At 37.3% G+C, this 72,089-nt stretch overlaps 2 protein-coding genes across 2 annotated transcripts; both read left to right on the forward strand.

Moving 5' to 3' along the window:
- Positions 1 to 41,552: 41,552 nt before the first annotated feature.
- LOC127556908 (vomeronasal type-1 receptor 4-like) lies at positions 41,553 to 42,542 on the forward strand. Its single transcript, XM_051990424.1, has one exon. It carries the CDS (start codon positions 41,553 to 41,555, stop codon positions 42,540 to 42,542), a length of 990 nt encoding a protein of 329 aa, XP_051846384.1.
- A 22,447-nt stretch (positions 42,543 to 64,989) lies between these two features.
- Positions 64,990 to 65,976, forward strand: LOC127556909 (vomeronasal type-1 receptor 4-like). The gene has a single exon (XM_051990425.1). The coding sequence runs from the start codon at positions 64,990 to 64,992 to the stop codon at positions 65,974 to 65,976; it is 987 nt and encodes a 328-aa protein (XP_051846385.1).
- The last annotated feature ends 6,113 nt before the right edge of the window (positions 65,977 to 72,089 follow it).

The raw sequence follows: 72,089 nt of genomic DNA on the forward strand, positions 1-72,089 counted from the left end.
GAATCTTCTGTTTTGTTATACAAAGTTTTCTAGTTTATTGGAATTGTCTGAAACTCAAAGAGTTCAGAAATTAATTAGAATATATAATAGCAATGTTACATAGAGAAACCAATCTCTATGTAGGTGTAAGGAATATTGGCCAAGTATGGGTACATAGTGATTTTGCCTGAATTCAGGACTTTCATCTAAAATAAGTCTCTTATGTCTGAAGAGAATAAATCACATAGGTATTAGGAATCAATTAGTTGATTCCCTAAGCTTAAAATAAGCTGATCATTTACTGAAGTGTTCAAATTGGGAATTTCAACATACATATTGTGCATACACACATTGGTATATATGTATTTACACATGTGTATGGTTTTTTTGGCATGTTCAAATATTGTGCTAAAATGATTAAATTTGTTTTGTTGATATTTAGCCAGATTGCCTTTTAAGTAGGACTTACTATGTTATTGTTTGAGACATTGCATTTTAAGTATCATTTTTAAGGTTTCTTTTTATAAAAATCTTAGCTTTGGTTGATGTCTAATAGGACAATTAATGTTTTACAATAATTATAATATGCTGATAACTTTGGTTAATCTTTTTATTACTGTTTTTCTTTGAGTTTTTGGAATCAAACAAAGCATTTGATTGACAAGTACATTGTGGATTTATGGAACAGGGTTATGAGGATATAAGAATAGTACTTGAAAAAGATTTTATTTTAGGAAGGTTCATATTAATAATGGGCTACTGATAAATGGAATAGTGTGAGTTTAACGATTACAACCATAAACTTCATGAAGATCAGAGTAATACATTAAGGAAAATCTTTATAGCGGTAGGGACCATTCTTAGAAAGTAAGCTTGCACAATTCAAATGGCAGTTTGGCTCTGGAAAGACTCAACAATTATTACAAAATGGTAGACAGACTTACCTTACCAGAACTTCAGATGGTGTCTTGAAATGTATAGAGAAGGTTCTACTGGAGATAAATCGCAAATTGTGCATGTTACTTCCAGAAAGCAATGATAAGCCCAGCTAACAAAAAAGTTCTGGGAAGATTCCAGATTCCCCTGTTGAAATCTGTAGAAAGAACTGAGCTTGGAATGCAACAGATTGGTTTCAAGGATAGTAGGTCTCTGATAGTGACAATATAAATGCTTTATTTGATGGTCTTGTTAGCTTCCATGGATTTGATTACATGGATGATTCTCATATGTACCTATTCCACCCCAGTCTCTTTGCTCACCTCCAGTCTTGCACTTCCAATTGCCTTTCAAACATCTTGAAGTGTATGGCTTGTAGACATCTTAAATGCATTATGTCTAAAACTGAACTCATTCTCTTTCCCTCTAAATATTCCCCTGATCTTTCCAAACTTCCCTATTACTTTTGAGGGCACCAATCCCTTTTCGGTCTTGTCACCCTGCACTCCTCAGGCTTTTTTCCTATCCTCTCAAATTGAATATCTTGCCAATGTCTCTCAACTTCACCATTTTGTCATCTCTTGAATATATGCTCATCTCCCCTCTGACATGTCCACATCATGGTTTGACCCTCATTACTTTACAACTGGACTATTGCTTAGTAGTAATTGATCTTGTGGGGGTTCAGAAGGGACCCCAAAAGGTTGGGTGCCACCGATTGGTATCACATGGTATCTCAAAAGAATTTGCAGGTTTGAACCCATTTCCAAGTAAAAGACCAAAGTTTATTGTAAGTGTAATGCCAATTGAAGCAGGCTAAGTTCCAGCAGAATTTAGCAAACTTCCAGAAGCAAGGACACAAATTGTCCAGTTTTTCATGCCACTGATTAGCTAATTTTGTGGCCCAAAGGTGGAACTGAGGTGTAGTCTCAGGAATTTGGTCATCACTGTCTAGCAGATTAATGACAGTCAGCAATGTTTGTAGAACTATACTCAGGCCAGAAGTCTTCAGAATCATTGACTATAAAGGGCTGAAATTCTTGAGTTGATGCACTGAGGTCAGGACAACTAATCACTTAAGATTAACTACTGATTGGACAATATGCTCTTAGCATATGCTTGAAAAATGGCCCTCCCCACTATTCTGTGCTGATCCAATCTTTTGATGTATACAGAGAATTGTGGGAAGGATTATGTCTGTGCCTAAGAGCACTTCCAGTTCATAGTCAGACTCAGAAATAATCAGATGGAAAACAAAACAAACCAAAAAAAAAAAAAAAACAGAGCTGGGAAACAGAGTCAGGATGGAAACTGAGTCAGTCTGACCCTGAGCAGAGGTTAAAGTTGCCCTCCCAGTTCTTGTCAAGTAAGACATTCATCTATGACAATAGTTTAGCAAGAAACTCCCCTGAGTTTAAGCTATTTCTCTAGAATGATGGGTCACTGACTTAATGATTAGACAAATTCAGGACTCAAAAGAATATCAGTTGCTGTTCCAAGAGATTTTATTTCAAATAGAAAATTCTACTAATCACACCTTGGGGCCAGATACTTTATTTTTAAGGTTACCACAACTTATATACAGGGGAGATTTTGTTTAACATGTTTTATATGTTTAAACGTATCCTGGTGCAAAGGAGCAATCATTAAATAAGCTTACCAATTTTTAGTAAACAGAGTTTTTGTTTAGGAACTATACTTTTTTAAAAATGATTTAGGGATTTTATTTTTTTATTTTTTAAATAACTTTTTATTGACAGAACCATGCGAGGGTAATTTTTTACAACATTATGGAACTATACATTTTAAACAGGCTCGTTTTTCAGGCCTGATGACCTTGCTTACCCTAATGGGTTTCAAGAAAAATGGCAAGTTAAAAATGAAGGGGAGTTGACAGAGACCCCAGAGAAAGGGCTGAGATGTTGCCCACCCCACTATTCTCAATGTTTTCATGAGTGATCTGTTTGATCCCTTCCCCACTCTGTGAAGAGGAAAAAGGAGTTGCACATCTCATACTTGGAAGTGAACTGATAAGGTTTAACATGATGACAATAACTCCAAGTAACAGTTAACAATTTTAGAATTTTGCTAAGTAATAGCCAAATAGTCTTAGCTGCCCTTTCTATTCCCTTAAATAACTTTCTCTTTTTTTAGGGAGAAAACAAGACAATTCTTAAGATTGAGATTGAACAAATTTTAAAATTCACTTAACTTTAATGAGATTCCCTAAATTCTAATCAAATGCTCAAGTCCCAGGGATCCTCAGACTTTTTAAATAGGGGGCCAGTTCACTGTCCTTCAGACTGTTGGCGGGCTAGACTATAGTAAAAACAAAAACTTTGTTTTGTGGGCCTTTAAATAAAGAAACTTCATAGCCCTGGGTGAAGGGGATAATCTTCCTCAGCTGCCGCATCTAGCCTGTGGGCCGTAGTTAGAGGACCCCGGCTCTAGACAAATTGAATTGCCATTGGGTTATTTTCCAATTCACACAAACCATTTCTCTTTTGAGAGCCAGCAAAGGGTTGAAATGCCAATTTTTATTGACATTTATTTTTATCCCTAGTATTTAACCCAGCACCTACTAAATGTATAGGTGCTTATTAACTGACCCATAAAGTAACTGTTCTGCTTTTGGAAGCAGAGAGAAGCAGGCTGTTGCTCTGCTCCATGAGGTATAGTATGTTAATGAAGAGAGCATTGGTTTTGGAAGCAGGGAAGAGTTAGTGAGCTCTAATATCCTCTTTCTTTTCTTTTCTTTTTTAACAGGTCACAAAAGTTTGCCATTTATTATGTGAAACAGTTCATAGCCTCAACCAAATATGATTAAGCAATATTCTTCTGGGGTGGGGGACTTTTTTCAATAGTATTTTATTTTTCCAAATACAAGCAAAGATATTTTTCAACATTCTTCTTTGCAAAACTTTGTGTTTCAAATTTTTCTTCCTCCCTCTCCCCTTCTACCTCCCCCCAAAAGCAAGCAATCTGATATAGGTTAGACATGTCCAATTTTTCTAAACATATTTCCCTATTTGCCATGTTGTACAAGAAAAATCAGATCAAAGCAAAAAAAAATTTTTAAAAATCTGATTCATGAGAAAAAAAACAAGAAACAACAAAAAAGGTGAAAACACTGTACTTTGATCTCCATTCAGTCTCCATAGTTCTCTCTCTGACAACATCCTCTTTCTAGACAACTAACTGCATGTTCTTATTAATATTGGAAATATATTATAAGATTGAAAACCTGAATCCAACTTAGCATCCACTGTTTTTTGGAGACTCTTTGGGCCCCATCATTCTCCCTCTTCCAAATGCACTTAACTGCATAATTCTTCCTTTATCTCTTAATCCTGATTTTGGGAAATGACTCCCTGAAATCAAAGGGGACAAGGTCAGCTGCACATCCTTGCTTCAAACGACTCCTTTGCCCAAGAAAGAAAACTGTGATTAGGGTGTCCTGTTTTAAGTGAAGTCTCACAAACTAGAGATCTCTCAATGTCAATATATAACTAATGGCAGAACCATGATCTCAGCACAGAGGCTGAGAAAATTCTCTGACATGAAGAAAACTCTCCTGCCGATTGGGGTCCCTGGTTGAGACTTCTCTGCCCATTTCTGCACACACAGAGAACTGACCAGGATTCCATCCTCACCTGCCTGACCCACAGGCTGAAGAAAAGAGCCACTCCCTGTACCCCCCACTCCCTGGATGCAAGCCTGAGACAGACATCACACTCACCTGGCTGCCTGCTGTGCAGCTGAAGATACCTGGGTTTCATCTATCGGAGCACAAAGGAGACAGTCCCGGTTGCTGTTATAGGTTCTGAAATCTAAGCTCATCTCCCCTTAGAGCTGTGGTTATCATGTCAATGACAGAAATGGCACCATTTGAGTAGGGAGTCAGTGATGTCTCCTGGGTGTGTGAGGAACATTGGCCCCTGGAGCCAATCCTGATCAGCAATTAGGGCTGAGTAATGAGAGTGCTCAGCCAGCAGCTGGAGACTTGGGAGATGTGTTGTCAGCTCCTGACATGGCCAAGAGCTGAGCACTGAGCAGTGGGGAGCCACCCTGCTTGAGGCTATTCATCTGTGCTGGACAGTGGGTCTCAGAGAGCCTCCCAATCTTCCCTCTCCAATGGGCTTCTCATGAGATGGGCTTGAATGAAAGAAGTCCTAGTGCATATGAGGAAGGATACAGGACCCGGAGGTTGATTCATCAATATTAGTGAAGGATGCTCTCTCCCAGTGGAAAGTGGGGAGTGAGAAGTGGAGAGCTCTGGACTCCAGGTCCAGAAGGCTGAGTGTGAGAAGCTAATTAGTGGTGTGATTTGGGCCATCCATTCTTCCTCTCTAAACATTAGTGTATCACTCTATCCAATAAGCATATCATCCCCATTAATAAGAGGAAAATCTTTTCTTAGTCTAAAATCATGTGCATCTGTGACCTCATCACTTTGGTTATTTCCTCCCCTGCTGCAAATTGCAGCCCCTCCAAGCCTGCTTATTCTGTATAACTCATGGCAGGGTCTCCTCTAAGTCAGCCAAAGGTGATCTCCCAGCACACTCCCCCTGACATTGCAGGAATACCACCTGCTGTAAATCAGGTTTACCAAAGGACCAAGTCAGTTTCCCTCCCTTTCATGGACTTCCAAAAAGCTTTTTTACTCCTGTCCTTTTTCTGGCATTGCTCCTTGGTCCTGTGCTCATCCCTGTGGTGCATCTCATCTTCTCAATGCTATCTAGCTGGCATTTGTATATCATAAAGGCTTTTTTTATTATTATAGTTTTTTTTATTTACAAGATATATGCATAGATAATTTTAAAGCATTGACTATTGCCAAAACTTTTGTTCCAATTTTTCTCCTCTTTCCCCCAACCCTCTCTCCCATATGGCAGGTTGACCAATACATATTAAATATGTTAAAGTATAAATTAAATACACATAAGTATACATGTCCTAACAGTTATTTTGCTGTATAAAAAGAATTGGACATTGAAATAGTGTACTATTAGCCTGTAAAGGAAATCAAAAATGCAGGTGGATAAAAATAGACGGATTGGGAATTCTATGTAATGGTTCATAGTCATCTCCGAGTTCTTTCGCTGGGTATAGCTGGTTCAGTTTGTGAGGGATGTAGAAGACCCTTACCCAAAATGACTACTCAGAGATCACTCAGTAAAAGGCAGAAAAGTTGTTTATTGAAAAACCTCCGGAGGATGAGCCGTGCCATCGCAAGATAAGCTCGCGGTAGGAGGGCTAAAGAAGTAGTAAAGATACATAGCTTTTATACAAGAAATTACATCACAAGTAAGAGAGCATTGAGAAGGGGAGGGGGAGGCATCTAATTGGTTGTTGCTAGTTGGAGAGATTGGAATGGAAGGTTTCTGTTTTCCTGAAATCTCCTGATTTCTGGGAAACAAAGTCAGGCCTTCAAGCTTAATCAAGCAGACAGTGGTCCAGCTAATAGACTAAATATTGATAAATGTCAAATACCAATAAATGTCATTAGTTCAGGTTAAGTAAATATGTTTCTAGCTGGCCAAGGCTCAAGTAGATATGAGCCTGCACATATACAGGTCATAGGGGAGACACAGAAATAATAAAATACAGAAAAAGAATTCATACATTCCTGTAAGTTCTTCACCTTATCTATTCCCCACAAGTTCATTACTGCTCTGTTGGAACTGATTTGGTTCATCTCATTGCTGGAGATGGTCACATCCACCAGAATTAATCATGATATAGTATTGTTGTTGAAGTATATAATGATCTCCTGGTTGTGCTCATTTCACTCAGCATCAGTTCATGTAAGTCTCTCCAGGTCTTTCTGAAATCATCTTGCTGGTCATTTCTTACAGAGCAATAATATTCCAAAATATTCATATACCACAATTTATTCAGTCATTCTCCAATTGATGGGCACCTACTCAGTTTCCAGTTTCTGGCCACTACAAAGAGACTTGCCACAAACAGCCGTGTACATACAGGTCCCTTTCCCTTCTTTAAGATTTCTTTGGGATATGAGCCCAGTAGTAACACTGCTGGATCAAAGGGTATGCACAGTTTGATAACTTTTTGAGCTTTTTAAGGCATTTCACACATCTGATCTTCTGAGAGTCCCACCCTGTGAGGGTGGTCCTGACATGGCCCTCCTACTCTTCTTAGCAGTGCCTTTATTTAAGAAAGCCACATAACTCTAATCTGTATCATTTACCCATAGCCTCTCATGATCTTGATGACAGGAGTTGCAGATTTCAAAGACACTGATGGCCACAGTCTCACTGCAGCATGAAACTCTCTCTTCTCTCCTCACTCTAATCTGAGAATCTCTCAAAACCTTCCTTTCTCAAAAGGTGAGAAATCTTGGCCATAACTTATGAGTATGGATATGCCTTCAGTTTTCTTTCTTCTCAAACTTAGAACTAGAAAACTCACAATCTGTGGCTGGCTAAGATCATCACACTCTTCCTCAGCTTTAGTAATTGACAATCCTTTCCATAATCAGATGGAAATTGGACTTTTATTCCATAATGAAGAATAACAGAAAGAATTATTAATTTAAGAAGCAACATCCCAGGAATCATCTTAGGATAATGCATATGGAAAAGGAAAAAGATCCAGAAACAACATATGCAACAGACCATGTACAGAACAATATCCAAAAGGTCACTTCGATGCCTGCCCACTTCAGTGACATGAAGGATAGAACATGTGCCTATTGTGCAGAAGCCTGCATATTTCCAGAGGACAAAATCAAATAAACATGCAATTAGTACCTTGTATTTACAAATATCCATTGAGTACTTATTAGGTTCTAGGCATTCTGATATGTGCTGGGAATTCACAGAGAAGCAGAAAGAAAAAGGATGTTTTCTAATAGAGTGGGAAACAACTCACAATGGGAAACTCAAAGTATGGGTGTGTGGGGGAAATGGGGAGATAGTCACTGTGGCATGGTATAGCATGCAGCATAGAACATTGGAAGAGGAAAGATTGAGGACATGGTTTGCTGGGGGCAGTGATTAAGACTAACAATCTGATTTTCCTCCTTCCTTTTCTAATCAAATTTACCAAGGGGTTAACTATTTTGTTGGTATTTTCATAGAATCAACTCTTAGTTGTATTTATTAATTCAATTTTTTTTTACTTTCAATTTTATTAATCTCTCCTTTTATTTTTAGAATTTCAAGTGTAGTGTTTGATTGGGGGGTTTTAATTCTGTATTTATTTACGGTTAAAACTGCTAATTTTATGGTTAAAACTACTAATTCTGTATTTCCTGCCATCTTGTTATCCCCAGATTATACTTTTCTCTTTCGTTTCCCCCTTATCCTCCTTTCCAGTATTAAACTTATGTGCACCACTTGCCTCACACAGCCCTCCCTCTTTAGAATCCCTCTCTCACCCTTAGAGTCTCTCCCCTTTTCTTAAACCTTTCCCTTACAATTTCTGTATTCCCTTCTATTTATCCTACCCCTTCTCTTTTCACTTTTCCACTACCACTTTTCAATGAAGTGGGAAAAGTTTCTTTGTAAAGTGAATATATCTAATATTTTCTCATTGAGCCACTTCTGATGAGAGTAAGATTCACGTTATGTTTATTCTCCTCACTTCTTTCCCTCAGATGTAATCGGTTTCCTTTGCCTCTTTGTGAGATGTATTATCTCCACTTTTCCATTTTTCTGTTTACAATTTCCTTTCCACCTATAGATCCTTTTTTATATTATAATAGTAAAACCAAATTATACATGTACTCTTTATATATACTGATAACAGAAATATAGTTCTTAACAGTTCTTTTTACCTTTTTATGCTTTACTTGAGCCCTATATTTGGAGGTCAAACTTTGTGTTTAGCTCTAGTTTTTTCATCAGATATAAATGGAATTCGCCTAGTTCAGTGATGTCCATATTCTGCTCTGGAACAAAATGCTCAGTTTGTCTGGGTAAGTTATTCTTGGCTGCACACCAAATTCCATAGCCTTTTGGAATATCAGATTTCAGGATCTTCATTTCCTTTAATGTGGACAATGCTAGATCCCGACTAATCCTTATTGTGCCTCCTCAGTATTTAAATTGGTTTTTTTCTGGCTACTTGTAGTATTTTTCCCCTGGTCTGATAATTCTGGAATTTAGACACAACATTTCTAGGAGTTTTAATTTTGGGATCTCTTTCAGCAGGTGATCAATGCATTCTTTCAATGTCTATTTTACCATCTGATTCTATGACATGTGAGCAGTTCTCTTTGATGATTTCCTGAAATAGTGTCTAGTCTCTTTTTTCATCATGATTTTCAAGGACTCCAATAATCCTTAGATTATCTCTCCTAGATCTGTTTTCCAGGACTGTTGTTTTCCAAAGTAGGTATTGAACATTTTCTTTCTATTTTTTCTTTTCTTTTGATTTTGCTTGACTGATTCTTGGTGCCTCCTTGAGTCATTCATTTCCACTTACTCAGTTCTGATTTTTAAGGAATTATTTTCTTCATTTACATTTTTTATTACTTTTTGTATTTGTCCAATTGAGTTTTTAAATGAGTTGTTTTGTGGAATTTTTTCCCATTTTGCCAATTTTAGTTTTGAAGGAGTTATTTTCTTTTTCCAATTCATAAATTCTGTTGTTCAGGGAGTTGTTTTCTTTTTCCATTCTCTCTTTTAATGAGTTACATGCCTTCTCCAGACCCTCTTGCAAAGCTTCCCTTTCCTTTGGGAAGAGGGATTAACATAGATTCTGGAAGGAGTAAACAAAGCAGAATAGCTGGAGCTCTGAGCCCATTGGAGACTTTTGAGCCATCTATTCTTTGGACAATGTTATCCTGAAAAAAAGTTTCAAGGGACTGGGTTAGACATCTGACATCTGCCCCCCCCCCCCCAGATCCCTATAAAGGGAATTAACTATTTCCTGTTGTCATCTCAATGCCAGTCTCCTCAAGTGAAAAGAGTAGCCATAAGTACTTCCATTTCCTTCGGTGGTATATGATACCTCCTGAGAGAAGGGTGCAAGGGTCCATGACAAACATGATCCCCCAACCCCAGAACGACCACTTCCACCTGTCTCAGCAAAAGGCAACTTCCACCATCTCTGAAATGGGATGTGGAGAAGCTCCAGTCCAATGTTCAATTTCTTTCCCTAATTCAAGGTTATTTCATTATTCTACTTCCTGTTCTGTTTATCTGGGCAATTTATATTGTGATGACCGCTTAGCAACCTGGATACTTTAGAATCAGCTGGAGTCAGGATCAGCAAAAGTTCTTGACCTTTATTCTTTGTGGAGGTGAACAGAATGGCAATATGAAGTGAGTGTAAAATGTGATGAGAATCTAGCCAGGAGTGACTCTGGTTTTTTCCCTCCACCCACCAAATCTTCCACCCAATCTCCTATACAACAGATCACGTCTGCAGAGTAGTAGATGATGCTATCACCCATTACTATAATGTGCTAAATTTGAGCCCACTCTTTCTATGGATGCTGTGCTTATTGGTGGGAGAATATGTCACCATACTTTGCTGTGGAGAGAGTCTTATGCTTTTGCTAAAAGCAATGTAAATATACTGGTTCATTACTTAAGGGAAGTATATCAGTGGGAGCTTCTGATCTAAAGCCATAGGAGCAGCCCCGTATAAGAATACCCCTATAACATGAAGTAACTGCCAACTTCTGAATACCCAGTCTATGGATGTGAGTGTGAACCAGGCAAATAGACGTCTAACAGATATTTGAGTGACAGAATTATCTCATTACTAATTCAGCATGTTCAGAGAATTGATGGAAGTGTGTAATATGGTTCAAGGGATTCCAAGTCACCTATATACAAGTTGCAATTTAATTCACTGTTTTATTTCCAATATTATCTTCCTTACCCAAGTATAAGTTAAGGCATATTTCGAATGATTCATTTCTCAAGAAAAAAATCTTAAGATTACTTGCCTAATACTAAGAATAACAATAATAACATCAATAAATATTTGGTTAGCACATCAAATCTTGAAATTATTTTATACCTTTTGTCTCATTTATTTCTTATAACAAGCACAAAAACTACTTGTTTTCTCCATTTTATATATAAAGAAACTGAAACCTGGATGGTAGACTGGCTTCCACAGAGAATAAACATCTGAACCACCCAATAAGTATCTGAATTCAGGGATTCCTGACTCCCAGTGCTGAACCCTATCCACTGTGCCATTTAGCTGCTTGCCAGCTTATTTTCTTTGCAATGCTCATTTTATATATAAATAAAATAGAAGCTTATCAAGAATATATTTTAGCAACTAATATTAATTAATTTAAAGACATATAATTACTTATCATATTTTGGCTCTAAACACAGCATGAGTCACCTCTAGCTCTTAACTTACAATGATAAGTATTAATCATCTTTAAAACTATCAACAAGTTTTATCTATAGGGAGAATGAATTATAAGATCCAAAGTGAAGCAAAGATGTCCATTATCAAAACTATTTGGGAGAATAAAAATAGGCAAGAAGAAACAAAATTATTGGCTTTTTGTAAATGATGTAATGGTATGCTTAGAGAAACCCAGGCAATCAACAAAAAAACTTATTTGAAATAATTTGAATTTTAAAATAAACCTAAACAAATCATTAGTATTTCTGTATATAAATTCAGTAAAGAGATAAAAAGAGGAACTTCACTTAAAATAACTGTAGATAATAGAAAACACTCGGGAGTTTGCCTACCAAGACAAACTCAAGAACTATATGGGCACAGTTACAAAACACTTTACACGAAACACACATAATCAGACTGGAACAGCTGTAAAACTATTAATTTTGTGTAAGTTGTTACAATATAATTAAAATAATAATTCTTCCTAAATTGATTTACTTATTCAATGCCATAGCAATTAAACTACCAAAAAACTTTTCTTGGGGAGGCACAAAAAAAAATTTTAAATCGTCTCGAAAAGACAAAAATCAAAGCTATGAAGGGAATTAATGGAACAAAATGTGAAGGAACATGCTATCCAAATGCCAGATATTACACAGCACTATAAAGCAGTCTGTAGAATCTAACTGCATTCTAAAGAGAGACCTTATGAAAGGGAGAGTTAATAGGCTTTCCTTGGGAAAAGGGAAACTCAGTGGAAAAACATCAAGATTGCAGATGAAATATGCATGAGGAAGAAAGAAGGAAAACATTAGGGTGGAATGCAGAGTGCTGGAGGAAGGGAAACAATTGATGATCTTGGAAAGAGATTTTGGATCAAGTGGGAACAAGCTAATAGAGAAGCCAAGCATAAACACCTAGTAGTCCCAAACCTTCATTCCAGTTGCTCTCTCCTGTATCCTTAAGGTTGGGCAAAGTTGCTGTCTCCCACAGCCACAGATCCTGGAGCATTTGGACTTAGTTTTCTGGGCCAGGAGCGGGTGAGACAGAAATCTTCAAAGGAATCTTGCACAGAGAAGATGAGTTGACTCACAAATCCTGTCAGTTATTAGAGAATAGAGACGTGAACTTTGCCAGGGATCACACCAGGCCTGGGAGGTGAGGGTGTTCCTGTGAATCAGCAAAAAGGGGCTGATAGCAGGGAAACACAATCCAATAAATGTGCTCACAATCATTGTCCAGGCACCAGCGCGAGTCGCATACACTTTGTATAGTGAAAAAGTACAACTCACAAAGTAAGTAGAAACAAAGATGCCCACCAGCAGCAGGATGCTTTGGGTGGCCTTGACCTCAGGGAATGACCTTGGGGAGAGGCAGGTGCTGTGAATGTGCCGCACACTCTGGTGATGTCTGCACAGGAGGAACACCATGTAGCCACTGGTGCAGATCATGCCCACGACAAAGAAGATGTCTCTCAGCGTGGGCAGGATAGAAAGTTCTTTAAATGTCTGTACCCAGTAGCAATAAAAGAGATCCAATCCGTCTCTGTGGCTGCTGTTATCGCTCTTCAATTCTGTTATATATATCGGCACATAAACTTCTATGATTATGGAGAAGATCCAGCAGACAAGACACAAGAACTTGACAGATTTCAGAATTCTGACCTTGAGTTTGACCCATCTAGAACTGCAAGGAGTAATGGTGACTGCCTGGAAGACACTCAGGAGGCAGGTGCTACAGATGGAAAAGCCCCGAGTGATACGGCAAAGGTAAAATACCATTTTACAACCTGTATTTCCCAGAAAGGGTCCTTTCCCTAAAAAGAAGATTGCTAATGGGCACCCATGGAGGGGAAGCATTAGAGTATTAGCCAAAGTAAGTTGGACCAGAATGGGGTCCATTGGCCTTGATCTGTGGCTGCTCAATGAAGGGAAGCCATAAAACCAGAAGAAGAAGGAGTTACCGAGGACCCCAACTCCAGTCTGAAAAAAGAAAATAATGCCCAGGACTGTGTTGTATAGATACATGTTCTTGGAACATTAAGAAGATGTAGATTGAGTATCATGAAAGAGAAGAAAGAACATTCAAAATCTTTCTTGTTGAGCACAATGAAGGGCCATAATCCACCTGTGACAGTAGTGATGGAAGCTTGTGAGGAAGTGGCACCTGGTGGACAAATGCCTTCAAAATTTCCCAAGTGAGTTTGTATCAAATCCTCCTATACACACAGAAGCATAAACAGAAGCAGACCCTGCCTCCCAATCACACAGTCCCATATGCATATAAGTTTATGGGAATATAACCTTCTTATTCTCCCCATATGCTTTATGGGCTTTCCAAATATTGCATTTGCCACATTGACACCTAGTGGTGAAGTAATATATAACTGGGCTTCCAACCAAAGCCACAAAGTGTTTTGGATAATTCATTATTTGAGGAGGGAGGATAGACACTTAATTGATGATAAAGACTCCGAGTTAAAGGTTTGAACTTGGGCATCTAGATGGCAGAGTGGACAGAGTACCCACCCAAAAGTCAGGAGAACCTGAATTCAAATCTGCCTCTAGACACTTAATAATTCTTAGCATTAATGACCCTAAACAAAGCACAACTCCAATCCCTTCATCCAGAAAGTAAAATATATTTGAATAAAATACTTTGAATTAGCAAAAAGGGCATTTAGTTCTTGGGTAACAGATAAAGGATACCACAAAGTTTGGGGGAAATGAATTTCTTAACATGTCTATTTCCAACGTGACTCCCTAGAGCCTTTGGAGAAGTTCTCCTTGGATGAAAATACATATTTTCTTTTGTTTCAGCTGAGACTTTGTCTTTCCTTCACTTAAAGATCTCATTCACTCAAAATAATGTGTGATTATTAGAACTGCAATTGTAGTCCCATAACTGTTCAGAGCTGAAATTTATATAGATTTTTAAACAAGGAGCAGGCTGGAAAGAGCAAATAATAATTTTCTCATGTTTGAGGACCAGTAAAATAAGGATATTTTTTAAATTGCCTAAGAAGTGATGAATGAGAGGCAGAAACCCAGGAACTTAATTGTGCCATCCAAGAGGGACATTTCCTTGGGGACTGAGTCCATAAGAGTTTAACTTCAACTGTTTTTTACAGACTCACACTTACTTGAACAGATTTACTCACTATTTAATATTTTTAATGCTTTGGTTTGGTAGGAGGGGCTAGGATTTAAAATCTTCAGTCTGCTGACTTGTAATTAACAGAGTCAAGATAACCCTGGAGGGGAGGAAATTAGATGTAATCTTTCTGGGCATGCTGTCCATGAGTCACGTTGCAATATTTAAATAACCCATCTGAACATACATGTGTAGGGATGTCAAGATAACCTCATTTATTTTTCATGCCTTGATTACATTAAAAACTTTTAAAAATGGAATCTAATAACTAGACCTCAGTGTGAGCAAGAGCTGTATAATTATTTGAATCAACCCTACCCCTAAATGCCTCCCAACTCTTTCAGTCAAAGACCTTTTGTGAGAGATTCTCTTGCACTCTAGTCAGTTGTAAAACAAAGGAAAAACCTTCTGAGAAAAGACTCTCATTTAGTAGATTTTAAAATTTTGAGTGAAAATGGAGTAAAGGGAGGACTAGGCTATGGAAAAGAAGAGAGAGCCAAGAATTGTCCTTGGTTCTGGGGTCAGCATGGCAGGGAAGATCTAGGTTGAGGGACATCTTCTCAAAAATTGATTATTTCTCCAATTTCCCCTCTCTGTGCTCATCCATCCAAAGAAACTGTAATATAATCTTCTGTTTTGTTATCCAAAGTTTTCTAGTTTATAGGAAATGTCTGAAACACAAAGAGTTCAGAAATTAATTAGAATATATAATAGCAAGATTACACAGAGGATCCAACTTCTATGTAGGTATAAGGAATATTGGCTAACTATCGGTACATAGTGATTTTGCCTGAATTCAAAATTCTCATCCAAAATAAGTCTCCTCTATCTGAAGAGAACATAGGTATTAGGAGTGAATTGGTTGATTTCTTAAGCTTAAAATAAGCTGATCATATACTGAAATATTCAAATTGGGAATTTCAACATACATATTGTGCATACATATATAAGGTATACATGTATTCATACATGTGTGTGGAGTTTTTTGCATGTTCAAATATTGTGCTAAAATGATTAAATTTATTTTGTGGATATTTAGCAAGATTGCCTTCTAAGTAGGACTTACTAAGTTATTGTTTAAGACATTATATTTTAAGTATCATTTTTAAGGTTTCTTTTTATAAAAATCTTAGCTTTGGTTGATGTCTAATAGGACAATTAATGTTTTATAATAACTATAATATGCTGATAACTTTGGTTGATCTTTTTGTTACTGTTTTTCATTTGAATTTTTGGAATCAAACAAAGTATTTGATGGACAAATATATGGTGGCATTATGGAATAGGTTTATGATGATATAAGTATACTATTTGAAAAAGATTTTATTTTATGAAGGATCATATTAATAATGGGCTACTGATAAATAGAAGAGTGTGAGTTTAATGATTACAACCATAAATTTCATGAAGATCAGAGTAATAACATAGGGAAAATCTTTATAGGGGTAGGGACCATTCTTAGAAAGTAAGCTTGCACAATTCAAATGGCAGTTTGGCTCTGGAAAGACTCAACAATTGTTGCAAATTGGTGGTCAGACTTACCTTATCAGAACTTCAGATGGTGTCTTGAAATGTACAGAGAAGGTTATACTTGAGATAAATCGCAAATTGTGCATATTATTCCAGAAAGCAATGATAAGCCCAGGAAAGAAAAAATTCTGGGAAGATCCCAGATTCCCCTCGTTAGCTTCCATGGATTTGATTACATGGATGATTCTCATATGTACCTATTCCACCCCAGTCTCTTTGCTGACCTCCAGTCTTGCACTTCCAACTGCCTTTCAGACATCTTGAAGTGCTTGTAGATATCTTAAATGTCTAAAACTGAACTCATCATCTTTCTCTCTAAATGTTCCTCTGATCCTTCCAAATTCCCTATTATTTTTGAGGGCACCAGCCCCTGTTCAGTCTTGTCACCCTGGACTCCTCAGGCTTTTTTACCACCCTCTCAAATTGAATATCTTACCAATGTCTATCAACTTCACCATTTTGTCATCTCTTGAATATATGCTCTTCTCCCCTCTGACATCTCCACATCATGGTTTGACCCTCATTACTTTACAACTGGACTACTGCTTAGTAATAATTGATTTTGTGGGGTTTCAGAAGGGACCCTAAAAGGTTGGGTATCACAGATTGGTATCACATGGTATCTCAAAAGAATTTGCAGGTTTGAACCCGTCTCCAAGTCAAGGGCCAAAATTTATTGTAAGTGTAATGCCAATTGAAGCAGGCTAAGTTCCAACAGCGTTAGCAAAATTCCAGAAGCAAGGAGACAAATTGTCCAGTTCTTCATGTCACCGATATGCTAATTTTGTGGCCTAAAGGTAGAACCGAGGTGTGGTCTCAGGAATTTGGTCATCACTGTCCAGCAGATTAACTATCTGACAGTTAGCAATGTTTGTAGAACTATCCTAAGGCGAGAAGTCTTTAGTCTCATTAACAGATTGTTAGAGCTATCTCCATGTTATGACATGACTGCCCATGGTAATTGGTAGGCTAATTATGTTCTCCTGGATTTGCCCCTTCAAGGACAAAAAGAAATTGTGACTCTTTATGCAGTGGTATGCCAAAGAAAGCATCTCTAAAATCTCAGGTAGAAAACCATTGTATCCCCTGGGATACTCGTACTGGGGTCATGGCTTGTACTGACCATCTGCTCTGATTATAGAAATTCGCCATAAGATTATGGCCATATGATTATAATAGTGTCAGAACAGGTCCTTCAGGCTTCGTCCTGAAAGCACAGACATAATAATAACATCCTTAGCTCTGTTGATTTGAATTGATCATGCAGTAACAATTCCAACTCATAGCCAGACTCAGAAATAATCAGATGGAAAACACAAAAACAGAGCTGGGAAAGAGTCAGAATGGAAACAGAGTCAGTCTGACCCTGAGCAGAGGTTAAGGTTGTCCTCCCAGTTTTTGTCAAGATAAGACATTCACCTATGACAATAGTTTAGGAAGAAATTCGCTGAGTAACTTATGGCATCTCTCTGGAATGGTGGGTTACTGACTTGATCAGGCAATCAAATTCAGGACTCAAAAGAATATCAGTTGCTGTTCCAAGAGATTTTATCTCCAATAGCCAATTATACTAATCACACCTTTGGGTTAGATACTTTATTTTTAGAAGTTTACCACAACTTATGTACACAGGAGATTTTGTTTAACATGTTTTATATGTTTAAACTTATCCTGGTGCAAAGGAGCAATCATTAAACAAGCTTATTAATTTTTAATCAACATTTTTTGTTTAGGAACTATACATTTTAAACAGGCTCGTTTCTCAGGGGCAATGACCTTGTTTACCCTGATGGTTTCAAGAAAACTGGCAAGCTTACAAATTAAGGGGAGTTTACAGAGACTCCAGAGAAAAGGCTGAGCTAGCTGTTGCCCTTCTCAGTGTTTTCATGAGTGATTACTGTTTGATCTCTCCCCCACTCTGTGAAAGGGGGAAAAGGTATTGCACCCTCATACTTGGAGGTGAACTGATAAGGCTTAACATGATGACAATAACTCCAAGTAACTGTTAGCAATTTTAGAATTTTTCTAAGTAATAGCCAAATAGCCTTAGCTGTACTTTCTATTCCCTTAAATAACTTTCCCCTTTTTTAGGGAAAAAAACAAACAAGAGAATTCTTAAGACTGAGATTGAACAGATTTTAAAATTCACTTAACTTTAATGAGTTTCCCTAAATTCTAATTAAATCTCTAAACAAACTGAATTGCCATGTTATTTTCCAATTCACACAAATTACTTCTCTTTTGAGAGCCAGCAAAGAATTAAAATGTCAATTTATATTGACATTTATTTTTATCCCTAGTATTTAACACAGCACCTACTAAATGTATAGTAAGAACTTAATAGGTGCTCATTATCTGACCCATAAAGTAATTGTTCTGCCTTTGGGAGCAGAGAGAACCAGGCTGTTGTTTTGCTCCATGGGGTATAATATGTTTAATGGAGAGAGCATTGGTCTTGGAAGCAGGGAAGAACTGGGTTCTAACATCCTCTTTCTTTTCTTTCTTTTTTTAACAGGTCACAAAAGTTTGCTATTTATTAAGTGGAATAACTCACAGGCTCAACCAAATATGATTAAGCAATATTCTTCTGAGTTGGGGGACTTTTTGTCAATAGTATTTTATTTTTCCAAATACAAGCAAAGATAGTTTTCGACATTCTTCCTTGCAAAACTTTGTGTTTCAAATTTTGTTCTTCCCTCTCCCCTTGTACCTCCCCCAAAAAGCAAGTAATCTGATATAGGTTAAACATCCAATTCTTCTGAACATATTTCCCTATTTGTCACATTGTAGAAGAAAAATCAGATCAAAAGAGGAAAAACCATGAGGAAAAAAGCAAACAACAAAAAATGTGAAAACACTCAATTTTGATCCCTATTCAGTCTTCATAGTTCTTTCTCTGACAACATCCTCTTTCTAGAGACTAACTGCATGGTCTTATCAATATTGGAAATATTTTGCAAGATTGAAAACCTGCATCCAACTTAGCATCCACTGTTTTGGGGGGACTCTTTGGGCCCCATCATTCTCCCTCTCCAAATCTACTTAACTGTATAACTCTTCCTTTATCTCTCAATCCTGATTTTGGGAAATGACTTCCTGAAATCAAAGGGGACAAGGTCAGCAGCACGTCCTTGCTTCAACAGACTCCTTTGCCCAAGACAGAAAACTGTGATTAGGGTGTCCTGTTTTAAATGAAGTTTCACAAGCTAGAGATCTCTCGATGGCACATATAACTAATGGCAGAACCATGATCTCAGCATAGAGACTGAGAAAATTCTCTGCCATGAAGAAAACTCTCCTGCCAATACCTATTGGTATTGAACACCTGTTCATGATTGAGACTTCTCTGCCCATTTCTGCACACATAGAGAACTGACCAGGATTCCATCCTCACCTGCCTGACCCACAAGCTGAGGACTGTTATGGGCCAGAACTTGAAACAAGGTGCTAAATAAGTGGAATTGAGGAGATAGTGGCTAAATCTACTTTAGCATTGATTTAATCCTACAACAAATAATTCCTAGTGATATGATGATTGGTTTATATTCAGTGTGGTACATATAAGGAGAAGCTCTCAGGGCCAGAAAGAACAAGTACACTGGAAGCTTTCTGATCCTCAGTCACAATTCAGTTTAGGAGATTCAGAAGCCAGAGAAGGCAGGTCTCTCAGAACCAAGGAGAGAGCTAGGCCTCCAAAAAAACTAGCTGAGCCCAAGTGAAGGAGATTAGACTTTGAAGGAGACAATAAAGGATTTGGACTTTAATCCTTGGCTGCACTTGTGATTACTGAACTGAAATGAAGGCTGCCCGAGAGCCCCCAAGAAAGCTGCTCCCAGAGAACTTTACATTTTAGAGGAGAATATTACATAGGACAACAGCCACTCCCTGCCCCCCGCATTCCCTGGATGCAAGCCTGAGACAGACATCACACTCACCTGGCTGTCTGCTGTGCAGCTGAAGATACCTGGTTTTCATCTATCAGAGCACAAAGCAGACAGTCCCGGCTACTGTTATAGGTTCTGAAGTCTAAGCTCATCTCCCCTTAGAGCTGTGGTTATCATGTCAATGACAGAAATGGCACCATTTGAGTAGTGAGTCAGTGATGTCTCTTGGGTGTGTGAGGAGCATTGGCCCCTGGAGCCAATCCTGATCAGCAATTAGGGCTGAGTAATGACAGTGCTCAGCCAGCAGCTGGGGACTTGGGAGATGTGTTGTTAGCTCCTGACATGGCCAAGAGCTGAGCACTGAGCAGTGGGGAGCCACCCTGCCTGAGGCTTTTCATCTGTGCTGGACAGTGGGTCTCAGTGAGCCTCCCAATCCTCCCTCTCCAATGGGCTTTTCATGAGATGGGCTTGAATGAAAGAAGTCCTAGTGCATATGAGGAAGGATACAGGACTCCGAGGTTGATTCATCATTAGTGAAGGATGCTCTCTCCCAGTGGGAAGTGGGGAGTGGAGAGTAGAGAGCTCTGGACTCCAGGTCCAGAAGGCTGGGTGTGAGAAGCTAATTAGTGGTGTGATTTGGGGCATCCATTCTCATTATTGAAGAGGGCCATCAGAATTAATTATCATATAGTATTGTTGTTGAAGTATATAATGATCGCCTGGTTCTGCTCATTTCACTCAGCATCAGTTCATATAAGTCTCTCTTTTTCTGAAATCATCCTGCTGTTCATCTCTTACACAACAATAATATTCCATAATATTCATATATCACAATTTATTCAGCCATTCTCCAATTAATGGGCATCCACTCAGTTTCCAATTTCTGGCCACTACAAAGAGGGCTACCACAAACATTCTTGCACATACAGGTCCTTTTCCCTTCTTTAATCATCAAAGGGTATGCACAGTTCGACAATTTTTTGAGTCTAGTTCCAAATTGCTCTCCAAAATGGCTGGATATATTCACAATTCCACCAACAATGTATCAGTGTCCCAGTTTTCCCATATCCCCTCCAACATTCAACATTTCTCTGATTAATAATGACTTGGAGCATCTTTTTATATGACTAGAAATAGTTTCAATTTCTTCATTTGAGAATTATCTGTTCATATCCTTTAATCATTTATCAATTGGAGAATGGCTTAATTTCTTATAAATTTGAGTCAATTCTCTATATATTTTGGAAATGAGGTCTTTATCAGAATCTTTGTAAAAAATGTTTTCTCACTTTATTGCTTCCTTTCTAATCTTAGTTTTATTTGTACAAAAACTTTTCAATTTGATATAATCAAAATTTTCCATTTTTTGATCAATAATAATCTCTAGTTGCTCTTTGGTCATAAATTGCTTCCTCTTCCACAGGTCTGAGAAGTAAACTATCCTATGTTCTTCTAACTTATTTATAATCTCATTCTTTATGCCTAGGTCATGAACCCATTTTGACCTTATCTTGATGTACGGTGTTAAGTGTGGGTCAATGCCTAGTTTCTGCCATATTAATTTCCAATTTTTCCCAGCAATTTCTGTCAAACAGTGAGTTCTTAACCCAAAAGCTTTGACAAACCCAAAGACTAGATTATTAAAGTTGTTGACTGCTTTGTCCTTTGAATCTAACCTATTCCACTGATCAACTAATCTATTTCTTTTTTTTTTAATTTTTTTTATTGACAGAACCCATGCCAGGGTAATTTTTTACAGCATTATCCCTTGCACTCACTTCTGTTCTGATTTTTCCCCTCCCTCTCTCTACCCCCTCCCCCAGATGGCAAGCAGTCCTTTACATGTTGAATAGGTTACAGTATATCCTAGATACAATATATGTGTGCAGAACCGAACAGTTTTCTTGTTGCACAGGGAGAATTAGATTCAGAAGGTATAAATAACCCTGGAAGAAAAACAAAAATGCAAGCAGTTTATGTTCATTTCCCAGTGTTCTTTCTTTGGGTGTAGCTGCTTCTGTCCATCTTTGATCAATTGAAACTGAATTAGCTCTCTTTATCGAAGAGATCCACTTCCATCAAAATACATCCTCAAACAGTATCATTGTTGAGGTATATAATGATCTCCTGGTTCTGCTCATTTCATTTAGCATCAGTTCATGTAAGTCTCGCCAGTCCTCTCTGTATTCATCCTGCTGGTCATTCTTTACAGAACAATAATATTCCATAATGTTCATATACCACAATTTACTCAACCATTCTCCAATTGATGGGCATCCATTCACTTTCCAGCTTCTAGCCACTACAAACAGGGCTGTCACAAACATTTTGGCACATACAGGTCCCTTTCCCTTCTTTAGTATCTCTTTGGGGTATAAGCCCAGTAGAAACACTGCTGGATCAAAGGGTATGCACAGTTTGATAACTTTTTGAGCATAGTTCCAAATTGCACTCCAGAATAGCTGGATGTGTTCACAATTCCACCAACAATGTATCAGTGTCCCTGTTTTCCCACATCCCCTCCAACATTCCGCATTATCTTTCCCTGTCACTCTAGCCAATCTGACAGGTGTGTAGTGATATCTCAGAGTTGTCTTAATTTGCATTTCTCTGATTAATAATGATTTGGAGCATATTTTCATATGTCTATAAATATTTCAATTTCTTCATCTGAGAATTGTCTGTTCATATCCTTTGACTATTTATCAATTGGAGAATGGTTTGATTTCTTATAAATTAGAATCAATTCTCTATATATTTTGGAAATGAGGCCTTTATCAAAATTAACTAATCTATTTCTTAGCCAATAGCAAATGGTTTTGATAACTGCTGCTTTATAATATAATTTTAGATCTAGTACAGCTAAGCCACCTTCATTTGATTTTTTTTTCATTAATTCCCTTGAAATTCTTGACCTTTTGTTTTTCCATAAGAACTTTGTTGTTATTTTTTCTAGGTCATTAAAATAATTTTTTCGGAGTCTGATTGGTATAGTGCTAAATAAATAGATTAGTTTAGATAGTATTGTCATCTTTATTATATTTGCTCACCCAATCCAAGAGCATTTAATATTTTGCCAATTGGTTAGATCTGACTTTATTTGTGTGGAAAGCATTTTATAGTTTTGCCCATATTGTTTCTGATTTTCCCTTGGCAGATAGATTCCTAAATATGTTATACTATCGGTAGTTACTTTAAATGGAATTTCTCTTTGTAAAACTCTAACTGTTGGATTTTATTAGTGATATATAAGAATGCGATGATTTATGTGGGTTTATTTCATAATCCTATAACTTTGCTAAAGGTGTGGATTATTTCTAATAGCTTTTTAGTAGAATCTCTGGGGTTTTCTAAGTATACCATCATATCATCAGCAAAGAGTAATAATTTGGTTTCCTCCTTACCTACTCTAATTCCTTTAATCTCTGTCTCAACTCTTATTGTCAAAGGTAGCATTTCTAATACAATATTGAATAGTAATGGTGATAGTGGGCAACCTTATTTCACTCCTGATTTTATTAAAGAAGGCAGAAAATATTCAGTTTCACAATGATAGTAACAATCCAAAGCACTTTTATGAAGCATTGAAGACTATTTATGAGTCAAAGACCTATAATGCATCTCCATTCCTCTGCACTGATGGAGCATATTGATTAGTGATAAAAACATGATTCTAGAGAGATGGGCTGAATGCTTCCATAGTTTTTTCAGTATACTATTAAAAATAAATGCTGACACTAATGACTGTTTACCTTAGGTTGAAAGCCATCACACTCCTTAGCTGAAATTCCAACTGAAGAAGAGATTTTGAATACCCTTAATCTCCTTTCATTGGTAATCATAACTGGTGCTGATTTTATTCCAGCTGAGATTTGCAAGATGGGGGAACCATTTATCATACAAAAGCTGACTGAAATTTTCCGGATTATATGGCAAGTGAAGGTTTTGCCCCAGGAATTCAAGGATGCCTTCACTATCCATGTCTATAAAGGTAAAGGGAATAGACTTCCCTGTGATGAATGTGCGTATGTGTGTGTGTGGGTGCAACCTCTCTTTTAATCATTTCAGGCAAGATTCTTTCTTGCCTGAATTAAGATTCTCCTTAATGGATTTATTCTACATCTGGAAGAAGATTATCTACCAGAGAGCCAGTGTGACTTCAAAAGAAGCTGAGAAACAGTTGATATGGTGTTTGCTGCCTGACAACTCCAAGAGAAATGTCAGGAGCAGAAAAGAGATCTGTAAAACATATTTGTAGATATGACCAAGACCTTTGACACTGTCAGTAATGAGGGCTTATGGAAAATTATGTCAAAATTTGGTTTCTCAGAGAAGTTCATCAGGATAGTATGTCAATTTCATGATGGCATGCTTGCCCATCATACCCAGATTCTGGACAATGGGCAATGCTCTTGAGGTTTTCAAGTCACCAATGGAGTCAAAGAAGGTTGTGTGCTTCCTATTTTGTATGATTAGTTCCAGGAGAAATAATTGAATAATTATTGAACTATCTGAAAACTATGATTGGAAAAGGAACCTAGACAACATCTTTTAAGAAATTATCAAATAAAACTGCTGTAATATCCTAGCGTCAGAAGGCAAAATAGTCAATGAAAGAATCCACCAATCAACTCTTGAAAGAGATCCCAAAATGAAAACTCTAAGGTATATTGTAGCTAAATTCTAGAATTATCAAATCAAGGAGAAAATACTGCAAGCAGATAAAAAGAAATAATTCAAATGTCAAAGAGTCACAGAATTCACCCAGGATTTAGCAGCTTCTACATTAAAAGATCAGAGGCCCTGAAACATATTCTGGAAGGAAAAGGAACTTGGACTACAACCAATAATCAACTACCCAGCAAAATTGAGCATAATCTTTCAAGAGAAAAGGTAGACATTCATTGATATAGGGAATTTTCAATCATTTCTAATCCAAAGACCAGAACTAAACAAAAAATTCAATATTCAAATACAAGACTCAAGAGAAGCATAAAAAGGTGAAAAGGAAAGGGGGGAAATGTTGTTTAAAGGTTAAACTCCCTACACAGGAAAGTAATACTTGTGATTCTTGAGAACGACATCTTTATTAGGGCAATTAGAAAGGATATACATAAACAGGGATTGTGACTATAAGTTGATTTTGATATAGTCATTTTAAAAATAATTTAAGTCTTGGAACCAAGGAGGGAGAGAGGCCTCTAAGAAAGCTAATTGGGCCCAAGGAAAGAAATAAGACTTGGAAGGAGAAAATAAATGTTTGGATTTTATCAGCTGGCTGCATTTGGGGTGATTATTACTTTGAACTGAAACTAAGGCTGCCTTCCAGAAAACCTCTCTAAGAAACCTGCCCACAGAGACTCATCATATGTTATAAAAAAGAAGAGAACACCATATTTAAGGAGTGGGAAAGGATTGTACTGGAAGAAGAGAAAAGGGTAGGCAAAATGGAATAAATTATGTCACATGAAAAGGCATATTATAAGACCTATTACAGTAGAGGGAAAGAAGGGAAGAGAATGAGTATTGTTTGAAACTTATTTTTTAAAGAATTTATTCAAAGAAGAAATAACATAGAAATGTATCTTACTTTATAGGGAAATAGGAGGAGAAAGGGAAAAGAAAAAGGGAGGAGAGGCAATGGGAGGGAGGACAGATTAATCAGAAACAAAATGCTGATGAGGAATAAAAGAGAGAAAAAATATAAACAGGGAAGAAAATAGGGTGGAGGTAAATACAGAGTTGGTAATCATAACTGTAAATGTGAATGGGTTGAACTCTCCCATAAAACAGAAACAGATAACAAAGTAGATTAAAACTGGAATTCTAAAATATGTTGTTTACAAGAAAGACATCTGAAGCAGAGAGATATAGAGAGAGTAAAGGCAAGAGACTGGAGCAGAATATATTAAGTTCAGCTGAAGTAAAAAAAAGTATGGGTAGCTCAGACCAAAAAAAAAAAAAAAAAAAGGCAGAAATAAATCTATTTAAAAGAGATAAGGAAGAAAACTATATCATGCTGAAAAATACCACAGACATTGAAGTAACTAAACATATAGTTACCAAGACTTCTGGCCAAGATGGCAGAGAGGACATATGCATCTATCTAAGCTCTTTCTTGTCTCAGAATACTTTTTTTCATGACAAAGCCTTGAAATTAGTGCTTGACTGAAAAAAACCACAAATACATTACCAACAGAAGATATCATCAAAATTCACCAGAAAAGGTCAGTTTCTGCTCATGGGCGGAGAAAGGTTAGATCAGACACAGACTGCAAGCAGACAGCAAGAGCAAAGCAGGCAGCTCACACTGAGCAGACTGGAGGGGGTGGGGTATGGTCTCAGCCAGCAGAAAATCTGTGGGGAGAACTTTACTACAATGTGGCTACTTTGCCCTGGCAGCAAGCTAGTAGATCAGCAGAGAAGCTATAAACACAGGGGGTAAAGACTATATTTCCAAAATGTTTGGGTTTCTCAGGACTTGGCCACACCCACCCAGCACCAAGAGTGGCTCAGCATGCTCTCAGAGACTCAGGGCATAGACACAGAGAAGCCATTGCTGCCCTGCTGCTGCCTCACTGCTACCTCCTGCAATCTGGAGAGAAATCTTGGTAATACCATATACCCCCAAAAAACAGACTGCATTTGCTTTTTGTTTGTTTATTTGTTTTCTGTGATTCTTCTTTGACAAAATTAAAGTGTGCTCTGACTATTGATTGCTTCAATACGGATAGAGAGCAGACTTCAAACCCTGAGGAGACTAAAAACAGATTGTCTCCAGATGAATCCTCAAAGGGGGATATGATCTAGTCCCTACCATACAAGACTCTCAGAGAAGAAATTAAAAAGGCTCTTACAAGAGAACTACAAGAAAAATGGGGAAAGGGAAGGGAAGCTTGGCAAGAGGGTCTGGATAAATCATCCCACTCATTTAAAGACAGAGTGGATAAAGAAATCAAATCCTTGAAAAATAGAATTAGTAAATTGGAAAAGGTAAACAATTCCAAGGAAAACAGAATTAGTGAATTGGAAAAAGAAAATATCTCTCTAAAAATAAAATTGGTGAAATGGAAAAAAAATTCCATAGAACAAAACAACTCACTTAAAAACTCAATTGGATAATTACAAAAAGAAATTTTAAAAGTAAATGAAGAAAATAATTCATTAAAAATCAGAATTGAACAAATGGAAATGAATTATTTGAGGAGAACCAAGAATCAGTCAAGCAAAACCAAAAAAATGAAACAATGGGAAAAAATGTCAAATACCTTCTTGGGAAAACAAGAGACCTGGAAAATAGATCTAGGAGAAATAATCTAAGAATTATTGGACTTCCTGAAAATTATGATGAAAAAAAGAGCCTTGACACTATTTTCCAGGAAATTATCAAAGAGAATTGCCCAGATGTTATAGAAACAGAGGGTAAAATAGATATTGAAAGAATTCATTGATCACCTACTGAAAGAGATCCCAAAATCAAAACTCCAAGAAATATTGTAGCTAAATTCCAGAATAATCAGAGCAAGGGAAAAATACTGTAAGCAGCTAGAAAAAAAAAATATAATTCAAATATAGAGGAGCTACAATAAGGATTACTCAGGATCTAGCAGCATCCACATTAAAGAATCAGAGGGCCTGGAATTTGATATTCTGAAAGGCCAAGAAACTTAGTATGCAGCCAAGAATAACTTACCTAGCCAAAATGAGCCTTTTCTTCCAGGGAAGATGATGGACATTCAATGAAATAGGTGAATTTCATCTATTTCTGATGAAAAAACAAGAACCAAACAAAAAGTTTGATCTCCAAATATAGGACTCAAGAGAAACATAAAAAGGTAAAAAGAAATCTTGGGAACTATATTTCTATTATAAATATACATAAAGAACACATGTATAATTTGGTTTTACAGTTATAATATAAAAAAAAAACTAGAGGTGGAAAGGAAATTGTACCAGAAAAAGGGTAAAGTTGGGGTACTACATCTCACGAAGAGGCAAAGGAAACTTATTATATCTGAGAGAAAGAACAGAGGGGGATGAACATAATGTGTATCTTACTCTCATCAGAATTGGCTTAAAGACAAAAATATTTGACATATTCGATTTACAGAGAAACTTCTCCCCCCTCATTGAAAAGTGGGAGGGGAAAAGGGAAGGAGTAAGCCAAGCAAAAGGGAATACAAAAATTGTGAGGAAAAAGGATAAGAAAAGGGGAGGAACTCTAAGGTAGGGGGAGGGATCCTAAAAAGGGAGGGTTATGAGAGGCAAGTGGTGCTCACAAGTTTAATATTGGGGAGGGGGGTAAGGAGGAAGGAAAGGAGAAAAGCATAAGCAAGAGTTAACAAGATGGCAGGTTGAAGGAATATTCCCTATTCCTGAATAAGTTCATTCTGTCCTTTAGTTGACTTCTCAAGGAATGTATCATGTATGCATTAGCTGCTTATCTATATTGCAGGAATTAGCCCCTACTGAAACTCAAGGACAGTACTTGGGAGAAATGACTAATCTCCCATGTATGTCATTTATTAATTACAACCTTACAGCCCCTCTTGGCTATCTCCTTGATGAGCTAACATATCTGTATTCCCATGGTCAACAGCCAAGAAGGTGGGCCGAAGCCCAAAGCCCCTGGTCCATTCATAGCTCAAATGTTGGCCCAAAACCTTCTTTGCCTGTAACTCCATTAAAGCCCCTGCTCTGAGCTCTGAGCTCATTGGAGTCTCATCCATGAAGAGGACACTCTACCTTGGAAAAATTCCCAGTTCGGGACTCATAGGCTGAACACGGGACCCCCCCAGCCAGAGTGAATTAGAGTTGGTGCTCTCCTGAATTGATGTTTTCTCTCTCTTTTTCTTCTATCTTAATTATTATATTAATAATTTTAGTGTGTTTAGTTATTATCCTTATATGCTGGCTTTGTTATTGCAAAAAGTCTATTCTTTGCTGCTTTTAGTTATTATCCTTATATGCTGGCTTTGTTATTGCAAAAAGTCTATTCTTTGCTGCTTTTAGTTATTATTATTAAAGTTATTTTATATTTGGCTTCTAAAACACATGCATCATTTGTGATAGCTAATGAATTTTAAAATCTCACAACACAAGTAATACAGAATAGTAATTTAACCATAAATGTGAATGGGGTAAATTCCCCCATAAAGCAGAAGTGGATAGCAGACTAGATTAAAAGCCAAAATCCTACAATATGCTGTTTACAGGAAACATACTTCAAGCAGGGCAATACATACAGAGTAAAGGTAAAAGCCTGGAGCAGAATCTACTATGCTTCAGGTAAAGTAAAAAAAGCAGGAGTAGCCATCCTGCTCTTAGATCAAGCAAAAGCAAAAATTGATCTAATTAAAAGAGATAAGGAAGGACACTATATCTTGCTAAAGGGTAGCATAGACAATGAAGCAATATATATATATATATATGCACCAAGTGGTATAGCATCTAAATTCTTAAAAGAAATTAAGACAGCTGTAAGAAGAAATAGACAGCAAAACTATAATAGTGGGAGATCTCAACCTTGCACTCTCAGAATTAGATAAATCAAACCACAAAATAAAGAAGAAAGAAGTGAAAGAGGTAAATAGAATACTAAAAAAGTTAGGTATGATAGATCTTTGGCAAAAACTCAATGTAGACAAAAAGGAGTACACTTTCTTCTCAGCAGTTCATGGAACCTATACAAAAACTGATATTATATTAGGATATATTAGGACATAAAAACCTCAAATTCAAATTCAGAAAGGAAGAAATAGTAAATGCATCCTTTTCTGATCAAGATGAAATGAAAATTACATTCAATAAAAAGACCAAAAAATAATTGGAAAATAAATAATCTCATCCTAAAGAATGATTGGATGAAACAGCAAATTATAGACATAATTAATAACTTCACCCAAGAAAGTGACAATAATGAGATGCCATACCAAAATGTATGTGGTAATAAGAGGGAATTTTATATCTCTACAGGCCTACTTGCACAAAATAGAGAAAGAAAAAGTCAATGAATTGGGCTTGCAACTAAAAAAGCTAGAAAAGGATGAATACAGAAAGGCTTGGAGAGACTTACATGAACTGATGCTGAGTGAAAAGAGCAAAACCAGGATATCATTATACACTTCAACAACAATACTCTATGAGAATGTGTTCTGATGGAAGTGGATATCTTCGACAAAGAGAAGATATAATTTAGTTCCAATTGATCAATGATGGACAGAATCAACTACACCCAGAGAAGGAACACTGGGAAATGAATATGGTCTATGTTCATTTTTGTTTATATTCCCAGGTTAATTTTACCTTCTGAATCCAATTTTTCTTGTGCAACGAGAGAACGGTATGGATCTGCACACATATATTGTATCTAGGATATGCTTTAACATGTTTAACATGTATGAGACTGCCTGCCATCTAGGGGAGGGGATGGAGGGAGGGAAGGGAAAAGTTGGAACAGAAGTGAGTATAAAAATTACTCATGCATATGTTCTGTCAATAAAAACCTATAATTAAATATATATATTTACCAATATACCAAACAGATTCTTAGAGGAGAAGTTAAGTAAGTTACAGGACAAATAGACAGCAAAATTATACTAGTGTAAAACCTCAACCTTCCCCTCTCAGAATTAAAAATAAATAATTTACAAAAATAAATAAAAAAGAAGTTAAGAAGTTAAGAAGTTGAATTGAATTTTAGAAAAGTTAGATATTATAGACCTCCAGAGAAACCAAAAAGTAAATAAGAAAACAGTTAAGGAGGTGAATAGAATTTTAGAAAGGTTAAATATGATAAACCTCAGAGGGAAGGGGGGGATGAATGGGAGTAGAAAGGGATATACCTTGTTGTCAGAAAAACATGATACCTACCCAAAATTGAACATGTGTTAAGGCACAAAAACCTCACAATAAAAAGCAGAAATGCAGAAATAGTAACTGCATTCTTTTGCGATTAAAAAAAAATTACATAAAATAAAATATAAAAAACAAAAAGAATAAACTAAAAACTACTTGGTAATTAAACAATCTAATACTAAAGAATGGGGGCGGGTCAAACAACAAATAGTAGAAATATTCAGTAAGTTCATCAAAGAGGACAATAATAATGAAACAACATACCCAAACTTATGGGATGTAGCCAAAGCAGTTTCTGAGGAAATTGTATATTTTTAAATGTTTGTATGAATAAAATAGAGAAAGAGATCAATAAATTGGGCATACAACTAAAAGAACTAGAAAAAGAACAAGTTAAAAATCTCCAATTAAATATCAAACTAGAAATTCTGAAAATCAGATTAATAAAATTGAAAATAAGAAAATTATTGAACTCATAAATTAAACTAACAACTGATTTTTGAAAAAAACCTAACAAACTAGATAACCTTTAGTCATTTTATATAAAAAGAGAAAAAGAAAATTAATTTTTTGGTAACAAAAATGAAGAGGATGAATTTATCACCAATAAAGAGAAAATAAAGACAACAATTAGAAGCAATTTTGTCCAACTATATGCCAATAAAACTGAAAATCTAAATGAAATGAATGAATATTTACAAAATTATGAACTACCCAAATTAACAGATGAGGGGAAAAACTCAACTCCATTTTAGAAAAAGAAACTGAACATGCCATCAATGAACTCCCTAAGGAAAAAAAAATGTCTAGCACAGATGGATTTACAAGAGAATTCTACCAAACATTTAAAGAACAATTAAAATCAATATTATATGAACTAAATTCTCTTTGTGACACAAATATGGGGCTAATACCTAAACCAAGAAGAGTCAGAACAGAGAAAGAAAATTTCTAACCAATCTCCTTAATGAATATTGAGGCAAAATTTTTAAATAAAATATTAGCAAAGTGATTACAATATATCCTGAGAATAATACACTATGATCAGATGGAATTTACACCAGGAATGCTATGCTTGTTCAATATTAGGGAAAGTATCAAGATAATTTACCATATTAATGATAAAACCAACAGAAATCAAACGATTATCTCAATAAACACAGAAAAAGCATTTGACAAAATACAACAGACTCATTTCTATTTAAAATACTAGAGAATGTAGGAATAAATGGAGCTTTCCTTAAAATGATAAGCAGTATTTATCTAAAATGATGAGCAAGTACTATATGTAATGGAGATAAACTAGAATATAAGATTAGGGATGGAACAAATATTCCCATTATTATGACTATTATTCAATGTTGTACTATAAATGTTAACTTTAGCAATAAGAAAAGAATAAGAAATTGAAAGAATTAGAAATAGAATTATCACTCATTGGAGATGATATGATGGTATACTTAGGCCCAAGGCAGAACATGAGCAGTTTGCTTATTTAGGAAATGGTGCAAGATAAGATCTTGCAAATGCCCTAAAAAAGGCCACAGAGGCATGATATTGAAAAACTAGTACATATTCATTAATACCTTCTGGGCTTTCCACAATTACTCGAGTACAAAGTGGACAAGGGTCATAATACATACTATTTTCTAGAACAGCCCCAAACTAGGCAGGTCCATAGTGCATAGAGCCTTCCTTGGGGGAGTTTTCCACTGAAAAAGTTATCATTGCTATGATTGCACTGGCTCCTTAGTTTATCTCACACTAAAGACTTCCCACAATATGCATTTAAGAAAATGTTCATGGAGGTCATTTCCTTCATTTGAATCTAAACCATATCTGCAGCTGTGGTTTTCAAAACCTCTAGGTGAAAAACCAGGAGCATGATGAAGGGTGACCCAAATGCCTTTTACTTTCTATAGCCCAACTTTGGAGCCAGGGTATCACAAGGGTGTGGGGTTGGGGACTGACCATGGACAGAGACAGTCCCAGAGATCCTTGTTTGCCAACCTTCAGTGCTCACAGTTTGGTCATGTCTGCCTCTCCCTCCCATAAGGAACATAACAAAGTTTTTCTCTCAGTTACTGCAGCTGCCGCCTCGGCTCTCTCATGTCTCAGGCTTAATTGCTGATGGGGATTGGCTTCAGGGCCAGAGTTTCCCCTTGGAGCTATCACTGACTCCCTGAGAAGACCGTGTCCCTAGTGCTGCAGGTGACATGATAATGACAACTCCAAGAGGGAAATGAGCTCAGGCGTCCGGTCCCTATAACTCCAGCCCTGGCTTCGCCACCTGCGCTCGGATGGACAGAATTCCTGTCTCCTCAGCAGCACAGCAGGCACCCAGGTAAGCACTGCTGCCAGTCTCACGCTTGCTACAGAGAAAGAGAGACAACTTTTGCCTTCGTGCTGGGCAGGGTAGGAATGGGATGGGGTCCTGGACAGGCTTCCTGTGTATGAGACATGGGACAAACTTGTCACCAAGGGCCTCCTCATAGGAAAGAGGAGTGACTCCTTTACATTAATGTGCTGGAGTTCGCCTAATCTGAGAGCAGGACTCTGCTACTGACTCTGTAGAGGATGTTGGGAGAGTTGCTCAGATGCTTATTATGAAAATAAACATGATTGTTAAAATCACATGGACAGATCTTGATAACAATAGCTGTTTAACATTTTGTCTTTATATGTTCTCTTTTCTTAGTGACTAACAAAAATAAGATACTTAATAAATGCAGAATGGCCACTACCTAAAATATAAATGGAAAAAAAAAATTTCTAGAGGAAAAATGCTAAATATCAAGAAATTTAGGGGACAATGCTCAAAATCACTAGTAAAAAGAGAAAAGCTTATTAGTACAATGAGATTCTTCCTCACACCTCCTAGATAGGCAAGTCTGACAAAAGGCAGTAGTAGTAGTAGCTGGGGGCAGCAGTACCCATTGGAGTCACAGTAGCACCAATTAACATATATCTTGCCTTAAGATATGCAAAGCTAGTTAAAAATATTATCTCTGCCATTGTAACAACCCTAGGAAGTAGGTGCTTTTATTATCCCACCTATGGGGCAATGGGGCAAACAGAGGTTAAATGGCTTGTCCAAAATCATGCTGCTGCTAAGAATAAGGCCAGTTCAAGTTTCCTGACTCCACTTCCAATGCTCTTTTCATGTGCCATCTGGCCCCTAAGACAGGGCATGGAACTGGGATTGAACTGAGCTGAGAGCTCCCTGTAAGAATTTCCCTATGTGAATCAGAGAAGAGCTGTCACTGTAAGCTCCATGTTGAAGAGTCCTTTAGGGACCAGTGATTGAGGACCATGCTCATGGGCACACTGCCCGTGTATATCAGATGCTGGACTTGAACTCAGGTCTTCCTGACTCCAGAGTCAATTCTGTCTATGAGCAGGGAGAGGCTGAAGTAGACGGATGAGGACCAAAGTAGATAGATTGCTAAAATGAGTCAGTCATCCCGACTTTAATTCTTCCCCCAGATACCTGCTAGCTGATCATATACCAGTCACTTTCCCTCTGTTTGCCTCAATTTCCTTATCTGTAAAATGAAGACAATGATAGCATCTATCTCCCAGGATTGTGCATCAAATGAGTCATTTATAAAGTGCTTTTTGAACCTTAAGTTGTCCATAATTTTTTACTGTCCCATATTTATTTTATTATTATGATTATCATTGTAGTTGTTGGTACCAGATCACACTTCCTTGAGAGAAGTCACAACAAAAACTAATAGACCAGAGGTCAAGATAAGGTATTGGACTCCCAACAAGTGAACTCAACCCAAATGAGAGAATCTCCACTTTGAACCCAGTTATTCATCTAGGACATGTTCAGACCTGCAAAGTATGGCCCAACTTCTCATTATTGATTCAAAGTCTTCTCTGAGATTCTTTGTCAGATATTTTCCTGAATCTAAGTATGCTATACTTAAAATATTTCTCTGACTTAGAATTCTTTCTCTGACAAGTGAATGAAAGAAGGTCAGGCCATCAAGACCTGACCTGGTGATTTTAATAAATAATGCTTATTTTCATAATCACTATCTGAGGGGCTCTCCAACATCTTCTAATAGAATAAATGGCAAGAAACTTCCAATTGATGGGGCTGAGAAAGCAACACCTAGTTCAAAATAAACAAGTGACAAATTCACAATGGCCATTCTCTTTGACAAAAAGATTTCTTTAACAGGTTACAGACAAAATTAAGGGATGAAATAAACAGCAAGAGTGATAAATGTGAAATAGAGTTGGGTGAGCATATAGCTAGAAAGGGAAAAAGGCAAGCTCCCCAGGGGAACTCACAATTAACCAAAAGAAAGGAAATACTACATAATATAAGAGAAAGCCATTGTCTGGCAATCTAGAGTGACCAGAGTTAGCTAGAGTAAGTAATAATGCCATTAGAAGGAAGGCTCTATGAGGAAAAGAGAGTACCTCATATGCAGCAGGCTTAGTGCTGAAGAGAACTTGGCAAAGATCTTCATAATAAACAAATCTTATATGGGAGGGGGGGAGAGGGGGGAAATAGTCTTCCGCATAGCCTAGGTGAAAAGGCTGCCACTCAAGAGGGAGGGGGAGGAAAATCAAGGAGGAGAGGAAGTGCCTGGAAGCTCAAAGGTGGAATTGAGCCAGATAAAATACATCTGGCAGATCAGTTCCCAGACCTGTCTAAAGATATGCTAATCAATACCTCAAAGGGTTTTTTGAAGATACTCAGCTTGGTGTATGGAAAATGGGGGTTGCTAAAGAGTTCCTTCCTAGATAGTCTGATAATAGAATTAACTTGATAATAGCTTCTTCCCAAGGAAAGAGGGTAGGTCACATCATAGCTCATTACTCTAAAAGGAAAAACCTTAGCATAGTGCTGGTACACAGCATTTCATAAATTTTTTTTCCTTCAAATTTATATACCATAATTTGCTAGACCATTCATCAACTGCTTTTGTTTCCATTTTATTTTTTTTTACCAAAAGTAATTACATTTTTTGTATTATGCTGTCTTCTTTTTTCCATCCATTTATTGAGCAAAATATATAAATATTCATACATGTATTAGTGACTTTTTGCTAGAATTTATATATAGATATGATTTTTTATGCACATCATTTCTTTCAAGAATATTTAAACCATTTTGCAACTTTGTAAACATTGTATTAGTGTGTATATTTTTCTTGAAAATATTTTCATTTTAAGCAAGATGGTACATTGGTAGAAAGGTAGAAGTGGAGTTAATGAGACCTCAGTTTAGACATTTAAAAACTGGACACACCACTTACCCCTCTGTCTTAATTTCCTTAACTGAGGATAACAAGAATACCTACTTCCTAATATTGTTTAAAACAATCAAAAATAATATATCTTTAAAATATATTTTTAAAAATATATCAAGCTAAAAAGTGTTAGTGGATTGGTAACATGACTACTATGAATATAGCCACTAAAGCTGCTGTTGCTGCTGCTGCCACTATCACTACTATCTTTCGTCATAATTGTCAGTCCAAGGGACATGAGTTACAATTGAATGATTGTAATAAGCATTTCTCTCTTTTTTTTAACTAATGATTTAGAGCATTGTTTCACATATTTCTTGATATTTTGCATTTTTCCATTAGAAAACTATATCTTTTTGGCTATATGATCATTAAACAATGGATTTTCTATATTTATTAAATATCTTATTAGTATAAGTCACTAAGATAAGAGAATATAAAAAGACAAAATCTTAAACCGTTTTTGCCATCAAAAATCAATCTAAGAACTTTAGAAAAACCATGGTTTTGACTATACAAATCTTCAAAGGTAAAATGATGTTTCTGGGGGGGTGGGGGATTTGCTGTCCAAATTTGCCATAACTTTCCTTTCAAGGAATGTATCTTTTAAATTCAGATACAAGTGTTATCTGATGTGAACTTGAAGGGGGAGAAACTGTACCCTTTACTGAAACTGTGTTCCCTTTAAGATTATCACTCTGAAACTGTGTTTCCTTTACTAAAACTGTGTTCCTTTTAAGATTATCACTCTGAAACTGTGTTTCCTTTTGATCTGTCATCTCTTTTGGAGTCTCAGGCCCTGTTGGAGAAGGCATATCCCCCAGATAAGTTATTTTTCAGGGATACCAGACCCTTTAATTCAATTAGAAATCCTGGTCAAAAAGTGTTGTTAATTCCAATAGTAGATATGGGCTGGATACTGATAAGTATTTAGGCCTGGGAACTTTGGCTTCCTGAAGCCTCAAGATTCCTTTTAAAGGTCAGTTTCTAAACTCACTCCTTGCAGAGGCCCAAAGCAGGAACATGCCATGCCAAGGAACCTCTCTTTCTCTTTGCCATAACTGCCTGCAAGGACCCTCTGCCCACTGAGAAGGCATTCTCTTCCCAGTGTCAGCCTCCATTTCCCTAATAGGACTTTGCCACTAAAGAAGTCAGTCTCTTAGCAAAACTGGCTTCCTGTCAAACAATAAACTTTCATTTTTGCCAATTAATAATTCAGGCATTCATTAATTCTTTTATAAAAAACCTGTATGACCAAAAGGGGATGTTAACAATTCTCTGACTGCCACTAACTTCATCAAACTTTGACCACAAGAATATAAAATCTGACACTATTTTCATTTCTTCTCCTTCTATTTGCTAGGAGGTGATGGGACTCTGCTAAGATCCTTATTGAGTTTTTTATGTTAAGCTTCAAATCAGCTTTTACTGTTTCCTCTTTCATCCTCATCAAGAAGCTTCTTAGTTCATCTTCATTTTTTGCACAGTGGTACTGAATGATATTTTTCTTGGCAACCTTAATTTCAGCTTTTGATTCATCCAGCCTGGCATTTGACATGATGCACTCTGCATATGAATTCAATAAGTGAGGGGACAATATACAATATTTTCACACTCCTTTTCCAATCTGGAACTAATTAGTGCTCAATGTCCAGTTCTAACAATTGCTTCTTGGTCCACATAGAGATTTCTCAGGAGATAAGTAAGATGATTTGGTACTACCATTTCTTTGAGGACTTGCCACATTTTGCGGGGATCCACACAACCAAAGGCAATGAAGCAGACATAGTTCTTTTTTTCTGGAACTCCTTTGCTTTTTCTGTAATTGAGCAAAAAGTGGCAATTTGGTCTCTAGTTCCTATACTTCTTCAGAAATCAGTTTGCTCTGTTGATAATTCTTGGTTCACATATGCTGAAGGTTATTTTGCAAAATCTTCAGCATAATCTTGTTTATGTGTGAAATGAATACAATTGTTCAGTAATTTACCTATTCCTTAGCATTGCCCTTTTTTAAGATTGGGATATAAACTGATCTTTTATCAATCTAGTAGCCACTGTTGAGGTTTCCAAATTTGCTGGCATCTTGAATGTAGGACTTTAACAGCATCATCTTTCATGGTTTTAAATAGCATAGCTTAAATCCTGACTATTCCACGAGCCTAATTGTTAGCAATGCTTCCTAATCCTCACTTAAATTCATTCTATAAGATGCCTGCTTCTGAATTGATAACTATATCATCATGGTTATTAATAATGTTCAGATCTTTCTTGGATAGGTGTATTCTAGCAGCTCTTCATATTCTCTTTTATTTCCTTTATGTCCCTACCATTTTTCCTTTTGTCTTGTTTTCTTTTTTTTTCCAGCAATTTTTAAAGTCTCATCACATATCCATTTTGATTTCTTGCTCTTCTTTTCCTTTGGAATTTTTGTTGTTGTTACTGCCTCATGTAAGACATTGCAAACTTTTGTTCATATTTCTTCAGGCATTCTGTCTACTAGGTATAACCCATTAAGTGTAATAATTATCTCCTATTCATAAGGGATATTGTATAGGTGATACCTGTATGGTATGAACTTTCTTCAATTTAAGTCTGACAAGGCAATGATGGATGTATGGTGGGGGTGAGTCAATGCTGAACTCATTAAGAAACAAATAATAGAGAATGTTATGGGGACCAGTAAGTTGCATGTATCAACATTTCATTAAGCTAAAATTTGGGTTAAATGAAATATATATTACCTTTGAAAAAAATGACAAAGGGAAAGTCTAGAAGCAGCTTTGGGTTGCTATTGCAGGTATTCCTCACTATAACAATTCATTTTAGGAGCTGGGCATGGTGTAAGAAGCAAAATATGATTTCAATTCTTGAAAGCCTGGCTAGAGGTTGTATTGTTCTGGAATCTCTCTTTACTTCATTTTACATCCACATTTCATTCCCTTTCTGCCTGTCCTTATGATTCTCTGGACCTCGTTTCCATTTTCTCGTGGTGGGTTCTTTCTCTCTTTCTCTCTCATCTTTACCTACTTTCTCTGGTCTTCCTCTCTGCACTCTGTCTTAGAATTTCTTTTTTGCTCATACTTAATAAATACTTATTGGCTGTTGTACTGCTTTGCTTGCCAATGAAACAGTACCTTCAGAATTGAACCCTGTCTCAGTGGGAGCCAGAAGATGGAGGAAGTCATATTACATGAAAGCAAATTTGTTTCAGGTTAAATATGTGCAATTCTTTTAAACATATGTCCATATTTGTCATGTTGTACAAGAAAAATAGGAACAAAACCAAAAAACACAGAAGAAAGAAAACAAAACAAACAGGTGATAATACTATCTTTGTTCCATATTCATTCTCTACACTGGATGCCGGTGGTGTTTTCCATCCCAAAACTATTTGAATTGAGGCATGAGCTTTGTACAACAAACCCATTCACAACACTCAGATGGACAAAGTGTGGGAGATGAGACTATCACCTACTACCATAATGTGCTGAATTTGAGCCCACTCTTTCCATGATTGCTGTGCTTATTGGTGGGAGAATAAGTCACCAATCTTTTCTGTGGAGAGAGTCTTCCTCCTCATTGTTCCGAATATACTAATTTAGGAAATATTTTTGCTAAAAGCTATGTAAATTTACGGTTCATTATTTAAGAGAAGTAGACTAGTGGAAGCTTCTGATCTAAAGTCATAGGAGCAGCCCCGTATAAGAATACCCCTATAACATGAAGTAACAGCCAACTTCTGCATACCCTGTCTGTGGATGTGAGTATGAATCAGGCAAATACATCTCCAACAGACATTTGAATGACAGAATTATCTTATTAGTAATTCAGCATGTTCAGAGAATTCATGGAGGTGTGTAATATGGTTCAAGGGGTTCCAAGTCACCTATATCCAAGTTGCAATTTAATTCACTGTTTGATATCCAATGTTATCCTCCTTACCCAAGTAAAGGTTAAGGCATATTTCTAATGATTCATTTCTAAAGGAAAAAAAACTTAACATCACTTGCCTAATACTAAGAGTAACAATAATAAAAACAATAAATATTTGATTAGCACATCAAATTTTGAAATTATTTTATATCTCTTATCTCATGTGTTTCTCATAACAAGCATAACAACTATTTTCTTCATTTTACATATGAAGAAACTGAGGCCTGAATGGTGGAGTGACTTCCACAGAGAATAAACATTTGAACCACCCAATAAGTATCTGGATTCAAGGATTCCTGAATATTTCCTCTAACCAATGAACCCCAGATATTGATGAGATTCTTTGTGCTCTCCTCTAAATACTTCTCAAGAATTGTCTCCAATTTGTCTTTTCTTTGGCCACAAGCAACAACTACTCCATTTCTCTTCTGATTTTTGAAGATTTTAATGACACAACTGTGAGCATTTACTGTTAATTACCAAATTGGATACTCTTCCCTGAGTTTTCTTGTGCATATGTCTGGGTTTACATGAAGGTAGAACTGTGTTTGTAAATGTGACTAATTCTCTCCAAATTTGACAAAAGGTCACTAATCCACTGTCTCATTAAGCCTAGATACTGCCCTAGGAGTTCTCAGGGTATCCCTACAAAAGATACCATAGTATAGATATTGGACTTGTTCCCCAAAGTGGCAAAGAGGTGTCTAGTAATGGATTGTGTGACACTGACTGATGATTACCTGAGCTCTGTGAAGCCAGACTTAATTCCTGGTTGAATTTTCATTCCTTCTAAGGCTTATCAGTCAGCCATCAAATGGTAACAGCATTGTGCTCAGGATAGGCGAGCCACAAGGACAAAATCCCAAGTGCCTGAAGTCCTGAAGTATGAGATTCAGAGATGCCTTCTCCTGGATGTGTGGAAGTGTGTGTATCTTCATGTTCCCAGGGACCATATAGGCTAGAAATCCCTGCTGTGATTTGAGAGTCCAGATATGGGAACAAGGTTTTTGTGACTGACCAAAGTATTCACTAAGAAATCCAAGAATGGAGCATTTTAGGCTCGTCACAGCCTCCTGCAGCTTCACCCCTCCCAGGACTTTGTCCCAGGACTGTCATGTGGAACTTGGGCAATCTGGGAAGGGGAAGTGCAGCAACGTGGATGTAATGGAAGAAGGGAGCACCTGCCTGTGTGATGATGAATGTGTGTAAGGCTGCTGGGGTATAAGGAAGGTCTTGCTGCACTGTCTATCCATGTGAAGTGCTTTGTGTCCTCACTTGGAAGATACTGAAGAATGGAACACTAGCTCCCATAGAGTCCTAAACTTTTGCACCAAAATCAAAGACTGATTATGGGATTGCTCTGTCCTGGGGAATGCATACTTAGTGCAGTGTTCTTATACTTAGTTCCAAAAGGCTGCTAAGTAGTACAATGGACTGAGGGATGAAAGCGGGAAAACCTGAGGCAAACTCCAGCCTCAAACACTTAGAGTCTCAGTGAGACTGGGCAAGTCCTTCAATCTCAGTATCAGTGTCCTCAAGGGTAAAACAGGGATATAACAGCAGCTATCTCACAGGGCTCTGGTGAGGACCAACCAAGATAATCTCTTTGCAGTGTCCAGGGAAGTGCCTGGTAGCCGTAGGTGCTTAAGCAATGCTTATTTCTTTCCCTCAAGGAACCTCTGGCTCTGACTGCAGTTCTGCCGGCCTCTACAAGAGCATGCTTCTACGAGACCATGTCATAAGGATAATCTCACTTTGTCAGATTGCAGTTGGGCTCCTTGGGAACGGCTTATGCCTCTTCTTATATAGCTTGGCCAAGTTGACCAACCACAAGCTGAGGCCCATGGATGCCATTCTGGCCCAACTTGCTTTGGCCAATGCCATCATGCTGCTCTCTAAGGGGATCCCTGAAGCATTATTGTATTTCAGGTCAGTATACGTCCTAGGGAATTATGGATGTAAAATTACATTTTACATCCAAAGAGTAGGCAGAGGCTCTTCTATCTGCATTACCTGGCTCCTGAGTGCCTTTCAGGCAGTTATCATCAGTCCCAACAGCTCTAGGTTGGCCATTCTCAAGACCAAAACCACAAAGTACATCAGACCCGCGTGTGTCCTGTGCTGGATGTTCACCATGCTCATAGATATTTATGTACCAATGTATATAAGAGGCCCAAAGGACAGCAACCAAAGCCACATCAGGGGAATGGACCTTCAGTATTGCTACTGGGAAAATGTGCTTTCAGACATCAGTCTCCTGTCCTCTCTTCGAGACCTCTCATTTGTAGGCTGCATGAGTTTTGCCAGTAGCTACATGGTGTTTCTCCTGCACAGACACCATCAGAGAACCCAACAGATTCACAGCACCAGACCCTCTCCAAGGAGATCTCCAGAGATCAAGGCCACCCAAACCATCTTGCTGCTGGTGGGCACCTTTATCACAACTTACTGTGTGAGCTGTGGCTTTTTGCTACTTAATGTGTACTCTGTCAGTTCCAATATCTGGGGAGGAAATGCATCCTTGTTTATTACATTGTGTTTCCCAGTAATCAGTCCCTTTTTACTGATTCACATTGAAGGGAATCAATCCAGCTGTGCTCCCTTCTGGAGGACCAGTCCTCATCCTCAGCAGAAGTCTTAGGCTTTCCAGTGATCTCCATGGCTTCATTCTATATTTATATAACACTTCTTAGTAAAGACTTTCTGGGAAAGGCCTTGATCAATCTGGCCCCATCCTAATAATAAAAAAGCAAAATGGACCATTCCAAGGCCTTCTGGTCACAGCTTGCAGACTTGAAATAAAGAAGCTGTCTTTTTCCCACATCCTCCTCATAATAACCTCCCTGCCTTTGTGCTACAGGCTAACCAAGCTCAGCTCTTCTTCCCTACCTCATTCTGGATCTTCCTACGTTCTTTCTCTACCACATCATAGCAGTCTTCAGAATTTCTCTCCATCCTTCCTCCTTTATCCCCAGACTTACACAAGAAAATTCTTGCAGCCCTGTAGCCCCTTCCTTTAATCACGCATTTCTTCCCATTTCCAAAAACAGCCCCAAAGCTACCATGCTCACTCCTTAAGGAAAAATCACCCCTCCCTCTCTGGACTTCCCTCTCCAGAATTCTACAACATACTTCTCAGCCTGGAAAGTAATTGCTTCAGAGATATTTGCCGACTGTCTATAAGTAATGTCCTGTACAGAAGACAAATGTGTATTTACTATCCAAAGCTCTGTGTGTGATAAAGCTGGGATCAGTTAAAACATACCCTCCTTCCATCTCTTACCAAAGGGTTGGGATTCTTTCCTTTTGGCTTCTACTAGACTTTATGAGGCTTTGAGAAAGCATTCTATTATTGAGCTGACCAGACACTGAGCCTTACTCCCATTTGTCATATAGGGCATGGGAAGCAAAAGGGAAGGGAAAGGATATAGTGCCTACTATGTGCCAGGGACAGTGGGTAGTGCTTTTTACAAATAGTCTCATTTGATCTTCACTACAACCCTAAGAGGTAGGTTTTTTATAGTTAAGGAAACTGAGGAAGAGGTTAATGACTTGCTCAGAATCATACAGCTAATAAGTGTCTAAAGTCAGATTAAGTATTTCATTTCCAAGATAAAGAACTGATTCAAATTTCTAAGAAAAATACCCGTTTCCCAAACAAATGGTCTCAGAAAAGAAAAAGGCTTCTAAAAGGAAGAAACTCAAGTTTTCCATAGCTAGATAAAAAAGATATTCCAAGTCATTATTTATAGAAATATAAACGTTTAAAATTCTGCTCTTCTGCTACTTCACACAGCCTGGAAAAGATACCCTCCCCCAAAAAAGAGAAAGTGATAAATATTGGAGGAACTGTGAGCAAAGAGGCACATTGACTCACCACTAGTGAGTGATCCCCAAGTTTGGAGTAGACACTTCCAGTTTTGATCTCCCTGGAGTCTGAGAGATTAGAAGATCCTAGGGCCCTCAGACAGATGAGAGGCAATATGAGGACTTGCAGGGTTAGAAATAATGACATCAACAGGAAGAGGAACCGAGCTCCTGTTCTGGATTGTCAGGATACATGGATCTTGAAGGAGACAAGGTTTGAGACAAATCTGGGCTGGAATATTGGTTCAGATATGCTTTATCTTTTGAAGCTCTGAGTGTCCACCTCCCAGGAGAGCATCACAGTAATAAGTATCTGCTGCTTGTTTGAATCTTTGTCATTCTTTTGTGTGAATAAAATAGTAATTCTACACCCCATTTACATTTTACATCCATAATGCCCTGTAATAAAAATGATCTCATTTTAGTCCAAGGGGAGAAAGTAATAGGCCCTAATGTCTACTTAGTTTGATTGACAGAGTTTATTTTCTATGAAAACTCTTGAGTTCAGTCAATTGTTCTTTCTGATGACAAAATGTGATACTGACCAGAAGATGAGTTCTCTGTTCTGTCTAACTTTATATTGATTTTCTACCAGATTCTCTGCTTGGGGCAATTGGTGCCGCAGTGAATAGAGCTCCAGAGTCAGTTTGGGGTGGTTGGAACTTCACCATGATATAGACGTTAAGTCAGATTCTACTTCCTCTACTGTATAGTAGTTATCCAAACTGGGCTTTCAAGTTCTTTTTCTCCAGGGATCTGGGGTGAAGAGATTGAGGTTGAGAGAGGTTGAGAAAAGAGGTTGGACTTGATCCATGAGCGTAAATCCAGAATTGAGCTTTCTGTGGGTACTGTGCCCTTGGCCTAAGAGCAAAGGCTTGTAATTAGTTACACCTTTATTTGAGGGCTGTTAACAGAGTGAATATGAAAAGCAAGGCACATTCGTGTAGCACACAAGTGAGAAAAAGAGCACTAACTCCCACGACTGGGAAAAGTAGCAGTAATTGAAACTTTTGTTGGAAACAACATGGTTTTGAAGACATTGAAGTAATTGACGAATGGGGAAAAGGGAATTTCTGGAAACGAACTGAAATGGCAGTCAGGAAAGAGCAATATCTATTGACCCATAGATGTACTGCCTCCTCTCCACAAAATCCTTATTTAGCATACCACCAAGCTCCCAGTCACAGGGCTGCCAAAGAAGTCACCCTGGATTCTTCCCTCTCTCTCCACAGCCTCCCCACCTTTATTCAATCCATGGAAAAGGCCAGTCAATTTTACTTTGATGATACTGCCCCTATCTATCCTGGTCCAGGTCTTCATCACCTATAATTGGAAATTACATTATCCTCCTAATGGATCTGCCTCCTATTCTAATCCAATTCTTCACTAAACCTCTAGAGTGTAAATCACAGGTCTGATCATGTTTCAAATATCCCTAAATTCATTCAATGCCAGAATCTCCCTATCATTACCCAGAATATAAAATTAAAGGATCATACTTTTCCAGTGTTCATATATCACATTTCACACATGCATATGCACACAACATACAAACATACACAGAGAGACATATGTGCGCATACACACACACACACACACACACACACACTTTCTCTCTCTTTTTCTCTCTCTCCAGTGAAACTGTTCTCTTATTATTCTTTGAACAGGACCCTCTTTATCTTTTGATACTGGGTATAGGTTATCTCCCATTTTTAGAATGTTATTCCTCCTCATCTCCACATCCTAGATTCCATGATATTTTTCAAATCCCTGCTAAAATTTTTCTTTCAACAAAAAATTCCCTCATAATTCTTATGTCCACCCTTTATTTATTTTTTATTAAAGCTTTTTATTTACAAAACATATGCATGGATAATTTTACAACATTGACCACTGCAAAAACCTTTGGTTCCAAATTTTCCCCTCCTTCCCCTAACTCCTTCCCCTAGATGCCAAGTAGTCCAATACATATTAAATATGTTACAATATATATTAAATCCAATTTAAGTATACATGTTTATATAGTTATCTTGCTGCACAAGAAAAATTGGATCAAGAAGGGGAAAAAATCCTGAGGGGGGAAAAAATGCAAGCAAACAACAGAAAGAGGGAAAATGTTATGTTGTGGTCCACACTCAGTTCCCCCAGTCCTTTCACTGGGTGTAGATGGCTCTTTTCATTACTGAACAATTGGAACTATTTTGAATCATCTCTTTGCTGAAGAGAACTACATCTATCAGAGCTGATCATTGTATACTCTTGTTGTTGCTATGTGTAATGATGTCCTTGTTCTGCTCATTTCACTTAGCATCAGTTCATATGAGTTTCTCCAGGCCTCTCTAAAATCATACTGCTGGTCCTTTCTTACAGAACAATAGTATTCATATACCATAATTTATTCAGCCATTCTCCAATTTATGGGCATCCACTCAGTTTCCAATTTCTTGTCACTACAAAAAGGGCTGCCACAAACATTTTTGCACATGTGGGTCCCTTTCCTTCCTTGAAGATCTCCTTGCGATATAAACCCAGTAGAAACACTGCTGGGTCAAACAGTATGCACAGTTTGATAACTATTTGAGCATAGTTCTAAAATGCTTTCCAGAAGGGTTGGATCACTTCACAGTTCCACCAACAATGTATCAGTGTCCCAGTTTCCCACATCCCCTCCAACATTCGTCATTATCTTATCCTGTCATCTTAGTCAATTTGACAGGTGTGTAATGGTATCTCAGAGTTGTCTTAATTTGCATTTCTCTGATCAATCGTGAATTAGAGCACTTTTTCATATGACTAGAAATAATTTCAATTTCTTCATCTGAAAATTGTCTATTCATATCCTTTGACCATTTATCAATTGGAGAATGGCTTGATTTCTTATAAATTTGAGTTGATTCTCTATATATTTTAGAAATGAGGCCTTTATCAGAATCTTTGATTGTAAAAATGTTTTCCTAGTTTATTGCTTCCCTTCTAATCTTGTCTGCATTAATTTTGTTTGTACAAAAACTTTCTTACTTAATATAATCAGAGTTATTTATTTTGTCATCAATAATGATCTCTCATTCTTCTTTGGTCACAAATTCCTTTTTCCTCCACAGGTCTGAGAGGTAAACTATCCTATGTTCTTCTAATTTATTTACAATCTCATTCTTTATACCTAAATCATGAACCCATTTCAATCTTATCTTGGCATATGTTGGTAGGTGTAAACCAATGCCTAGTTTCTGCCATACTAGCTTTCAATTTTCCCAGCAGTTTTTGTCAAATAATGAATTCTTATCCCAAAAGATGGGGTCTTTGGCTTTGTCAAACACTACATTACTATAGTCATTGACTATTTCATCCTGTGAACCTAACCTATTCCACTTATCAACTAGTCTATTTCTTAGCCAATATCAAATGGTTTGGATGACTGCTGATTTTTAATATAGTTTTAGATCTGGTATGGCTAGTCCACCTTCATTTGCTTTTTTTTTTCACTAATTCCCTTGAAATTCTTGACCTTTGGTTCTTTCTGATTAATTTTGTTGTTATTTTTTCTAGGTCAGTAAAATAGTTTCATGGGAGTTTGATTGATATAGCACTAAATAAATACATTAATTTAGATAGTATTGTCATCTTTATTACATTCACTCAACCTATCCAAGAGCACTTGATATTTTTCTAATTGTTTAGATCTAATTTTATTTGTGTGGAAACTGTTTTATAGTTTTGTTCATATAGTTCCTGACTTTCCCTTGGCAGGTAGATTCCCAAATATTTTATACTATTAGCAGTTATTTTAAATGAATTTCTCTTTGTGTCTCTTGCTATTGCATTTTGTTAGTGATGTATTAAAAATGCTGATGATTTATGTGGATTTATTTTGTATCCTGCAATTTTGCTAAAGTTGTGGATTATTTCTGAAGTTTTTTTAGTTGATTCTCTAAGTACACTATTACATCATCTGCAAAGAGTGATAATTTGGTTTCTTCATTACCTACTCTAATTCCTTTAATCTCTTTTTCTTCTCTTATTGCCAAAGCTAGCATTTCTAATACAATATTGAATACTAATGGTGATAGTGGTCAATCTTATTTCACTGCTGATCTTATTGAGAATGGTTCCGGTTTATTCCCATTACATAGGATGCTTGCTGATGGTTTTAAATAGACGCTACTAGTTTTGTTTTTTTTTAAGTTGATTTATTCCTATACTCTCTAGTGTTTTTAATAGGAATGGATGTTGGATTTTATCAAATCCTTTTTCTGCATCTATTGAGATAATCATATGGTTTTTGTTACTTTGATTATTGACATAGTCAATTATGCTAATAATTTTCCTAATATTGAACCAACCCTTCATTCCTGGTATAAACTGTATTTGGTCATGGTATATTATCCTGGGGATGGTTTTCTGGAATCTCTTTGCTAATATTTAGTTCAAGATTTTTGTATCAATATTCATCAGGGAGATGGGTCTATAATTTTCTTTTTCTGTTTTCATCCTACCTGGTTTAGGTATCAGTATCATGTCTGTGTCATAAAAGGAATTTGTAGGAGTCCTTCGTTCCCTTTTTTTTTTTTTTCAAATAGTTTATATAGCATTGGAGTTAATTGTTCTTTAAATGTTTGATAGAATTCACATGTAAATCCATCTGGTCCTAGAGATTTTTTTTTAGGGAGTTGATTAATAGTTTTTCCTATTTCTTTTTCTAAAATAAGATTATTCAAGTAATTTATTTCCTCTTCTGTTAATCTGGGAAATCTATATTTTTGTAGGTATTCCTCCATTTCACTTCGGTTATCAAATTTATTGGCATAAAGTTGGGCAAAGTAACTTCTAATTGTTGCTTTAAATTCTTCTTCATTGGTGGAAACTTTTCCCTTTTCATTTTTGAGACTAACAATTTGATTTTACTCTTTCCTTTTTCTAATCAAATTAGCTAAAGGTTTATCTATTTTGTTGGCTTTTTCATAAAACCAACTCTTAGTTTAATTTATTAATTCAATAGTTTTTTTTTTGCTTTCACTTTTATTAATTTCTTCTTCTATTTTTAGAATTTCAAGTTTGGTATTTGATTGGGTATTTTTAATTTGTTCTTTTCCTAGCTTTTTTAGTTTAAGCCCAATTCACTCATTTTTTCTTTATTTTATGCAAGTAAGCATCTAGAGATATAAAATTTCCCCGTATTACCACTTTGGCTGCATCCCACAAATTTTGGTATGTTGTCTCATTATTGTCATTCTCCTTATTTCACCCATTCATTCTTTAGGATGAGATTATTTAGTTTCCAATTACTTTTCGGTTGATTTTCCCCTGGCTTTCTATTGAATGTAATTTTTATTGCATTGTGATCTGAAAAAAAATGCATTTACTATTTCTGCCTTTCTTCATTTGATTTGAAAGTTTTTATGTCTTAATATACAGTCAATTTTTTTATAGGTTCCATGAGCTGCCAAGAAGAAAATGTACTCCTCTCTGTCTCCATTCACTTTTCTCCAAAGATCATATGTAACTTTTCCAGTATTCTATTTATCTCTTTAACTTCTATTATTTATTTTGTGGTTTGATTTATCTAATTCTGAGAGAGCAAGGTTGAGATTTCCCACTATTATAATTTTGCTGTGTTAACTTCTCCTTTACAAATTTCCATGCTATACCACTTGGTGCATATATATTTAGTATTGATATTGCTTTATTATCTATGGTACCATTTAAGAAGATATAGTTTCCTTCCTTATCTCTTTTAATTAAATCAATTTTTGCTTTTGCTTGATCTGAAATCAGGATGGCTAAGCCTGATTTTTTTTACTTCACCTGAAGCATAATAAATTCTGCTCTAGTCCTTTACTTTCACTCTGTATATATCACCCTGCTTTAAATGTGTTTCTTGTAAATAACATATTTTGGTTTGTGGCAGCCCTCTTTGTAGAGGCTAGAAACTGGAAAATGAATGGATATCCATCAATTGGAGAATGGTTGGGTAAATTGTGGTATATGAATGTTATGGAATATTATTGTTCTGTAAGAAATGACCAGTAGGATGAATACAGAGAGGCTTAGAGAGACTTACCGGAACTGATGCTAAGTGAAATGAACAGAACCAGGAGATTATTATATACTTCAACAATGATACTGTATGAGGATGTATTCTGATGGAAGTAGATTTCTTTGATAAAGAGATCTAACTCAGTTTCAATTGATCAATGATGGACAGAAGCAGCTACACCCAAAGAAAGAACACTGAGAAATGAATGTAAACTGTTTGTATTTTAGTTTTTCTTCCCAGGTTATTTCTACCTTCTGAATCCAATTCTCCCTGTGCAACAAGAGAACTGTTCGGTTCTGCACACATATATTGTATCTAAGATATACCATGACATATTTAACATGTATAGGACTGCTTGCCATCTGGGGGAGGGGGTGGAGGAAGAGAGGGGGAAAATCAGAACAGAGGTGAGTGCAAGGGATAATGTTGTAAAAAATTACCCTGGCATGGGTTCTATCAATAAAAAGTTATTTAAAAAAAACATATTTTGGAATTCTGGTTTTTAGTCTGCTCTCCACTTACATTTTATGGGAGAGTTCACTCATTCACATTTACTGTTAAAAATACTAATTCTTCTGGAGAGCTCAAAAATTTATCAAACTGTGCATACCCTTTGATCCAGCAGTGTTTCTACTGGGATTATATCCCAAAGAGATCCTAAACAAGGGAAAGGGGTCTGCAAAAATGTTTGTGACAGCCCTCTTTGTAGTGGCAAGAAATTGGAAACTTAGTGGATGCCCACCAATTGGAGAATGGCTGAATAAATTATGATATATGAATGCTATGAAATACTATTGTTCTGTAAAAAACAACCAGCAGGATGATTTAGAGAAGCCTGGAGAGACCTACATAAACTGATGCTAAGTTAAATGAGCAGAATCAGGAGATCATTATAAATGGCAACAACAACCATACAACGATTAATTCTGATGGAAGTGGCTCTCTTCAATATTGAGATGATTCAAACCAGTTCCACTTGTGCAGTGACAAAGAGAGTCATCCATACCCAGAGAGACAACCATGAGAACAGAGTGTGGACCACAACATAGCATTCTCACCCTCTCTCTTGTTATTTGCTTGCATTGCGTTTTCCTTCTCAGATTTCTTTTTCTTCTTCTTGATCTGATCTTTATTGTGCAATAAGATAATTGTATAAATATGTATACATATATTGGACCTAATAAATATTTCAACATACTTAACATGTTTTGGTCTACCTGCGAGGTAGGGGAGGGGTGGGGGGGAAGGAGGAGGAAAAGGTTATGCAAGGGTCAATGTTGGAAAAATCACCCATGCATATGTTTTGTAAATAAAAAGTTTTAATTAAAAAATAAATATATAAACAAAAATAAAACTACTAGTTCTGTATTTTCTGCTATCTTATTAACCCCAAATTATATTTTTCTTTTTTCTTTTCCCCTTTCCCTTCTTCCTAGTATTTTAGTTATGAACACCACTTGCCTCAAGCAGCCTTCCCTCTTTAGAGTCCCTCCCTCTTTCTTATACCTTTCCCCTACTATTTCTGTTTTTCCTCCTAGTTAATATACCATTTCTCTTTTCCCCTTTCCCTTCCAACTTTTCTATAAGATGAGAGAAGTTTCTCTGTGAAACCAAATATGTCTAATATTTTCTGTTAGAGCCAAATCTGATGAGAGTAAGATTCACACGATGTTCACCCTCTCTTTCTCTTCTTACCCTCAATTATAATAGGTTTTCTTTGCCTCTTTGTGAGATGTAATTTCTCTCATTTTACCTTCACTTTCCCCTTTTCCAGTACAATCCTCTCTCCATGTCTAGTTTCTTTTTTATATTATAACAGTAAAATTAGATTATACATGCACTCTCTATGTATACCCATAATAGAAATACAGTTGTCAAGAGTTCTTTTTTTTAACCTTTTTATGCTTCTCTTTGGTTCTATATTTGAAGGTCAAATTTTTTGTTTAGTTCTGGTCTTTTCATCAGAAATAAATGAAATTCACCTGTTTCATTGAATGTCCTTCTCTTCTTCCCTGAAATAAAATGCTTAGCTTATTGGGGTAGTTTATTCTTGGCTGTGTTCTAAGTTCCTTTGCCTATCAGAATATCAGATTCCAGGCCCTTTGATCCTTTAAGGTGAAAGCTGCTACATCCTGGATAATCCTTATTGTGGCTCCTCAGAATTTGAATTTTTTTTCCTGGCTGCCTGTAATGTTTTTTTCTTAGCCTGATAGTTCTGAAATTTAGCCACAATATTCCTTGGATTTCTAATTTGGGGGTTTCTTTTAGGAGGTATTCAGTGAATTCTTTCAATGGCTATATTACCTTCTGATTCTATGACATCCAGAAAGAGCTCTTTGATGATTTCCTGGAAAATAGTGTCTAGGCTCTTTTTTCCATCATGCTTTTTTGGAAGTTCAATAATCCTTGGCTTATCTCTCCTAGATCCATTTTCCAGGTCAGTTGTTTTCTCAAATAGGTATTTTACTTTTTTTCTATTTTTTCATTTTGTTGGTTTTGCTTGACTGATTCTTGATGTCTCATTGAGTCATTCATTTCCATTTGTTCAGCTCTGATTTTTAGTGAATTGTTTTCTTCATTTGTTTTTCTTTTTTTTTTTTTACTTCTTTTTGTATTTGTCCAGTTGAATTTTTAGATGAATTGTTTTGTTTTATAGATTTTTTTTCACTTTATATATTCTGTTTTTTAAGGAGTTATTTTCTTTTTTTCCATTTCACAGATTTTGCTTTACAGGGAATTGTGCTCGTTTTCCATTTTGTCAAATTTATTTTTAAGGAGTTATATGCTATTAACATTTCACCGTTTTGTAATGAATTTTCTTCAGATAATTTCTGTGTTGCCTTTTCCAAATCCTCTTGTAAAGTTTCCTTTCACAATTTTTCTTCCACCTCGCTTTTAAGATCTTTTATAGTGTCTTCTAGGAGAGTCTTATGTGATGGGGACCAATTTATATCATCCTTTGGGGCTTCATCTGGAGATGATCTGCTTTTAATCTCAGGGTTTGAAATCTATTCTTCTCTTTTAACAGAAAAACATTCTATGGTCAGAGTTCTTTTTTTCTTTTTTATTCATTTTTTTTAAAGTTGAGATCTGTTTTTAGGGTAATGGTGATTGTATAAGCTCCCTCTACAAGTGGCAAAGGCTTCCTCTACAAGCCACAGGGACTGTGCTGAGTCCAATGCTGATTCACGCCTGGTGGTGAGTAGGTGTGATCAGGTCCCATGAGTTTCTGCGTTTGGGGTTCACTATTTACCTTTTGTATTTGTATTGGGTGCTTTATAATTTCTCTGCTGATCTACTGGCAAGCAGGGCAGAGTAGTCAACACTGCTGTAGATTCCTCCCCATAGATTCTCTACTAGGACCCTCCATTATGTGCACTTGTCATCTGTGCTTGATCTGCTTGCGTTTTGCCCACCTCCCTCATGCCTAGTAAAAATAGATCTTTTCTTAGGCATGGACCCACACATAACACCATATACCAAGATAAGATCAAAATGGGTCCATGATCTAGGCATAAAGAACAAGATTATGAATAAATTAGAGGAACCAAAGTAGAACTAGAAATCATTATTGATCATAAAATAGAAAATTTTGATTATATCAAATTAAAAAACCTTTGTACAAACAAAACTAATGCAAACAAAATTAAAAGGGAAGCAACAAACTGGGAAAACATTTTTACAGTTAAAGTTTCTGATAAAGGCCTCATTTCCAAAATATATAGAGAATGGACTCAAATTTAAAAGAAATCAAGCCATTCTCCAATTGATAAATGGTCAAAGGATATGAACAGACAATTCTCAGATGATGAAATTGAAACTATTTCCACTCATATGAAAGAGTGTTACAAATCACTATTGATCAGAGATATGCAAATTAAGACAACTCTGAGATACCCACTACATACCTGTCAGATTGGCTAAGATGACAGGAAAAAATAATGATGAATGTTGGAGGGGATGCAGGTAAACTGGGACATCGATGCATTGTTGGTGGAGTTGTGAACGAATCCAACCATTCTGGTGAGCAATGTGAAATTATGCCCAAAAAGTTATCTAACTGTGCATACCCTTTGATCCAGCAGTGTTACTACTGGGCTTATATCCCAAAGAGATCTTAAAGAAGGGAAAGGGACCTGTATGTGCCAAAATGTTTGTGACAGCCCTTTTTGTAGTGCCTAGAAACTGGAAAATGAATGGATGCCCATCAATTGGAGAATGGCTGAGTAAATTGTGGTATATGAATGTTATGGAATATTATTGTTCTGTAAGAAATGACACAGAGAGGACTGGCAAGACTTACATGAACTGATGCTGAGTGAAATGAGCAGAACCAGGAGATCATTAGACACTTCAGCAACGATACTGTATGAGAATGTATTCTGATGGAAGTGCATATCTTCAACAAAGAGAAGATCTAACTCAGTTCCAATTGATCAATGATGGACAAAAGCAGCTACACCCAGGGAAGGGACACCTGGAAATGAGTGTAAACTGTTTGCATTTTTGTTTTTCTTCCCAGGTTATTTTTACATTCTGAATCCAATTCTCCCTGTGCAACAGGAGAACTGTTCAGTTCTGCACACATATATTGTATCTAAGGTGTACTATAACATATGTAACATGTATAAGACTGCTTGCCATCTAGGAGAAGGCGTGGAGGGAGGGAAGGGAAAAGTCGGAACAGAAGTGAGTGCAAAGGATAATGTTGTAAAAACTTACCCAGGCATATGTTCTGTCAATAAAAAGTTATAATTTTTAAAAAGAATTCTAAAAATAAAAAAAGGAGAAACACCTTTTCTGGCAATCTTTGCAATTGTCTTCTGCTGGTAATTAGTTATGCTCCTGATATTTGTGGATTCTGCCAGTCCCGAGCTAATTCAGAGGCTGGATTTTGTATTAGTGTGAGGGTAGTAGGAGAACATCAGAAAGAAATATGTGTCCTCTCTTGTGGTGTTCTCTTCTTTAATATATGATGGTTCTCTGGGAGCAGGTTTCTTGGGGAGGTTTTTCTGGAGGCAGCCTTAGTTTCAGTTCAGAATAATAATCACTTCAAATACAGCCAGCTGATAAAATTCAAACATTTATTGTTTCCTTCCATGTCTTATCTCTTTCCTTGGGCCCAGTTAGCTTTCTTAGAGGCTCCTCTTTCTCCTTGGTTCCAAGAGCTCTTGCAGCTTGTCTTTTGTCACCTCCAACTCTCTCTGAATCTTGATTGTCCTCTTCTCCAAATAACTCTTGCTAAGACTGAGAGCTTCTTATATATAATCTCTTAAAGGTGTGAATCCTCCTCTGAGAGAGTGGGATTATGGGAGGTGTGAATTCACAAAGTTACAAAGTTAACTTTGCTTGTGAACTCCAATGTGTAAGCCAATATGTGAACTCTCAAAGGTGCAAACACAAGCACTGCTAACATCAATTCCATTGAGTTTTCACCTTGTTTCAAGTTCTGGCCCATAACACTCTCTGCCATCTTGGCTCCACCCTCCCTCTATTTATTATTAATCATTTATCCTGTAACATATTCATTTGCATGCCATCCCCCACACACATATAAATGATAGTAAACTGATTAAAAACAAGGAAAGAATTTTTTGCTCCTCTTTTTATTCTCAAGCACTTAACACAATGCCTGACCTTTAATAGGTTCTTTTTTTTTTTTTAATTTTTATTTAATAATTACTTTATATTGACACTCGTTTCTGTTCCGATTTTTTTTCCCTCCCTCCCTCCCTCCACCCCCTCCCCTAGATGGCAAGAAGTCCTTTATATGTTGGATATGTTGCAGTATATCCTAGATACAATATATGTTTGCAGAACTGAACAGTTCTCTTGTTGCACAGGGAGAATTGGATTCAGAAGGTATAAATAACGCGGGAAGAAAAACAAAAATGCAGATAGCTCACATTCGTTTCCCAGTGTTGTTTCTTTGGGTGTAGCTGCTTCTGTCCGTCATTTATCAATTGAAACTCAGGTCTCTTTGTCAAAGAAATCCACTTCCATCAAAATATGTCCTCATACAATATCGTTGTCGAAGTGTATAATGATCTCCTGGTTCTGCTCATTTCACTTAGCATCAGTTCATGTAAGTCTCGCCAGTCCTCTCTGTATTCATCCTGCTGGTCATTTCTTACAGAACAATAATATTCCATAACATTCATATACCACAATTTACCCAACCATTCTCCAATTGATGGGCATCCATTCATTTTCCAGTTTCTAGCCACTACAAACAGGGCTGCTACAAACATTTTGGCACATACAGGTCCCTTTCCCTTCTTTAGTATTTCTTTGGGATATAAGCCCAATAGAAACACTGCTGGATCAAAGGGTATGCACAATTTGAAAATTTTTTGGGCATAATTCCAGATTGCTCTCCAGAATGGTTGGATTCGTTCACAACTCCACCAACAATGCATTAGTGTCCCAGTTTTCCCGCATCCCCTCCAACATTCATCATTATTTTTTCCTGTCATCTTAGCCAATCTGACAGGTGTGCTATAATAGGTTCTTAATAAATGCTTACTGAATGACTGACATAAGATAATCCACATGCATAAAGAGTTTTCATGAAGAAGGAATAAGAAAATCTTTCTGAAAATTTTTTTTTCAAATTATGTTACATGCACATCTATCTTTCCTTTCATATAAATAACTGTCATCTTTCACTGTTCCTTTTCTCTCATTTCCCAATACAATCTGTTAGCAAGGGCTGTTATTTTATCTTTACAGTATCTTTCACATGGGAGCTCTGATCTCTTCTGATCTATTGCCTAAACAGTGCACTGAATACACAGATTACACTGATCCACCATTTGTTCATAGTAAAATGTAATTATAAATGCCCAAATTAATTATAAACGACATATGAAGAAAGATGCTTCTGCATTCAAAGAAACAACTAATAAAATAGAAGCTTCTGTATAATAATCATTGATAGATATATTGATAGATCTCATGGTAACCTTCTCTAAGATGAGAAGCAGAGAAGAAAAAAAGGTATATAATAATTAACTTGTATATTTGAAAGGAATAGCAAGTTGTACATAGTAGACTTACATTTCATATGCAATCATCTTTTTTACTGTGTTATGTTATGGAAATGCTTATTTATTCCATAAATTAAAAATTAATTGAGGATTCTGGGGAGATAGCACAGTAGAGCTATAACTTTCAAACTCTTCAGATTTCCCTCACAAACAAAACAAATTTGTACTTCAGAATTAACATAGACAGGTAAAACACAAAGAAGCCTTGGGGCAGAACAGGATGTTACTGTTACAAGCAAGAAGACCCAAAGAAACCCTCAGATCAAGTATTAACTCAAGTGCAAACAGCTTCAGGCTACCTCCATAGAAACACCAAGTGACTTTCACCTCACAGACCGTGTGGAGTTGGGGTTTCAGACCCAGAAGACTGAGGGAACTTTGGCTGATTAGAAATACCAGGCCCAACTGTGCTGCTGAGGCAAGGTGCTGAGTGAAAAGGAACCAGAACACCAAGAGTGTAGAGGCATTGGAGCAAGGACGATGCTCTTGCACTTGCACTTACAGAAGGATGGAGCTCTTGATTTGGGGTTCCAGGTCAGAGGGGAGAACTAAAGGGAAGCTAGAGGCATCATCCTCCCACTGCACGATTAGAAGTGCTTACACTAATTTAAAAAAATAATAATAAACTGGCAAAGAAAAAAGAATCCAACTATAGAAGCATACTATGGGAATAGAGAAGAACTGGGACTCATCCTCAAAGGAGGACACCAAAGTTTAAAAAAAAAAGCTTCTCATATGTAATGTTCTTGGTGGTCTTCTGGAGGTCTTAGAAGGTCTTTGGGGCAGCCTTCTTTTCAATTCAGAGTGATCACCACAAGACTGGCCAGGGGTTAAAGTCCAAATCTTTTATTATCTCCTTCAAAGTTTTATCTCCTTTCCTGGGGCCCAGTTAACTTTCTTAAAGAACTTCCCAGAGTCTTGGTTTCAATGGAGAAAATGCAGGAGCAGGCCCCCATAGGGTGTGAGATGCGATGAATGAATGTGAGTTCAAGGGCTTGTGCTTCAGCCTCCAGTCCGCTTGTCTTCCCCAAATCTGAATCTGAGCTCTCTCAGTCCCCCAGGAGAGCCACCAGGAGCCTTACTGAAGGTGAAAATGAATCTCTCTCCTTGGCTCTGAGAGCCTGGCTTATATGCTCTACATTGAGTATAAACCAATCATTATATGAATTATATGAAACCATTATTTGTTATAAGATTAAATCAATCATACTGAACTTGGAGAACTATTAAGCACCATGCTAAAATAGATAACCATTGTCTCATCAATTCCACTTAGTACCTTGTAAGAATCCTTGTTTCAAGTTCAGAGTTCTGGCTCATAACACTCCTACTTTAAAGTGTAACATTAAATGGTACTTGGCCCAGAGAGAATTTAGAGAAGAATTCAAAAAAATTTTCTTAAAAATGCCAAAACAATTGGGGTTAAGTGACTTGCCCAGGGTCGCACAACAAGGAAGTATTAAGTGTCTGAGATCATATTTGAACTCAGGTCCTTCTGACTTCAGGCTTTCATCACTCTATTTCTTATCCAGTATAAAATGTTTTGATGTTTTGATGGCCCTCCACTTTATAATACAGTTTTAGGCCACTTACAACTAAGTTGTATTCTTCCTTTTTTTTTCATTAATTTGCTTGATATTTTTAACCTTTGGTTCTTCCAGATTATTTTTGTTATTATTTTTCCTAGCTATATAAAATCATTGTTTTGGCAGTTTGATTGATATGGCACTGAGTAAGTAGATTAATTTAGGTAGAATTGTTATTTTTCTTATATTAGCTAGCACTACACATGAACAATTGATATTTTTTCACTTGTTTAGATCAGATTGTATTTGTGTGAAAAATGTTTTATAATTGTTTGTATACTTCCTTGATTTGTCTTGACAGGTAGACTACTAAATATTTTGTATTATTTACAGACGTTTTAAATGGAATTTCACTTTCCATATCTTCCTGCTAGGCTTTGTTGGTGACATATAAAAATGCCAGTGATTTGTATGGATTTCTTTTCTATCCTGCAGTGGTGCCAAAGGGGTTAATTGTTGCTAGTAGCTTTACAACTAATTCTCTAGCATTCTCTAACTATTTCATTATCTGCAAAGAGTGATAGTTTTGTTTTGTCAATGCTTATTTTAATTCTATGAATTTCTTTTTCTTCTCATAGCTAAAACTAACATTTCTAGTATGATACTGAATAATAATGATGACAATGGACAACCCTTTTTCATTCCTGATCTTGCTGGGAATGCTTCTAGCTTATCCCTATTTCACATAAGATGTATTAATAGTTTTAGAAAGATGCTACATATCATTTTAAGGAAAACTATTAATTCCCATATTATCTACGCTTTTTATGTTTTTTTCCCTTTCTCATGGTTTTTCCCTTTTCTTCTGATTTTTCTTTCACAACATGAGTAATGTAGAAATTGTGCTTAATATAATTTTACATATACAATCTATATCAGATAACTTGCTATTTTAGGGAGTGGGACTGGGTGGGAAGAAGATAGGGAGAAAATGGCAATCAAAATCTTATAAAACTAAATATTGAAAACTATCTTTACATTGAATTAGAAAAAAATAAAATACTATTAATTTGGAGGAGGAGAGATAGGGAAGACTGTGTCTACTCGAGGTAAAGATAATCTCTGTCCCTCAGTTAATTGATAAGGTAAAGAAGAGAAGAGAAGATTTGAATACAAAAGATCCAAACATAATAAAAGCAATATAGATGCTGCAAAATGGAAGGAAAACAGTGCTGAGCTCACTCCTTAAACAGAGGATCTGGAATTCAATGGTCATGCCTTCCAACAAGAAGGTCCAATAAGAAAAGTAGAGGGTACCAACTAGATATGAGTACTGAAGCAGATTCTACTCTTTTCTGGATGAGATTTTCTAAAGATGAATTTCCTAAAGAAGAAAGACATGAGAGATTCACAGGAGTCCAAAAGCAATGTAGCTAGACCGGAAATGGTTCAGGGTGAGATCCTGCAAATGTCCTGAACAAAGCCACAGGGCATGATGTTGAAGAAGTAGGACATATTCATTCATATCTTCTGGGCTCTCCACAGTCACTCTGGAGTACAAAGTGGACAAGGCTCACAACACATGCTAATTTCCCTACTGGGTGGAGCAGCCTCAAACTAGACAGATGCACAGTGCATAGAGCCTTCCTTGGGGGAGTTTTCTACTGAAAAAGTTATCATTGCTATGGCTGCACTGGCTCCTTAGCTTATCTCACACGAAAGACTTCCCACAATATGCATTTAAGAAAATGTTCATGGAGGTCATTTCCTTCATTTGAATCTAAACCACATCTGCAGCTGTGGTTTTCAAAACCTCCAGGTGAAAAACCAGGAGCATGATGAAGGGTGACCCAAATGCCTTTTACTTTCTATAGCCCAACTTTGGAGCCAGAGTATCACACCCAAGGGTGTGGGGTTGGGGACTGACCATGGACAGAGACAGTCCCAGAGATCCTTGTTTGCCAGCCTTCAGTGCTCACAGTTTGGTCATGTCTGCCTCTCCCTCCCGTAAGGAACATAACAAAGTTTTTCTCTCAGTTACTGCAGCTGCCGGCTCAGCACTCTCATGTCTCAGGCTTAATTGCTGATGGGGATTGGCTTCAGGGCCAGAGTTTCCCCTTGGAGCCATCACTGACTCCCTGAGAAGACTGTGTCCCTAGTGCTGCAGGTGACATGATAATGACAACTCCAAGAGGGAGATGAGCTCAGGCGTCCGGTCCCTATAACTCCAGCCCTGGCTTCGCCACCTGCGCTCGCATGGACAGAATTCCTATCTCCTCAGCAGCACAGCAGGCACCCAGGTAAGCACTGCTGCCAGTCTCAGGGTTGCTACAGAGAAAGAGAGACAACTTTTGCCTTCATACTGGGCAGGGTAGGGATGGGATGGGATCCTGAACAGGCTTCCTGTGTGTGGGACGGGGGACAAACTTGTCACCAAGGGCCTCCTCCAGGAGAGAGAATTGCCCCCTTCACATTAATGTGCTGGAGCTCACCTAGGCTGAGAGCAGGACTCTGCTACTGACTTTGAAGAGGATGTTGGGAGAGCTGCTCAGGTGCTGATTATGTTAAAATCAGATTAAGTTAAATTCAGAGAGACAGGTCTTGAGAGCAATAACTGCTTAGCATTTTTTCTTTGTGTGTTCTTTTTATCTTAGTGACTTACACAAATAAGATACTTAATGCAGAAAATAAATGGAGAATCAATAAAATACTTAATAAACTGTCCCAAATATCCAACTCTAATCCTAACTCTAAATATATGTAAATTATCCATGTGGCCAAAAGAATATTTTTCTAATGGAAAAATGTTGAATATTAAAAAATTTGTGGGACAATGTTCAAAATCACCAGCAAAAAAGAGAAATGCTTATTACTACAATGAGATCCTTCCTCACACTCCTAGACAGGCAATTCTGACAAAAGGCAGTAGTGGTAGTGGCCGGGGCAGCAGTACACATTGGAGTCATAGTTGCACCAATTAACACCTATCTTGCCTTAAGATATACAAAGATGTTTTAAAAAATACTATGCCATCATAACAACCCTAGGAAGCAGGTGCTTTTATTATCCCCATCTTACATTTGAGAAAACTGGGGCAAACAGAGGTTAAATGGCTTGTCCAAAGTCATGCTGCGGCTAAGAGTAAGGTCAGTTCAGATTTCCTGACTCCAGTCCCAATGCTCTTTTCATGTGCCATCTGGCCCCTAACACAGGGCATGGAACTGGGATTGAACTGAGCTGAGAGCTCCCTGTAAGAATTTCCCTATGTGAGTCAGAGCAGAGCTGTCACTGCAAGCTCCATGTTGAGCAGTCCTTTAGGGACCAGTGATTGAGGTCCATGCTCATGGGCACACTGCCTGTGTGTATCAGATATTGGATTTGAACTCGGGTCTTCCTGACTCCAGAGTCAACTCTGTCCATGAGCAGGGAGAGGCTGAAGGAGACAGATGAGGACCAAAGTAGATAGAATGCTAAACTGAGTCAGTTATCTGTGACTTCATTCTGCCCTCAGATAATGGGTAGCTGATCAGATGCCAGTCATTTTCTCTGTTTGCCTTAGTCTCCTTCCCTGTAAAATGAAGACAATGATAGCATCTATCTCCCAGAATTGTTGTGTGCATCAAATGAGTCATTTATGAAGTGCTTTTTAAATCTTAAATTATCCACAATTTTTAATTGTTCCATGCTACTTGGTTATTTTATTACTGTGATTAGCATTGCAATTGTTGGTCCCAGATCACACTATCTTGGGAGAAGCCACAAACAGAGGTGCTAGAACTCTCAACAAGTGAACGCAACCCAAATGGGCATCAAACTATTGAGGTTCAGAAAGGAGATCCAAAAATGCTGCGGTTGCAGACCGGGTTGTGAGGTGTCAAAAGAATTTCACCTTGGATCCATCTGCAAGACAAGGGGCAAAATTTATTGTAATTGTAATGCCAATTGAAGAGGGCTAAGTTCCAAAAAGTTTAGCAAGGAGCTGAGAGAAAGAAGATGGGTTTATATAGGACAAAGTTAGACCAGAGCTTCATGTTACTTATTTGCTAATTTTATAGCTAACAGGTGGGTTTGAGAGGTGGTCTATACATGTTACTTATTTGCTAATTTTATAGCTAACAGGTAGGTTCCCAGGGTGGCCAATTCACCATTGTCTCAGGAACTTGGTCATTGCTGACCAGCAGATTATCTGTCTGTCAGTAGTATTTATAGGACTATCCTAAGGCCAGAAGATTTTAGAATCATTGACAGGTTGTTAGTTGAGGAGCACTCTAAGGTCAGGGGACCTCCTCACTGCTATTTTTCCCTAGAATTGTACTCCATCAGAACCATGAGAGAACCTCCACTTTGAACCCAGTTATTCATCCGGGAATGTTCAGCCCTACAAAGTGTGGCCCCATTCTCTCATTGTTGATCCCAAGTCCTCCCTGAGATTCTTTGTCAGATGTGTTCCTGCATCTAAGTGCTGTACCCGCCCTCCCCTCCCCGCACTTCCCTAACTTAGAATTGTTTCTGCATCAAGTGAAGGAAAGGGGGCCAGGCTATCAATACTTGTCCTGGTGACTTTAACAATCCTATTAATTTCCACAATCAACACCCAAGGAGCTCTCCCAGCATCCTCCACAGAACAGATGGTTGAAAATTGCCAGCTTGTTACTATGAAAGGGAAAATCTTAGCAAAAGGGGAAAACTTAGTGTCTAGTTCTCGCAAATACTTAATAAGGATTTCTTCCTTTCCCCTCTTACCCCACTGGAACTTCATAATAGCCTTGGGAGGAAGGTGATTTCTTCTTCCTACTGAGTATTTGGAATTTTTATTGCTGCTATTGCTGCCTCCTGTAAAACACCGAGAACCTCTGTCTGTAGTTCTTTAGGCACTCTATCTATTACATGTAAACCCTTAAGTGTACTGATGACCTCCTTTTCATAAGGAAGTCCAACCTGTATGGCCTGGTAGCTTTCCAAATTAACTTCAGTTTAAGTCTGATGACACACTGATAGTAACAGAGTGGGGGTATGGCCTCAGGTTGCCCATCCTTCATCCTTTTTCTGCCTGTCCTTCTGAGTCTCTGGATCGTGCCTCTATTCTGTCATGGTGGGCTCTCTCTAATTACCTCCTCATTCTCGTTCTCTTAGAACTTGTTTCCTTTTTATAATTATCACAATAACATATGTTTACTTATAATAATGTGGCTCTAAACACAGCATGAGTCACCTCCCGCTCTCAAGGGGACAGTTACTCTTCATTTGACTGGATATTCATATTTACTCTAACTAAGGAACTCCAGATATTGATGAAATTCTTCATCCCCTCCTCTAAATATTTCCCAAGAATTGTCTCCAATTGCTCTTTTCTCTGAACACAAGCTACAACAGCTCCACTTCTCTTATGTTTTCTTCTTAGAATTCTCTTTCAAAAACTCTTTATAACACAAGCAGGAGCACTTATTATTAATTATCAAGGTAGATGCTTTTCCCTGAACGCTCTTGTGTCTATGTTGACAAGAGTGAAGAACTGGGTTTATAAATGTGACTAATTCTCTCCTAATCAGACAAAAGGTCACTAATCCCCTGTCTCATTAAGCCTAGATACTGCCCTGGGAGTTCTCAGGGTATCCCTACAAAAAATACCATAGTATAGGTATTGGATCTGTCCCCCAAAGTGGCAAAGAGGTATCCAGTAATGGACTGTGTGACACTGACTGATGATTACCTGAGCTCTGTGAAGCCAGACTTAATTCCTGGTTGAATTTTCATTCCTTCTAAGGCTTATCAGTCAGCCATTAAATAGTAACAGCATTGTGCTCAGGATAGGCAAGAACCACAAGGACAAAATCCCAAGTGCCTGAAGTCCTGAAGTATGAGATTCAGGTATGCCCTCTCCTGGATGTGTGGAAGTGTGTGTATCTACATGCTCCCAGGGGCCACATAGGCTAGACATCCCTGCTGTGATTTGAGAGTCCAGAGATGGGAACAAGGTTTTTGTGACTGAACAAAGTATTCACTAAGAAATCCAAGAATGGAGCATTTGAGGCTCATCACAGCCTCCTGCAGCTTCACCCCTCCCAGGACTTTGTCCCAGGACTGTCATGTAGAACTTGGGCAATCTGGGAAGGGGAAGTGCAGCAGCAGAAGAAGGGAGCTCCTGCCTGGGTGATGATGAATGTGTGTAAGGCTGCTGGGTACAAGAAAGGTCCTGCTGCACTATCTACCCATGTGTCCCTGAAGGTGTTTTGTGTCCTCACTTGGAAGACACTGAAGAATGGCCATTAGCTCCCATAGAGTCCTAAACTTTTGCACCAAAAATCAAAGGCTGATTATGGGATTGCTCTGTCCTGGGGAATGCATACTGATTGCAGTGTTCTTCTACCTAGTTCCAAGAGGCTGCTAAGTGGTACAATGGACAGAGCAATGGAAGCAGGAAGACCTGAGACAAACTCCAGCCTCAAACACTTAGGATGAGACTGGGAAAGTCCTTCAATCTCAGTATCAGTGTCCTCAAGGGTAAAACAGGGATATAACAGCAGCTATCTCACAGGGCTCTGGTGAGGACCAACCAAGATAATCTCTTTGCAGTGTCCAGGGAAATGCCTGGTAGCCATAGGTGCTTAAGCAATGCTTATTTCTTTCCCTCAAGGAACCTCTGGCTCTGATTGCAATTCTGCCGGCCTCTCCAAGAGCATGCTTCTACGAGACCATGTCATAAGGATAATCTCCCTTTGTCAGATTGCAGTTGGGCTCCTTGGGAATGGCTTATGCCTCTTCTTGTATAGCTTTGCCAAATTGACCAACCACAAGCTGAGGCCACTGGATGCCATTCTGGCCCAACTTGCTTTGGCCAATGCCATCATGCTGCTCTTTAAGGGGATCCCTGAAGCATTATTGCATTTCAGGTCAGTATACGTCCTAGGGAATTATGGATGTAAAATTATATTTTACATCCAAAGAGTTGGCAGAGGCTCTTCTATCTGCATCACTTGGCTCCTGAGTGCCTTTCAGGCAGTTATCATCAGTCCCAACAGCTCTAGGTTGGCCATTCTCAAGACCAAAACCACAAAGTACATCAGACCCGCGTGTGTCCTGTGCTGGATATTCACCATGCTCGTAGATATTTATGTACCAATGTATATAACGGGCCCAAAGAATAGCAACCAAAGCCACATCAGGGGAATGGACCTTCAGTATTGCTACTGGGAAAATGTGCTTTCAGACATCAGTCTCCTGTCCTCTCTTCGAGACCTCTTATTTGTAGGCTGCATGAGTTTTGCCAGTAGCTACATGGTGTTTCTCCTGCACAGACACCATCAGAGAATCCAACAGATTCACAGCACCAGACCCTCTACAAGGAGATCTCCAGAGATCAAGGCCACCCAAACCATCTTGCTGCTGGTGGGCACCTTTATCACAACTTACTGTGTGAGCTGTGGCCTTTTGCTATTTGATGTGTACTCTGTTAATTCCAGTGTCCAGTATCCAGAAACTATATTGGTTTCATTGTGTTTCCCAATACTCAGTCCCTTTTTACTGATTCACATTGAAGGGAATCAATCCAGCCGTGCTCCCTGCTGCAGGACCAGTCTTCATCCTCAGCAGAAGTCTTAGGGTTGCCCAAAAAAGTTTGGGAGGAGTTTGGTGTTCACTACTCCAATTCAGAGGGAAGAAGGAGTTGATTTGTTTGGGATGAAAAACTAATAGCATATCGATGAGATTTCAGGAGATCAACTGCCTCTGGGGCAAAACATGGTAGAGTGCAAGGCAAGAAGAGTTACTGATATTGAGTTGAAAATTCCTGGAAAGTTCTGCAACAGTTGTTCTTATTATCTTTCTTTGATGAGATACCACTATGGACCCATTATTATTCTACTTTCAGCAGAAGAAATATCCTATGTTGCCATTCCATTTAGGTTAAGTTACTTTTTCTTTTAGAGGAAAAGAAATATTCTCCAGATTTAAATGGGACAGGAAAGTGGCACAGTGGATAGAGAGCACAAGATCTAGAGTCAGTGACACTCATCTTCCTGAATTCACACCTGGCTTCAAACTCTTACTAGCCGTGTGATCCTTTTGTCTCAGCTTCCTCAGGAGATGACAAACCACTTCGTCATATTTATGAAGAAAATCCCAAATGTGGTCATGAACAGTCAGACACAATTGAAAAACAATTCAATAACAATAATTTTGCCAAATAATATCCCAATAAGATCAAAATGTAAGTTTCTCTCTTAACCATTGTAAACAAGATTCTTGCCACAGTCCTCCATAATAGGCTGATCCAAGACTAAAAATGTTTCATTTCCAAGATATATAAGGAACTGATTCAAATTTCTAAGAGAAAGAGCCACTTCCTAAATGATAAGTAGTCTCAGAAAAACAAAGTTTTCTCAAATTATGCAACTCAGATTTTCTATAACAATGGAAAAAGATGTTCCAAATCATTTCTATTTGTAAAAATGTAAATTTTTAAAATTATGCTATTCTACTACTTCACACAGACTGGCAAAGATAACCCTCCCGCCCCACCAAAAAAGGAAGTGATAAATATTGGAGGAGCTGTGAAGAAAAAGGCACATTGACTCACCACTAGCGAGTGGTCCCCAAGCTCGAAGTAGACATTTCCAGCATTGGAGCTCCCTGATTGAAAAGAGGGAGAGAATTTTTTGCTCCTCTTTTTAATCTCAAGCACTTCACACAATGCCCTCCTATAGTAGGTTCTTAATAAATATTTACTGAATGACTGGCATGAAATAATCCACATGCATAAAGAATTTTCATAAAGAAGGAATAAGAAAATCTTTCTCAAAAATTTTATTTTCAAATTATGTTATATTCAGACCTATCTTTACTTTCATATAAATAACTGTTATCTTTCACTGTTCCTTCTCTTTCATTTCCCACATACAATCTGTTAGCAAGGGCTGTTATTTTATCTTTACAGCATCTTTCACATGGGAGCTCTGATCTCTTCTGATCCATTGACTACAAAGTGCACCGAATACAAAGATTACACCGATCCATCATTTGTTGATGGTAAAATGTAATTATAGATGCCCAAATTAATTATAAAGGACATATGAAGAAAGATACTATCTGGAGTCAGAGAAATAACTAATAAAATAGAACCCTTTATATAATAACCATTGATAAATAGATACATTGACAGATCTCATGGCAACCATCTCTAGGGTGAGAAGCAGGGAAGAAAAAATATATACATATAATAATTAAGTTGTATATTGGAAAGGAATAGCATGTTATACATAGTAGATTTACATTTCATATGCAATCATCTTTTTTATTGCACTATATTATAGAAATGCTTATTTATTCCATAAACTAAAAATTAATTGAAGGCTCTAGGGAGATAGCAGAGTCAGTCTATAAATGTCAAATTTTCCAGATTTCCCCCACAAACAGAACAAATGTGTACTTTAGGATTAAGATAGACTGGTGAAACACAAAGAAGGCTTGGGGCAGAACAGAATGTCCCTGGCACAAGCAAGAAAACCCAAAGATATCCTCAAGCTAGGGATTAACTTGGGGGCAAACACCTCTAAGTTACCTCCATAAAAACAGCAAGTGGGGAGTCCTCGGGCTGCTGGCTGGAGCCTCAGAAGGAATCACAGAGATTTTCACTTCCCAGACAGGGTGTAAAGTCAGGGTTTGAGACCCAGAAGACTGAGGGAACTTTGCTGATTAGAAATGTCAGGCCCAGCTGTTCTCTTGAGACAAGGCCCTGAGCTAGAAGGAACTAGCACAGCAAGAGTGTAGAAGCATGGGGCAGGGACACTGCTGGTTGTAGGCAGTTGCAGGAAGGTGGAGCACTTGGTTTGGGGTTTCAAGTCAGAGGGGAGAGCTAAAGGGAAGCTAGAGGCATCATCCTGCCACACCACGATTAGAGCTGCTTATAGTAATGTTGTCTGCTGCTCTTGTAATTTCCAGAATCCAGACACCAGTACTTGGAATTGTTATCTCTTCTTGTGAGTGGATGATGGTGATTCAAAGAGACTGAGAGGCAGTTGCTGTTCTCTGACCTCCCCAGCAAGACCTCTCTCCTCTTCCCCTGCCTCAAATTTATCTCATTCCCAGTCCACAAGCAACACCTGTGTAAAGGCTGCAACTTTACACTCCCTCAATGCCCTCAAGAGTCACAATCCACAGCTGTGGAGGCTCTCAGAAAATTGACCTGCCCCTTCACCCACGCATGATCCTTCACACACTAATACTTCTCATTTTTTTTTAAAAAATGAGAGAGACAAAGAGGATATCCAAGTTAAAAAACAAACAAACAAACAAAAACCTTCTCCCAGGCCAAAGTATAACATTAAATGGCACCCTGCCCAGAGAGAAATTGGAGAAAAACTCAAATATTTAAAAATCAAATGAGAGCCATTGAAGGAAAATAAAAATAAAGAAATAAAAACCATCCAAAAGAAACAAGAAGATTATGAGTGGAAAGTTAATAAACTAAAAAGTAAACTATATTCTTAAAAACAAAAATAACTCTTTAAAAATTAGAATTGGGCAAGGGGGAAGCCAGTGAAGCAATAAGAGACCAAGAAATAACACAACAATATTAAAAAAATGATAAAATAGAACAGAATGTGAAACATCTTAAAAGAAAAACAACATATCTGGAGAACAGATCAAGAGACAAAAAGAATAATTAGACTACCTGAAAGCTGTGACCAAAAAAAGAAAATTGTCCTATATTGATAGTACAAGAGGGGAAAGTAGAAATAGAAAGAAAAAAAATCCAATCACCATTGCAAGAAATCCTTTGTGGAGAACACATAGGAATGTTATTGCCAAATTTCAAAACCCCCAGATAAAGAGAAAATTTCACAAAAAAAACAAGGAAAAACTGATTCAAATATGCTCGAGCTAAAATTAGAATTGCTCAAGACTTAGCAGCAGCCACAATAAAAGACCATAGGTCCTGGAATCATATATAACTGGCAACCAAAAGAATTAGGCCTGTGCAGAAATTAGGCATGGACCCACACTTAACACCATATACCAAGATAAGATCAAAATGGGTCCATGACCTAGGCATAAAGAATGAGATTATAAATAAATTAGAGGAACATAGGATAGCTTATCTCTCAGACTTGTGGAGGAGAAAGAAATTTGTGACCAAAGATGAACTACAGACCATTACTGATCACAAAATAGAAAATTTTGATTACATCAAATTAAAAAGCCTTTGTACAAATAAAACTAATGCAAACAAAATTAGAAGGGAAGCAACAAACTGGGAAAACATCTTCACAGTTAAAGGTTCTGATAAATGCCTCATTTCCAAAATATATAGAGAACTGACTCAAATTTATAAGAAATCAAGCTATTCTCCAATTGATAAATGGTCAAAGGATATGAACAGACAATTTTCAGAGGATGAAATTGAAACTATTACCACTCATATGAAAGAGTGTTCCAAATCATTATTGATCAGAGAAATGCAAATTAAGACAGCTCTGAGATATCACTGCACACCTGTCAGATTGGCTAAGATGACAGGAAAAAATAAAGATGAATGTTGGAGGGGATGCGGGAAAACTGGGACACTAATGCATTGTTGGTGGAGTTGTGAACGAATCCAACCATTCTGGAGAGCAATCTGGAATTATGCCCAAAAAGTTATCAAATTGTGCATACCCTTTGATCCAGCAGTGCTACTACTGGGCTTATATCCCAAAGAAATACTAAAGAAGGGAAAGGGACCTGTATGTGCCAAAATGTTTGTAGCAGCCCTGTTTGTAGTGGCTAGAAACTGGAAAATGAATGGATGCCCATCAATTGGAGAATGGCTGGGTAAATTGTGGTATATGAATGTTATGGAATATTATTGTTCTTATTGTTCTGTAAGGAATGACCAGCAGGATGAATACAGAGAGGCTTGGAGAGACCTACATGGACTGATGCTGAGTGAGATGAGCAGAACCAGGAGATCATTATACACTTCGACAACCATATTGTATGAGGATGTATTCTGATGGAAGTGGATTTCTATGACAAAGAGACCTAACTGAGTTTCTTTTTTTTTTAATTTTTATTTAATAATTACTTTATATTGACACTCGTTTCTGTTCCGATTTTTTTTTCCCTCTCTCCCTCCACCCCCTCCCCTAGATGGCAAGCAGTCCTTTATATGTTGGATATGTTGCAGTATATCCTAGATACAATATATGTTTGCAGAACCAAACAGTTCTCTTGTTGCATAGGGAGCATTGGATTCAGAAGGTATAAATAACCCAGGAAGAAAAACAAAAATGCAGATAGTTCACATTCGTTTCCCAGTGTTCTTTCTTTGGGTGTAGCTGCTTTTGTCCATCGTTTATCAATTGAGACCTAACTGAGTTTCAACGGATAAATGATGGACAGAAACAGCTACACCCAAAGAAGGAACACTGGGAAATGAATGTGAACTATCTGCATTTTTTATTTTCTTCCCGAGTTATTTTTACCTTCTGAATCCAATTCTCCTTGTGCAACAGGAGAACTGTTTGGTTCTGCAAATATGTATTGTATCTAGGATATACTGCAACATATTTAACATATATAGGACTGCTTGCCATCTTAGCGGGGGGGGTGGAGGGAGGGAGGGGGAAAAAACGAAACATAAGCGAGTGCAAGGGATAATGTTGTAAAAAATTACCCTGGCATGGATTCTGTCAATACAAAGTTATTATTAAATAAAATTAAATTTAAAAAAAAAACGATATTGTATGAGGACATATTTTGATGGAAGTGGATTTCTTTGACAAAGAGACCTAACTGAGTTTCAATTGATAAATGACGGACAGAAGCAGCTACACCCAAAGAAAGAACACTGGGAAACCAATGTGAACTATCTGCATTTTTGTTTTTCTTCCCGGGTTATTTATACCTTCTGAATCCAATTCTCCCTGTGCAACAAGAGAACTGTTCGGTTCTGCAAACATATATTGTATCTAGGATATATTGCAACATATCTAACATATATAGGACTGCTTGCCATCTAGGGGAGGGGGTGGAGGGAGGGAGGGGAAAAATCAGAACAGAAATGAGTGCAAGGGATAATGTTGTAAAAAAATTACCCTGGCGTGGATTCTGTCAATATAAAGTAATTATTAAATAAAAATTAAAAAAAAAAAGAATTAGGCCTGTGGCCAAAAAATATCATATCCAAAAAAATTGTTAATAATATTGAATGAAAAAATGGACATTCAATGAACTTGCAGGTGTTCCAGACTTTTTTTCAGCTAAACCCACTCAACAGAAAATTTACCATGTAAGAGTCAATATCCAATTCATTTCAAGAAATTCAACATGAGCAAATTGTTTGTGTATTTTTTTTAATGGAAATGTTTAAGAATGACATTAGTAATAGGGTAGCTCAAAAGAAAGATTTATACAAATGGAGTGCAGAGGAAGAATAGATACAAAGGCATTATAAGGGAAAGGAGGGTTCATAGCTCTGAAAATCTACTTACATCAGTGCTGGGCCATAGAACTCCACCGAGACGGAAAATGGAGGTCACCTGGACTTTTGGTGCGCAATAAGTTTTCTGTCACATTGCAGAAAATGGCCTTGTTGAGCAAGGAGCAATGATTTGTGATCATAGGAACAGGGGAGCCTGAGGATCACAGCCAGTGGCTCCTGAAGAGGGATGCCTTAACAGGGCCTCTCACTTGTTGGAATCTTTACAAATTGTTAAGTCATTTGAGTTGATGGA

The sequence above is a fragment of the Antechinus flavipes genome, chromosome 3 (assembly GCF_016432865.1).
Source record: "Antechinus flavipes isolate AdamAnt ecotype Samford, QLD, Australia chromosome 3, AdamAnt_v2, whole genome shotgun sequence".
NCBI classification, from domain to species: Eukaryota; Metazoa; Chordata; class Mammalia; order Dasyuromorphia; family Dasyuridae; genus Antechinus; species Antechinus flavipes.

What these genes read in the sequence shown, in the direction of transcription:
- LOC127556908 (XM_051990424.1), top strand. Translation starts at nt 41,553, where the DNA reads ATGCTTATTTCTTTCCCTCAAGGAACCTCTGGCTCTGACTGCAGTTCT.
- LOC127556909 (XM_051990425.1), top strand. Translation starts at nt 64,990, where the DNA reads ATGCTTATTTCTTTCCCTCAAGGAACCTCTGGCTCTGATTGCAATTCT.